Source organism: Ptychodera flava, chromosome 21 (genome assembly GCF_041260155.1).
Source record: "Ptychodera flava strain L36383 chromosome 21, AS_Pfla_20210202, whole genome shotgun sequence".
Classification (NCBI taxonomy): Eukaryota; Metazoa; Hemichordata; class Enteropneusta; family Ptychoderidae; genus Ptychodera; species Ptychodera flava.
In genome coordinates this window covers 21,576,185-21,640,689 of record NC_091948.1, presented here as the reverse complement: position 1 = coordinate 21,640,689, position 64,505 = coordinate 21,576,185, and the positions used below count along the sequence as shown (strand labels likewise).

Below are 64,505 nucleotides of genomic sequence, written 5' to 3'. Positions count from 1 at the left end.
TTCAGAATACATACCGAGAGCAGGTGACAATATGCCCGACGCCAGGAGGGCAAATTGTCTCCTGCTGCGAGGGCACATAAACCCATGTATTCAGGCAATAATATTTTTATTACATGCCTCTTCACAGTTAATGCAATATAACATTTAATTACATGCAGGGCATTTGCAAACAATTTTCCCATTATCGGCCTGCACCAAACAGATTTTAACAATAGCAGTGAGCGCATGGATATTTCACATCTAGCGTTCAGCGCCTGCTTTGAAGTCGAAAACATCGAAGGGCTTCACTGGACAGGGTAACCATGGGAACCGGTCAGTACATCGTTCACCGGCCCGCTAACTTCCCGGATGTTCCTATTCAAATCAATGCACTGATTTGCACTCACATCGAGGCACGTAATAAAAAATGTCGAAGAATATATCATGTCCTAAAAGTGGTTCGCGGTGTGGTTTGCCATCCACTTCTCTTAAGAGTCAAACTTCGATGGTGTCGATCGATATTTCTATGAGATGCAAAATTCAGAAAACTATCGACAAAAGTTGGCGACTTTGACTCAATTCACACAGTGCTATGTGTTACTAAGATGCATTTGAGTCTTGACGATCATTCACTTGTCAATAGTATCAGAAAAAATGTCATTTTCGCTTGCCAAGGTCTCTTGCCCTGACAGCTATATGCTCCCCGAAATCAGAAAACAGGTAGTTAGTGGGAGATTGTGGTCGAAGTAACGGACCCGTGCGAGCGGAAGATGGAAAATGTATGCATCATATTACATGTACCAATGTTTGTACATGTACGCGCTAACTTATGGTAGAATACGCCTCAGGGACAGATATTCGGACTTTCGAACTACACTGCAGTTCCTTTTTGGTCTAACCCTTGTTGGGTTAATTTTGAAGCCGATGAAGTAACTCAAGTATGGAATGCCTACAGCTTATTTGTGGCATATTTTCAAAAGAAAAATTTTTCCTCATAGAGTAAGGCAGAGATGTCGGCCATTTTGGATATAAAGCGTCGGTAAGTATTGCGTAATTTGCTTCTCCGGTACCAAATTTTTCGTACTATCCCTTCATTTTTTTTTAATTCTTTACATCGAAAGGGAATGGTTTTAAGTATCCTTGAGGAAAGTTTGAGCAAAGGTTTGTTTTAATTTCGCGGCGCATACTGCCTTACTGTAATCGTAAATTGGAACACGAGACTTTCTGACTCGGGGATGATGTAGGTACACCCACACGGAGACAATACACAAATTATCGTCCAGATTCATCATTAAAGCGCGTTGTGGGTAGAGAAACCGTGAGTTTAATATAGTAAGTGTGTAAACCCAAACGACCATAAAAATATACAGCCACTCTCTCGCTGGTTCGTGTCACGACGAATACGCACAAATCGACCTCAGATTTCAACAAGAATGCATCCGCATTACGTGAAGTGACAGACAAAGCCGTGAAAGACACTGAACACAGCTGTGTCAAGTGTCCAGACAAATCAAACTATTCGCTGGCTGTTTTTCCTTGAAAATCGAAGAACAAAAGTGTCACTCTTTAATATTGGCCATCAGTATTTTCAAGTACCCTACGTCTCATTGCAAGTTGTTTGTCGGTATGGAGAATCGAGCGCAAGACACTTGAAAAACATGTGAAATCGAGTTCAACAGAAAACGTTATCTTGCATAGCTGACAAATCCGTAGGTTTGGTATAATACGCTAAACGTAGTCGAGGTCCTAAACAGTAGGAAAAAAAGATGATGCATGGATGCGGAAAAAGAGGAGAGGCTAAACATGCTTTAGAAGATGATACGCTTCGTTGTATATCGGACAATAAAACGTGGCGAATTACCAACATGAAAACGCCAAAGATGCGATGACCTGCGGTATACTTGGTACATGTGTAGTTGGTACATAAATGGACCAAGGACACGACAAATGAAACAGAAGTCACATAAAAGGTAGTCTAGAAACTCTTGGTAGTTTTGTAAGTTTTTTTACGGGGGGGTTACTGTCCCAGCGGAGGGGGGGGGAGGTACCGTCCCAACTAGAAAACTATGGAGAAGTACCAGACAATGTTAGGGTACGCGAGGGAACCAAGACTCGGAAAGGTGTTTTAGGTCACGTTCCGAACAACATAGCTTACTCAATTCTCCAAGCATTGATGAAAGACTACCGAAAATAAATCTTTAATTTTCAAAATCGCAGCTCCCACTGCACTGAAAGAGTGATTATTGTAAAACAGAGCCAAATGTTCACGGGTTTTACCCACGAATCGAAGCCAACATTAATAATAATAATAATAACAAGGCAGTATTGCTGAAGGCAATGAGTACTTGGGCCGAGATAGAGTAATTTTGAGGACAATATATACTACTATTCAAATATGGTCTTGAATTTCCTCCTGTCAATTAGGCATTTGATTAACTGGTTATTAAACGAAGCAATGGCATGACTACAGCAAAATATGTCTAGCAACTTTTGTGGAGTTTGAGGCAGGGGTTCTTTATTTATAGTGAAATTGCTTAAACTCCTTAAATATTCAAATTACAGCAAATTTCTTTGTTCTCGATGGTAGATGTCTAATATTTAGATGGGCATATTTAGATTTCTACCTATAGTTATCCCTATATACCAAAAATCGGACATCCAGCTCTATTGGCTTGCTCAGAATTAGATATGTGCATAATTAATGAGGTACAATATGTGGTGTCATAAGGTGTCCCATCATACCAAATATGAAGGGTGTAGCACTTGTGGTTACTGAGTTGTGGACAAATATATATATTTGAGGTCAAAGGTCATTGAGGTCACGTGACATTTTGTCAAAATAATTGTATTGCTAAGTTATTCCTATATACCAAAAATCAGACCTCTAGCTCTATTGGCTCGCTCAAAATTAGATATGCGCATAATTAATGAGGTACAATATGTGGTGTCATAAGGTGTCTTATCATACCAAATATGAAGGATGTAGCACTTGTAGTTACTGAGTTGTGGACAAATATATATATTTGAGGTCAAAGATCATTGAGGTCACGTCACATTTTGTCATAATAATTGTATTGCTAAGTTATTCCTAAAATCAGACCTCTAGCTCTATCGGCTCGCTCAAAATAAGATATGCGCATAATTAATGAGGTACAATATATGGTGTCAGAAGGTGTCCTATCATACCAAATATGAAGGGTTTGCACTTGTGGTTACTGAGTTGTGGACAAATATGTATATTTGAGGTCAAAGGTCATTGAGGTCACGTGACGTTTTGTCAAAACAAATTATATTGCTAATTATCCCTATATACCAAAAATCAGACCTCTAGCTCTATTGGCTCGCTCAACATAAGATATGCGCATAATTAATGGCGTACAATATGTGGCGTCATAAGGTGTCCCATCATACCAAATATGAAAGGTTTAGCACTTGTGGTTACTGAGTTATGGACAATAATGTATATTTGAGGTCAAAGGTCACCAAGGTCACATGATATTTTGTCAAAATTGCTGAGATATCTGCGTGAACCGATGGACTCACTAATGGACTCACGGACGGATATGACCCAATCTATAAGCCCCTGGACTTTATCCGTGGGGACAAAAAACTGTGTCACTGCATCCTTTAGGCAATATGAATACGATGAGAAACTAAATTTTTATTTTTCTTGGCCTTATACATGGGAGTCTATGGAGGTATAAACTAAAATTGTGAAACAAATCGATGTGCATCTGTATGGGGTTGGGTACTATTCTTGTGCAAAGTTTGAAAGACATTGACCAGGGCATGTCTGAGATATCTGCGTGAACGGACGGACGGACGGCCGACGGACTGACATGACCAAACCTATAACTCCCCCAGGACTTTGTCCGTGGGCACTAAAAACAACGCAACAGTTATTACAGCTACACTGGCGGTAGGTTCATATCCAGAGCCCCGTACGGTCTACCGCCGTCGCTTGAAAACAATCTCATAAACCTGGCCATATGGGCAACTGTGTATGTGCAGCTAGCTGGATGCTTGACTTCCCGGAGAAGGCGAGCTGTCACGTTCAAGCTCAGGATTATTTGTCGATCAAATTTCAGTAAATTTACCTTACCTAGACGAAATTTTGTCTATAGGCTGAAATTTCGCCGAAGTTTGACAAAATTGCATCGATTTTTCAGGTTCATATCCGACAATTTTGAGTTTTGAGTGCAGACAGAAATAAGTTTTGAGGCAACATGGCTGCGACCCCATGTTAACCCTAGCCCTGCGTACGATGCTATGTGCTACAGCACAGAGTATCATAGACAGAGTGGCAACACCTATTGTTTAAGGCGTGAAGCGGTTACGTAAGCAATCCACGTTTGCCTCGCCTCACGAAGCTCTTGGCTCTCTTTTCCGAAGAGTGCCGACCATGCAACCTTCGGTAATTTTCGGATTTTCACAAATTGTTAAGCGAAAGTATGTTCGACAAAGTTTGTGTTGTTGTTGTCGTGTGGTGCTGATCGGAATTGATGTGCTGGCGAAAACGGGAGTGTTTTGAGCTTCAGGAAAGTGGGTTTTACCGTTTTAAAAATTCCTCTCATATTTTTATGAATATATAATGAGTGTGTTTGAACCAATTTGCAAGTATTTATCGATACTGTCTGGTTTTACTCAATGGTTTACGGTCAGTCATACCGTCTTTTACACGTGCGTCAAGAAAGGACATGTTTATGAAACTGCTGGCGTGTTATGTTTTGATTGGCGTGAAGCAGTGTTTCGGCCTGAGAGCTCACAAAGTAACTATGGTTGCTACGCGACTGGCAGTACGATGCCATCTCGTCGTATTTTTTGCATAATCTCGTGTAATTATCAACCACAAACAAAGCCTCCAAAAAGTTTAACACCTTTGAAGCTCATTTTAATATGAAAAGCCAATAGTCTACCGAGACGACCATGGAACAAAAGGCATGCAAGTGTTGCCACTCTGTGTATGTTACTCTGTGGCTACAGCTAACACACAGCATCGCGATACGCAGGGCTAGCGAGAGAGTTGCCGACATCGACGGTTATTTACGAGAAGTGAATAAAAGACTGTCATTTTTGGAAGCGATCGAGTAGCTGAGGTAGGGTGGGATACGACTTGGGCCAATAACGCTGAATTTCGGCAGTAATTTGGCTTTTTACGTCAAGTCCCAAAATGGATTTGAAGTCACCGACCCTATACGTACGGGTCTTTGCAGGGCTGTGGTGAGCGGGGCGATTAGCTGTAGCGGAACACACAGCATCGTATGCAGGGCTAGTTGACCCCAAGTGAAAATGTGTTCGCGATCAATTTTCATATATTTTTTTCAGAATTTTCGACAAAATCATTGCTTCTTAAATCTTTTGTAAAATATAAAATACTAAAATAAAAATGCGATGTGCCATGTCTCCAGATTTCTAAAATATCGTTCGTTGACCGTTCGACAGAATACTCATTTCGCAAACTTGTGACGCAGTTGAAATTCAATACTGACCGCCAAATAATCTTAATGAGACGAGATCATTCTAGACATCCTCCAAATTATCCAACCATTCGCGTTAGAGTTCAGCTCGCTTAGAGTATCATAACATTCTTCGGCCTTCGTTTAGATCGACCCTAATCTCTCCCATTTAGGAAATAAATACACAAGCCACCTTGACAAAACTTCGTGCACCATCCAGGACCAAACGCACTGCAAATCTGTCTTGACGTCATCATCTCCTTACATGGTAATCGGCATACCGTATTTTTTAGCAAAGGAGACACAGAATACGTCGGAGTATTCAGTTTCAAAACGTATTACATTGTGTGATGTTGTCAAAAAAGGTAATGTTACTGCAGTGGTATAAATTACAAAACACAAAAGTTCAAATCAGTTTATTTTGGACTGGCTTTACCAACTTTCATATTGTTTCTTATGCCAGATTTGACCACGTGCTTACTGGCGACCCCTTTACATGCAAATTTTGTGTCAAATGGTGTGTTCTCCTGGAAAAACAAACGTACGATTTCTATATGAAGGAGGCGAAATTTGCCCTCAAAACTCGAAACCACCCCTTTATGGGGTGTACCAAGCTATTTTCAACGAGCTTCTCGAATCTGCAGCTCTATTTCGAAATGATGGTCTGGTTTTCTCAGCTCAAGGATAAGTGTTCTCCATCGCTGTGGGCATTACTATTCTCAACTGGGGGTACAGTTTCCAGTCGTAATGTTTTTCATTGTGTCCGGGATATAAAACCTTTCCTTTTCACAATTTCACTTCGATTAACACTAGTCCACATCTTGTCAGCGATTAAACATGTTTCAAGTTTAAATGTTAAATTCTGGTCTCGAGCCCTCCTGTTCAACCAAACTGAAATTACCCCTCCCACTTTGGCTCGTCCAGTGGGTGTAGCAAGGGTCGTGCCATCGCCTAGGAAACGGAGGGTGCATTAATTGTTGCATTTCGATGCACATTTTGATTATATTCAGAAGATTTTGTGGCAAAAACTCAGATAGAGAAGCATTAATATTCACATCTCACTTATTCAAGACTGGCTGAGAGCAGCACTTCCATTCAGTTAACATCATTACGCCATTTATTATGCCAAGAAAGATGAAGCCAAGACATTTTGCCCTCCCTGGTCTCAGCCAGGAATGGTTATACCTTACAGAGTTTTTTCCCACGGAATGAAAACAAATGTACTTGGGCTGAGGCCCAAGTACAATAATGTTTTATTGCTTGCTTGTAAATATAGGATTTACATCACATTTGTGGCAATAAAAGTGTGATACAAAAATAAGTCCAAACTTTTCTCCAATAAAGATAAAGTAATATAGTATAATAAAAGTAGCTAATAATAAATATAACTAGGTATTTCTTTGTTTATATAAAGTAATAATATAATCTGCAAGTTGTTCATTGAAAGATAATTCTTGTTTTGTTAGTAGAAAAATAAGCTGGTTTTCAGTTGTATCATTTTGGAAATTGATTTTGATAAAAAAGTCCTTCCTTTGGACTTTATATTTCTAACAGACTAATAAAAAGTGTGTTTCATCTTCAATTCTGTTGGTGTTACACTGATTGCAGTATCTTTGCAGTAATTGGGGTTTTCGGAACAGTGTGTCTCCCTTTTTCAATTGGTAGATCATGATTGCTTATGCGAAGCTTGGTGAGTAATTTTCTTTTCTCACCTTGTCACTGTGTTAAGTATGGTTCTAATCTACAATGATGTTTTATTTTGGCGTGCATTCTAGAGGGCGGGACTATTAGGTCTCGGTTGGGTGGCAATGGAGGCTGTCAAAATGTCAAGGTGCATTTTTTAGTCCAAATTTTGACATTTTTTCAGATTTTGGATGGCTTGTCTCTTTCCAAATTTTATCGCTCCAAGTTCATGTGAATATTCAAAAACAACGGCGGCATGGCATGCGAACGTTTGCAACAATTCTAGCTCTGAGATTTGTTTTTCAAATTTCGAACACCTCCCCAGGACCTCAACGTCAACCACTGTTTACCAAGACTACAAGCATAGATTGATAGTACAGCGCTCTTCAACCCTCCTTGCTGTCAATGAGAAAATGCCATACCCGGTAATTGCCTGTCATCCCACGATAGATAGCTTCAGTAAAGTAGTCTTGCGGCTCTGACCTAGTAAGATAAGTTGCAAAGAAAACGGGCGGTTTTTGCGATCACGCAAAACAAATGCCTACGACTAAGGTTTCGTCGACTGCTATCCACCAACCGCGAAAATGCGTGGTCTTGAGGGAGTAAGAAACAGCGTGAAAATGATACCGCTGATAGGGGATAGATTACGACGAAGTATAACACATATACTTGAGGAGTGATTTTGAAATCCCCGCCCCTCACACAACATTTCTTGCAATATAAGATAACTCAAGTAAGGGCAGCACCATTTGATTTCTAGGGGAGGGACTGGACGATTTTTGGAGAAAAAAATTGTCAACAGGTGCAGAAGAAGAAAAAATTGATCCAGTAATGTCTTAGTGTCCAGTGATGACAGAAAATAGAAAAAAAATTTGCTGCCACAGTGGCGAAAAAAATTGCTGCCATACCCATTTCCTCCAGCCCCCTCCCCAAAATAAAATGGTTCTCTCCTGAAATTGCCCAGACAAAGGGAGCGAGAAAGGGAGACGGGAAGTATGAAGAAAGAACACATTCTTGAGGTGTAAAGGACTCTCTGTTCGGAGACTTGTGCCTCTCTACGGAAATCTGTTCAGAGTTGTTTATATACCGGGGCGTATCCTTCTTACTGATAGTTTACCGCGTCAAGTTAATGTTTTAAAGGAAGATACTTGTCAAACAACTTTCCTAATTTGGTCTGTTAACGGTTTGTTGTGTTTACGTTGAAATAAACCATACAGTAACTAGATTTCATTGGAGCCCCCAAGATCGAAAGACTGTTGACACTGGTATTAAAATATCTCTTGCGCAAGCCCTGCTGGTCCTTGGCCCAGTTATTATTGAGTTACAGACCAGGACGGCGATTGGAAGCGGATCTTGGAGGCATTTTACGAGCTTACTGCGGTCCAGACTTCAGAAGCTGCAGGAGACTCTGCAAGATGTTTCGAGACCAAAGTGCACTCCTTGGAGATCGCCTGGAGTATGGTCCCACGGAATTTCCATGAGGTAAGGATGAATTCTTCTGTTCTGACCTTCTGGCAAATGCACCAAATATTGAAAAAGCACCAGATATATCGGTGAAGCGATGTGTTAGGGTATTTTCGTTCCATTTGAAAAGTTCTCTAAGTGGTATGACGAAGTCTCTTGCAGGACACTTGATCACGCGTGAATGAAAAATCAGTAGATTAAAGCAACTTTGAAACACAAGTTTAACCAGTCGACATTTCGCGTAGCAAAACTGTAGCTGTTACCCATATTTTATTGGCGAAACATTCAATTGAAGGTTGAAGGCCGATTAATTAGTCAAGCAATGAGAGAATTGTCACGCTGAGTAAGGGACCGTTCAGTTTTTACGGCCGGGGGGCCGGCAAAATCTTGTAGCCGGTGTTCAAAAAATGATGACCCCCCCTGCATTTTTCGCGAAAAAATGATGACCCCCCCCTTTGTCAGACGAAAAAATTTGATGACCCCCCCCCTGAAAAATAACCAAAACCCATATGTCAAATTCGTGTAGCAGAGATGCCAGTGTTCAAACTTCTCAGCCACATCCATGCAAACGTCTGTTAATTAGGACGACTGTAAGGCAATTTTTAACTTCATTTCCATAGACAACTTATGTCCATGGACATTGTATAAAGTAAACTTTATTGGAGTGGTTCGCCAAAGGCAGCCCTCCGGTTAAGAGGGTCATGGGCCATTACGTAAAGTTAACTTTATTCTAGTGGGCAACCAAAGGTGGCCCACTGGTAAAAAGAGGGTCGATCATGGCCATTGCATGAAGTAAACTTTACTGAACAGGGCCGCTGAGGCGTTCGAGTCCGTTAAGATGGTCATGGGGTATTACAATTAAGTCAATTTATTGTAGTGGGCCGCCGCAGGCGGCTCGCCGGTAAAGAGGGTCGATCATGGCCATTGCATGAAGTAAACCTAATTGGAGTGAGCCGCCAAAGGCGTCTGCCCGCTAAGAGGGTCATGGGTAATACATAAAGTATATTTATTGTATTGGGCCGCCGAAGGCGGCCCGCCGGTAAAGAGGGTCAATCATGGCCATGGCATAAAGTGGACTTTATTGTAGGTATTATGTTTTTGAAAATGTGGTGACCCCCCCCTTTCCTACCAGTGAAAAAGTGATGACCCCCCTTCTTGGATTCCAAAATGATGATGACCCCCCCTGGATTTCGCCGCCCCCCCCCGGCCGTAAAAACTGAACGGTCCCTAAAGTCGTCTCTTAGCAAAGCTTTGGAAAAAGAGACACTGGCAATGTTTGATTCTTCCCGAAGCAAAAGGCCGACAATAGTGACGCAGCAGAGAGTTTTGTCACTATTGTGGTTACGTGATTTTTCATAATCCTTCAATGGGAGTGGACGTTTTGCGGGAAATATCAGCGCTAGCGAATTCAAGACTCCACAAGTTCGCGTGCGGATGCACAGGTGCTCCTTAGCTGGGTAGTCTGCTAAGGTTGCAGTGGTGGGCATATCGACCACGGAATCGATAGATCGAGCCGAAAATCGATCTATATAGCAGACTACCCAGCTAAGGAGCGCCTGTGTGCGGATGGCCTCCGTCAAGTAAGATTACGATGTTATAGGTTCTGTGCGCCCAGTATGAACACCAATCTTTCGTGTGGTGGCGTCTTCTTTCCTGAATTATCTGTGGCATTTTCATTAAGGTAGTATGCACCTCGAAAGTGAAAGACTTAAACTTTTGCTCTAACTTTCCTCAAGGGATCTTTCAATCATTCTCTTTCAAAATCAAGAATAAAAATAGGGGGTCACCGTGCAAATTTTTGTACTAGAGAAACAAATTGCCCAAGATTTACGGATATTAGAAATTCAAAATGGCCGCCTTCCCTGTGTTAACTCTATGGAGGAAAATAAAAATTTTCGAATTTCGAAAAACTAAGCCGGTAAAAAGTTTTCTTTCACCAAGAGTTTTAACATGAACCCCCACATGTGGTATATCAGAAGAGAATTGTAAAAGTTTGAGAGTCCGAATGTCTGTCCCCGAGGTGCGTTCTACCTTAAGGATGAGTAAAACGGATCAGCCCTTTTACCTTTTTTAATGTAGGATGTGCCTCGGGAACAGATATTCGGACGCTTAAATTTTTCCGATACTTTTCTGGTCTACCCCTTGTTAGGGCTTATTTTAGAGCTTTGTGACTGAGAAACATTTTCACCATCATTGCTTTTTAAAATCGAAAATTTAACTTTTCCCCATAGACTTAGAGGAACTGGGCATTGTGAACATAGAGGTGTTGCCAACACCTGTCAGGCGTAATTAATCGTCTTGGCGATAAACAAAGAAATCAACTCCGTGAAAGTTGAAATGAAGTCTGGAAGCAGGTCACGCGTAATCATGACAACAACGCATATCCATAACGCTAACTGTCCAGAACGCATCATTTGCAAATGTTGTTTGTGCAGATCTGGAGGGTTGTTTGGCTATGTCTTACCTCCTTCCAGACAATGTTTCAACCTTCCCAGAGTTGATTTCTTCGTGATCAACTAATATTACCTCTAGGCGATAGTTAATACACCTGACGGTGTTGGCAACTCGTCAATTTAGACGGTGCGTGTCCTCCCCTATTGTCAACGGTTCAACGCAAACCACTCCAATATACCAACAGTTACCGCAGTGCAAAAGTTGATGCCCGAATTTCTAAACTCGTAAAATGTCAGCACATAGTATTCCGTTCACAGAGGTGAAAGTGGCAATGCCTATGCGTGTTTCCACAGCTGCATGGCAAATATGGACCTCCCTCCTTTTCATTGGGGCCAATGATCATAGGATAGGTTTAGTCGAAGCATTTTAAAGTTTTCAAAAATCCGAGAAAACATTTCATAAGAAGCAACGTCAAAAGCGCAAACTGCTACAAATATTTCACGTTTTCAAAAACAAAGAAATCATTTTTTAAAGAATGATGTAACATATGATCGAGGCAATACTGATCATATGGTCCTTTTAGTTTATTACGATATCTCCCAGTGACCAATAAAAGAAGTCGCCATTATTTAATGAAGCATTATTCCGCAGAACAAGTCGAGAAACTTCGCTGTGAGTGGCAACAGGATAGAATTCGCAGAATTGGTCTGGACTAGATATCGTAGTTTCCATGGCATAAATATTTACCAAATTGAGTTACGTATCCTTTCCGATGGTGTACGAAGTAAACTCCTTGTGGTGTATACACAGACCATCGCCATCCACTGCCGTGTTTCAGTCGATGTGGGGAAATGAAATTCCGGAGAACATGAAAACTGCAGAGGAGGGGTGTGAGTAGGCCCTAAATCAACAGCAGTGGGGTACGAGATGCATAAATGTCAAGGCAGTTAATCACAGACCGGGCCGTGATGTCATCAGTCTTTGTATCTGTGACTGAACTCTGCCAAAACAGTGCGACATATGGTTCAAGCGTGTTTATAACAACTGCGCGAAGCTGCTGAGACCCTTGACATTTTCCGATAGTATTTCGCGGTATAAAAAGTGACATTGTCGTCATGTCGATTGGCTGTGTATATCATCCGGACCCCTCAAGGAATCCTGGAATCAAATTTGGTTTGCATTGTCGTTTCTGAGTTGTGAATGCCATGCAACAAAGAAATCGCTTGCATTTTTTGTCGTCAGGTCCTCGTATCTTTTCTTTGTTGTTGCCAGTGTTGTGTACAGGAAGCGACCATGGTAAAATATATTGACAAAGCGACAACGAAACTACACTATGGTATACCCTGAATCTCTCTCTCTCTCTCTCTCTCTCTCTCTCTCTCTCTCTCTCTCTCTCTCCTAAATATTGTAGAAAATTTTGGACTACCCGTAGGGTTTCTTTGCGATACCGTTGAAGCCGTAAGATCTCTTTTCATGCTAGGACTAGGGAAAGCGATGATTCACAGTCACGAATGACTATTAGGCAGTTTCAAGTTTGCAAGTCTCCGTAGATATCTTGAAAAGACCTGCGCAGTAATGTTGCGTAATCATTCATCAAATACTTATCGCCAATCGGATCCATCAGATATATTTCGCTTTAAACGCATTTTTGGAGATTTGAGAGCAGAAGCTGTGTGTATTCCTCTATGGTCAATATTCATTCAGCGATTAGAAAGGCAGGCCCCTGACATAGATTTTATCGTTTAGTGCAAGCTGTTCCCAAATATTAAGTTTCGGACTTAATACGATACAGATAGAAGTATTGGCTTCGACGTGCCGATCGTGTTGCAAGCGCAGAAACACAGAAACACGTGTGGCGAGCTACCACGTAAACAAACACTTGATGTGTTGTGGGACAGAAGAACGAGAGGTCTTAGGTTAGAGTTTTCTGTCATCACCCCTTGTGCTCTCCATGAGACTTTCACTGATGTTGCAACTTCGGTCTTTCGTAAATAGTGGTGAGATACTTGGGTTTTTCGTAAGTATACGGTGAGGTACGTTGGCCTTTCGTAAGTATACGGTGAGGTACTTTGATCTTTCGTAAGTATAGTGAGGTACGGATTTCCGAATAGTGGTGAGATCTAAGAGTAATTAAATACCAAACTAGCTCTGATTTTCAATATTCCTTGGGTTTAGCAACGCGCTGTATATATATATATATATATATATATATATATATATATATATATATATATATATATATATATATATATATATATATAACATTTCTCCTTTTATTTATTTATCTGTAGGTGCATAAATATGTCGTCAAACGCTGGTGCCTATCCTAAATAAGCACACCTTGAAGATACGAACAATCAAAAATAGGCTGAAACTATATTTTTTAAAACAAAATCGGTTCAGATTACGCCTGTGATATGGACATCCGGGTCGTCGCGCTCTGCACGGCAGCGGTGCTCCTGCTGCGTCTCAGTTCGGCTTGGGATATGCACTACACTTACTTCAAATGCGAACACGATTGCAGTTGCTACGACGAGTACTACGTCTATGGCTACCTCAACTACTACTTCGACCACCATGATCGCTCGAACTTGAGTGACAGTGAACCTGGCGACAACGACACAACGTACAGCTACTACTCAGCGTTTTCTATGGGTGCAACGGAAAACAACTCCACCTGGGATGGGATGACGTTGGAGGGAACCTATGTTGACTGCCGTAGCCGTAACCTCCGCACCGTGCGAGCTAACTGGGCCGCCAACGTTACTGTCTTGAAACTCTCCCACAACCGTCTCACGCACCTGCCAGGGGGAGGTTTTTCTAACTATCAACAGCTCCACCAGCTTCACCTGGACTTCAACACCATATCGCGCGTTCATGTGAACGCTTTTGCCAATCTAAACAAGCTCTACTATATATCGATGTCGTACAATAATTTGACTGTGATTCCCGTATACACCTTTTCCAAGCTGACCTCCCTAGGATACGTCAGGCTCGACCATAACAACCTGAAACGCATTCCCCTCGTACGGACACTGTCCAATCTAGTCTGTTTGACAGTATCAAGCAACCAGCTTGACGACCTAGACGGAGCGGATTTCTCCGACCAGGCCAACTTGCACACTTTGGATATTCGGAGGAATAAATTCGAGAGACTGTCCACGTCCCTGGCCACGTTTCTCAACAAAAATACGATGGAACCCTACGGCTATGTCTATATCGGTGAGAATCCTTACATTTGTGACTGCGGTATTTCTGTTTTGAAAACGGTCTGGCCGAAGCATCCCATGTACCTTCAAGATTCCGTCTACTGCGCGTATCCGGAACACCTGAGGGACGAGAATATCTGGCATATTCCGGACTCTTTCTTCGTCTGTGACAACACGACGCGTCCGGGTCACGCCCACATTGGCGGGGAAATCCCTGAGGAGCGAGCAGCAGTAGTTTTCAGCGGAGTCGAACTCGCTGGGGCAAGCGTTGGATTTCTCGTTCTGGGAATTGTGCTCTCCGGCACGGCGTATCTTGGGTTCATTTTCTGGAAAAGGCTAATGCTTAAAAAAGACAGTGATTCACGCGCTTTCGTCAAAATGGAAGAAACCGGACAGTAAAGGTAGTGCCAAAATTCAGACTAGAACTATGGCATCTCGCTAGCCGCACGCACGATGTTGAACTTTCGATCAGTCAGTTATGACGAGGTCTCCTTTGACTGACAAATCATATTGAGCAATTTGAGTATATATTAGCATAACAGAACAGAAAGTCCTACACGTTTTCATAAGCTTCCCTCAATCAAGAAAATGTTTACCCATTCTCTATCATGGGTCACCATCCAAAAATTGGAGTTCGAGATATTTGAAATCAAAATGGGCACTGAACCCTGCAATAACTCCAGGGGGAATTATATTTTCGATGACCACAAAAAAAAACAAGTACAAATGTAACTCCATATACTCCACAGGCTTAAAATGAGTCTACAGGAGCAGCAGACGACAAAAATGTTGTAAAAATTTAAATGCCCAAAAACTATGCTGAGGGCGCACTTCACCTCAGCTCAAAGACCTGTTATTTTTTCTTCTCAAATTTAAGAAATATCCGATTTTGGACAGACTTAATTCAAAATTTGCATGTGCAAATTGCTACAACATAAACGCTCCCGTTAACAAAATCTCTACCCTCGTCGTCGTCGTCAGGACATTAAAGCAAAGTACATTCAAGAGCTGTAAATTTGCTTGGAGTCAATAGATAACGGTTTTAGGCAGACGTTTTACTCAGCCGCCGCAACGTGCCTACTGAGTGAATACTGCGTTTGACACTGACCAGAAAAACATTAATAAGGATGAAGATTTGACAGCTCAGTTGGTCAGTGTTTATGAAACACTTTTGGATGTTCTGAAACAAGTAGGCCAGTTCTCGTGTTGTGTAAACAGGCGCATATACAAACCAGTGTTGAGTCGTAAATACGGTGCTGTTGGTCGCTTTGCACACGTGTGGGTTGTGTACCATTGCTGAACTTGGAAACTAGAGACATCGTAAGAGTTTTCAATGTTCGCTACTTGCAAGGTGTCTAAACTCCGGGTTTAAAATATACAGATTGGTTCTTACTAAAATTCGTTTTGGATTTGCTTCGTTGAAAGTCAATGATTGTGTTGTGGGGACTGCAGTGACATCGCCCTCACGTTGAAGCACAGCACCAGCGAGTGACCATCCGGCTCAACTCGTCTCCAAAAGTAAACGGCGTAAAATAAAGTGGACAGCATACATCGTCGTCGACCACAGGCCTGTTTGAGCCGACTGTTGAGGGGAGAGGGCTGATTTGAAGAGGGCGCACAGTGGGGCGGAATAGAGCTCTGTCCCGGGAGAATTTTTAACTGCACTCCTTAGGGTGCAACATCAGATATACTTGCAAAATATTCTGTTACTCTGTAAGTTGTTCAGCAGAAAGGAAACAAAACCAAAAATGGGAACCAGGTTCACAATCAGGTGAGACGGGGGTATCCTGTCGAAAGCTTTCTTTCATTCCTTACTCGTAAAGCGATGTAGCTCAGGTTATTTCACTGAATGACCATGCTTTAAGCCGTTATAATTCATACATTAAAATGTTTCTGGTTATGTGAGTTATTAAATAACAAAAAAAATAGTTTTTGTACTTGAATTGAATCAAATGCCACCACAAGTGTGTGGCGGACTTGACACTTTAATTTCAAGAGACGAATGGCGGTCAGTGAAAGTATTGACTGATGGGCGTAACACAAATGTTTTCCGTACCATCTGAAAAGACAAAGTCTTATATAACTATAAAAGGGTCTTTACGTTGCAAGTCAATCTAAAACCGCTGAGACAAAATTTTTCATTTCCTCGAAGTATTTTCATTTTATGTTGATAATTAACAATATTTATCTGCATTTACGTTATAACGCGGTAAGGACATTCCAATATTAGCATGAGGGGCTTACGTGTTGGAAATTGAAAATAAGTTTTTTTCAGTTCCAGATAGGTTCTCACATATTCTATCGAGTTATTTCGTAAATAAAGACAAATTACAAAAATGGAAGATGCAAATGGATTCATCAAGGTGTTTCTGAAAGACAGTTTATTGTATTTTAAATACGAAGGAAGATACAATAGTCTTCCATGATAAGTATGTTTTTCCTGAAAGCTTTGCTTGATGTATAGTTCAACTGAGGTGACGACTTGATGTGTTAGTATGTCGTGTGAGGGCGCAGTCGTGTGAAACTTAGCTAGAACCACAGTCTATGCTGTAACGGACATTGCTTTATTGTACTGTCTAACCATGTACCGCTGTTTCATGAGGTAACGCATTTTCCTCTTTCTGAACCAACCCCGAAATAAACTAGCTCTGTAAGAAAATACTGGGTCGCCAAGTTTGTCATCACGAAGGGAGCACAAAAGTTTGTTACGGTTTACATGAATTGTAAGTTGTAGAAAGAAAGTTTAGCCCTTTATTTAGTTTTGGCTCGTGATAGTTTACGACTGAAGAACACCATTTTGTAACAATCGTTGAACACTCAATAAACAGAACCATGATTGATGTCTGCATAATCGGTCGTTTCTCGAACGCATTGCCTTCGATCGCACCATCTGGCCGTAGACTGGTTTCTGTATGGCCAACCTGAACGAACTGTTAGAGAATCCCTGGTACAAATGAAAAGCAGTAAATATAGTCTAGTATCTGATTTTCTATGTATGTATGTATGTATGTATGTATGTATGTATGTATGTATGTATGTATGTATGTATGTATGTATGTATGTATGTATGTATGTATGTATGTATGTATGTATGTATGTATGTATGTATGTATGTATGTATGTATGTATGTATGTATGTATGTATGTATGTATGTATGTATGTATGTATGTATGTATGTATGTTTGTATGTATGTTTGTATGTATGTATGTATGTATGTATGTATGTATGTATGTATGTATGTATGTATGTATGTATGTATGTATGTATGTATGTTTGTATGTATGTTTGTATGTATGTAAGTATGTATGTATGTATGTGACATTAATCACACATACTTAATCTTTTCAAATAGTGTACCTGTTACACCCGTGGCCACTTTAGTGTTGATCAAGCCTGTCTGGTGCAAGCAGAAATTCTGTCTGCAGAAGGGTGATAAAACGGTTACTTTACCCTGTATCAGTGGTGATAATGATCCTACTATCGGTACCCCATGGACACGCCGATTAGCCTGAAATTACGGAGTGATTATAAAATACACTGTATACAAATGATGTTGACCACAGCATTTGCCCTATCAGTATTTAGTTTCAGGTAAAACTCATGTGTTTCAAATGCAGTCAGTGTTACAGAACATCACACATTTTGTGCTGATTTCAATATTGCAGTGAATGAATACCAACGATACTATAGCATGTATCGTAAGTGTCATGTTCAGACTCTGTTCAGACGCGGGAATTGAGAAAATGCCACTTTGAAAATGTTAGCAATTAAATTACAGACATATCGCCTGTCTTGACTGCAAAACTTTCGAAATAAACATTCACTTGCACTAAGCCATCTTTCTTTCCTACAAACCGTGAATAAACTTACTCCATCTTCACTTGGTACGGAAAGGTAAGAGTAAAGTACAGTCTAGGTAGCATTTTACATGTACATGTATTCACATGTGTGTAACCATGAATGACACTTTTCTCATCCCGGTTGAAGGGAACCTGTCCTGATACATGTATATCTCTTCCAAACTTTTCTGGCTCCCTCCACGCTTATCTTAAAACGGTCGCTTGCTTGTTTTTTTTATAGCTCCTCGTGGTACCTCGCTAGATGCCAAATTGCCACCACAATGTCTTATATTTTGAACAATCAAGCTGCCCTCGTCCTTACTGAAGGATTTTTCCGTATGATATTCGCGACCGTTGTTATTGATGTTCACTGTCGGAGTGCAGACTTACAGCGTGTCTACAGTGCAGTGTTGTGATCGATTTAAATTGGGCAGGCGAGACATTTTAGTAGAACGTTATCTCAATCCTAACAGTGGGGTGCCGATAGTGAACCTTACATTTATTACACCGACCACCACTTTGTTTCGTTTATACAAACAGAATTTCTGCTTGCACCAGACAGGCTTAATCAACACTAAAGTGGCCACGGGTGTATCTCTCTATGTTAAACACATGTCGGTTGGAATTGCCCACGGGCAATTTATATCACTTCTAAGCCCTCGTTTCAGTAAATACTGTCCACTCTTTATTTTATGTTTTCGTCAATTTGGGTGTCCTATCTATTCTCTCTCCCTCAAGCTCTATGGAGTAGCTAATAATATTTCTCAAAAGTCGTTCATCCAACTGTGAAACGAACAAATACATTTCATTTATCTCATCTATTTCTTTAAATTAACGCATCCATCATAAATGGACTTTCATGCATTGAATAAGTAGAATAGAGCACAGTCAAAATCAAAACATTAAACTAGTACTGAAATAATCAAACATCGGACTGAAAATAAAATACATGTAAAAATGACAAATGAAGCACTTAAAAATAGCATCGTAAAAAGAACGGTAAAAGCACTTAAAAGTTAATGAGCCAGATAAAACTATATAAGTAAGTCATGAAAATGTAGATTAGCTGTTCAATGCATTAGCAAGAACGTTTACGGATGTACGATATCTAAACGAACTCTGGTGAGCTTTAGGAATATGGTACTTACTTCGAGTGTTGTAGTAGTCAACTGATGAATTTTTGGACAACGAGGTTTTGTAAGTATGGTGGCACTTTGTTCCGAATTCGCTTTTTGACAAGAGTTTAAAAAGTAGTGGTCGCATCTTTCCTGAATGCTTGGCCAGTTAAATGAACGTCTTGCCCGAGACACATGATTAGCTTTCTTTAGTCCGCAATGAATACGTAGAGCAAAGATGATGATACCTCGTAAACTACTTGTCAAAGTGATATTGCAGTTTGAGAAAAATGCATCGCAATAATCTAATAAGGCAAAAACTGTAACTTTGGTCCTAGTTTAATGTTTTAATTTTAACTGTGCTGTATACTACTCATTCAATGCATGAAAGTCCATACGTTTGCGAAAATGCAATGGATATATATATATATATATATATATATATATATATATATATATATATATATATATATATATATATATATATATATATATATATATATATATGGAAACTCTTGATGCGGGTATGCTAAGCGGTTGTTTGTCCCATTTAAGCTCGGGGTCAAGGCTTAAACCAAGGGTAGCGGAGGTAGCTGAATTTATAATAATATCGTGAATAGCGAGGGAATGGATGTAGCTAGGTAGTTTTTGAACAGATTGTTTGAGATGCTTGAGCGAGTGAGAATGAAATTCAAAGTGACTACCATCGCTGTGTTAACTCTATGGAGAGAGATAAAATGATCGATTTTCGAAAAAAATTAGGATGGTGAAAGTATTTATTGCTCAAAGAGCTTTAAACTGAGCACCAACTTGAACAAGTGGTAGATCAGAAGAGAATTGTAAAAGTTTGGAAGTCCGAATATCTGTCCCCGAGGCGCATTCTACAATGCTCGAACTCGAAAAATGTCTATCATGTGTAAAAACCAATATACAAGTGCTTACATGCTTTCGATGCTAAGCTCATTACTTAAACATTGAAAGAGAAAGACAATATTGATTGATAGAGACCAGCGATTGTGTATACTTTGTGAAACAAAAGTGGTAGAAGATGACTATCATTTACTATTATGTGATCTCTCTTTGAACATTTGAGTAGAAAATACATCCAGAAATATTATGATGATCAGATATCCTGAAATACGCTAATTAAAGTACTTTCTCATTAAGGTGTGGTATTGGTACAAGGCTAGGCGTGTATACGTTTGGTGCATTGAAAGTACGTAAGGATGTAAATGAGATATTTTATGCATGTAAGCATATTTACGTATTGTCAATTGTAAGAGTGTGTGGTCTTATCATCAAAAGTAAGAGCCTGGAAAAATTTACTGGGAGGCTCTGGTGCAATGGGGGTAGGTCACCGTCTTCCATGCAACAGTTTTTTTTGGGGGGGTGCATTTCATTCCATGCATGAATAAAGAGGATTTTGTGCAAGGATATGGTAAAGAGTGACTAATTGATATTTTAAAACACTTCGCTGTAATGTGAGTGCGCAAAAGCAAGGACCAAATGCACACAAGAATGTACAGACAGGTACATGTACTGTAATTTTGACGGTCCTTTTACTGGTAAATACATCATTAGTATAACAGTTCAAAGCACAAACAACGTTTCTGTGACTTTTTAAAGTATGAATGAGACATCAAAACAGTTTTGATAAAAATCATTTCAAACGGAAATATAATAGTAAAAAAACATCTTTTGAAATTAAAATGCCATATGCAAAACAGTGAATAGGACATGTGTTAGTTTAAAGGGCAGAACGCCAAAGTTCCAGTGATGCTTTTATGTTATTATGAACAAGATGCTCTTTCTGTACCCTATATAATCTTGCAATGCATATACAAGTTGGATTTTCCACATCGAGATGAAGTATATAGTCAACAAAATTATAGTTGATATTCAAACTGCTGATGTAAATTACTTGGTCTACAATATGCTGACTGACTGTAAAAAATTGTACAAAGAATGTATAAAAGTGCTAAATGTCATTTCTATTAAGGATGTAGATAGATTACCAGGCTTCCTTTAGAGCTGTTCGTGGTTGCAGGATTGTAACTAAACCAAGCTACACTCCAACAACTTTCGGACACTGCCTCTAGAAATTCAGACAGATTTAAGTTCAATGTTTGCTTGGCCGTTGTTGCAGCTTGTGGTCTGAGCTGTTTGCTAGAGCTCATCGTAACCATGGTAGTCTTTTTAAGCTGTATTTTCGTAGTTCTTGCACGTTTTTTTATCCAAAATAGTAACCTAAATTTTCTGTCGAGTGTCGTTTTTTCCCCATCAATGAGAGAAACCCAAGCCGTATGCAAATTATTTGGCATCGGAGAGATCACTTGCTTTTGATCAAGAAGAATAGAAGGGGCGGCTTTTTATCAAACAATGACGGGGAGGGTCAGTATTTTTCATGCATTCTGATCGGATGCACGTAAATCAGCACGAAAGTTCACCTTCATCATATGTGAGCCAGGAGTACTCTATTTATGATGACTTGATGTGACGATGTCCTCTTGCCAAAAACCGACTCTTCATCAGCCTGTTTAAGCTAACGAAACAGCACCGCGTCGCCACTTTGAGTTTATTATGAACGAGGTTTTCCTGTCAAAAAAAAAACTGTAAGTCCATGCGAACCTGAAAGACGGACATTTTATTAGAAAGGACAAATTCATTATGTAAATGATAGGGCGGCGGGGGACTTTTCTTGTGGGGAGTCGGGGAGATCGGCACTGGGGAGTTTTGGTTCAAGTGTGTAGAGGGGAGAGGAAATATTTATGGCAAGGGAAGCTTTTTAAAATCGTGGTGGGAGGGCAGTTGCGAAGAGCTTCTACTTTCCGAGGTAAAATATCTTTATGTCTAAAATTCTCTATAAGGTTATTTTTCACTATTTCGCTATTTATACATAAACACCGAAACGCTTTTGTTGAACTGTCCTTGTGTGGGCTGGTTGATTATCTCTGACTGTATGTGATGACAATATCAACATTCAAAACAGCCTTCCTGATGTATTGTTGTCATCGTCTTACATATTTTGAATTATTGTGCTATTTCCATTGTAGTATTATGTGCTGTCTGCGTTCATGCACGAACAGATGATGGCGAGCAGGAATTCTATTGACGTGGTACGCACCTCCAACTTGTAAGACTTTTGCCCAAAATTTTCCCAGAGAAAACTTTACTGATAACTGGTATATTCGTGACGGATAATACAATAAGTTCGACATTAAGTTGATAGGCATGTCAATGAACCCTTTAATCAGGACATCTTTCATAGGATTTATCGGGTTGGTCGTCTGGATTTGCAGTTACATAAGCAACATACACCAACTATCTGGATAGACATTTATGATCCATCGTGTTTCCTTAGCGACAATGATCACACATTAAAATGCTAAAGCCTATATGCAGATCTGCCTTGGTGTTGCTAATGATAACGGGTCTCTTATATGAAGGCGGATGCTTTCGACTTGTTTGTTCAGTAAATCATTAACAGCGTATTTTTTGCCGTTGGAAAGGCACATTTCAGCAAGTGAAGACAGCCGATTGATCTTCTGCCGTATCTTCCCAACTCCAGGCAAGTACATCCCGAACTTTACAGCATTTTAAAATCAAGCCAGGGAAAGCTTTCGTACCTTTGGTTTCTCTCATGTGTCGCTAACTGCCGATTTCCTTTCGTTGCCGGTGGGCTATTTGCCGTTCAGTGAGTGTTAGTACGTTATTGTCAGAGACACTTTTTAATAGAGCGATTTTGAAGCTCGCAAGAAACATCTTAAAACAATCCTATATCAATATTCTGTGCATAGGGTGTCATTTTCGATCAAGGAAAGTTAAATATGTTGACTGGCAGCTTAAGGGAGCGAGCAGAATTAACTGCAGGGTGAGGTCTGGGGACCGGAATTTCTTTTGCCCCCCACCCCCAACAGCAGCAAAATTTTAGGTCTCCTATTACTTGCAAATAATTTCGAGTCCCTCTCGCCCCAGCTATGCCTTACAACATGAATTATTTTCTAATCTGAACGCTCGGCTTTCAACGTGATTTCGTTAAAATACAAATCAAAGCTAAAAGACAGTACACAGGTCTAGAATTTCCACAACAAACCTATGTACTGTTGTTGATGATCTTGTGGCCGTTCTGAGATGACTGAGCACCGTGACATTGTGACCACTCTCCTATTTAAAACTTTTAAGAAGACAATCCGAGAAATGTTTGATGGACGGTGATGATGCCTCTGTGTAATTTGCTTCCATCGAAAATAATTTGCATGGAGGCTCCTTCTTCGTTATGAAAAATGAAAAAGTTTTCACAGTCCCGCTTCACCCCAGAAGCCCCTCTCCCTCGCCTCAGCAGACAACGTTTTTCCTCGATCGGTCAGACTTATACGTTACATAACTTTTTGAAAGCGCTTGCTAACCTACCCCGCATTTATTATATCGCTAACACCATAGCCTTAGATATCTGTAGGACCGTAGAAACAGACTGCCGACTTTTTGAATTTACCACTCAATCAAGTTCAGCGGGGGTGCGGGGGGGGGGGGGTTGTTCTCAGTCTCCAATATTTTCATGTTGTTTGTTTGTTTGTTTGTTTGTTTGTTTGTATACATAGGTGGAGAAAATAAAATATGCCTAAAACATGTCGATATAAGCTTGTATGCCTATTTTAAAAATATGTCGATATTTGTTATAAATAAAGCAATAATAAATAAAAATTTAAATTTAAAATGCAAGCTAGGACAGTACGCACTTTCTGCCAGAATTATCACTCTGCCCGGACAAAATACACTCGAGAAAATTAAACCAGAATGTATTCGGCCAGGCAGAGTGTTATTTCAGGCAGAATGTGCGTTCTGCTCTGGTTTTCATTTTACATTCTATTTTTTATTTATTGCTTATTGCAAACGAACACACATCGTTGTGTTTCAGCCGTATTTAAATTTACTATAGACTGGGAACCCAACCCCCGGGGTTCATCGTTTACACCGGTTATATGAAAATAGCGCAGTTTGTGACGGTAGGTGAAACTCAGCTGTAGGGAACCAAAAACCCAACCCTCACATTTTACCAACGATGACGAGTGATAATTCATATAATCACACGTGATATAAATACACGGTACTGGTTCGTTTCTGTCATGGGGGCTCCTCACCGTCGGCAGTGTTGTTATTTTTTTTTGTCTTCAATACAGGGAGTTGCTCGAGAAGCCAATCACAGTCAGAGCCATGTGCAGTCTGACAGAGTGAGGAACCGCGCCGCTGTCAAATCCACTATTCCGCCCAATACACAGAGCACAGTGTCAGCCGGCCCACACGCTTGAACAAGATGAAGGTTGACGGTTTGGCGACCTTGCATACGACGATTCAGCCAGAGAATTGTAGCAATGGGCAAGCTGTAGGTGAATCGCCGGCCATCCTTTTCACCGACGAGCAACTCCGAGATGGCTGGATTGTCGTTCCCTTCCTGGTCCTGCTCTACACGCTGTACGGTTTGGCCGTCGCCTGCGACAGATATTTCGTCGCTTCGATGGAACGTATATGCGAAAGTAAGTGCAAAAAAACCCCACTACCCATGTGGATCTAAGGGATACATGTTTTAGAGAACCAGTTGATGCTATATGCAAAGTAAAGTTATCCGGACTGGCGCAAATTTTTAGTCCAATTTTCTTAAAGGCAACCAAACCTTTAACGCATAAGCATTCTCCATTTGCAAACATACGAGCACCTTGAAAAACTGTGTCCGCAAACACGAATTGGTAAACATGTTGTGCACTGATAGACAAGATGACATCATGGTTTATTCTAAAAGGACGGTTACTGAAATAGACGTTCAGTGATCTGCCATCTTCATATTTGATCCACCATTTGTACATCTATTATTTGAAATCTGTTTGCTCGTGTCCATATTTAATGTTAGCGATATGCAAGATCAGACATGTGCGTTCTTATGGCGAGTTATTTCAGCGTCAGCGATTAACTATGTATCCGTTGCGATGGGACGGTACGTGCGAACATACCATTTAAACTATTTTACGCCTGTTCACAAACACCAGTTTGTTTGCGTCGTTTAGTTTACAAACACAACGGCAGATGATATTTATTGGCTGAAGTGAGTTATGCAGTGCTCCATAATGTAAATTTAATACCTCGGCGCATGTGACGTTCCGTGTATACCCTTTTCACGTTATCGAGGGGCGAGTGTGGAGTGTATTTTGACAACGCTGTAAAATGGAGCACCGATATCGTATGTTGCAGTGTTAAGTTATGGCATTGTTCGCCCTGTATGCAGTGCCTGACCCTACAAAGTCGCTTGTACCGTACGTGCATGATAAATGTTGTTAAAGTTACACACAGCATATCCTGCTGATTTTGTCTTATATGCCAGAGAGTGGCACGCCTATCCTATTAAATCGGCGCACGTGATTTCCATCACGCGATGGGCCAACATCCGTGGGAGGGACGAGGGAACGACTGCACCACTGAGAAGATGAACTGAAAACCAGAACAAACGAAAAAAAAATCAAAAGATATACCCTATCCGCGACAGAATGTACATCTGTATGCGCGATTTTTTTAATTCAATCGGCCACAAATGCAGTAAGAAATCAAAAAGTTTCTGTTTATGACCAATCGATTGCCACGCAAACAAACACAGAAAATAACGCTGACAATTATTAACACGGTTTCCGTCGTTACCCGAGATGAACTTTTCCAGGTGGCGCGAATTGTACCATTATTCTCGTAGCCTTATCTGTCATCTGTTAACACTTCACGTTATACCTTTCTGTTTGCCAATTCATTCACTTCCCTACCTCACTGACAAAGCTTTGTCCTGAATAACACGTCATTTTGAGTAACATCTGCGACAGACTAAGCCCATGTGGTATATGATTTAAAATCAGAGGTACACGACCGACGTGCAACTATTACGGCGCTCGATACAACAAACAGGGAAACCCAAAAAATCATGAACACTCGAACGGCAGTGTTTTCCGCCATGGAAAGACAAATTTTAAACCATTAATATTTCATATTTTTTGCAATGTAGAACTGTTGACATATTAGTTTACAAACATAATATTATTTCAATATTATTCCAATATTGGAAAATTTTGTCATCTTCCAAAACTGACTTACATTGTAAACCTAGATAGATTACAGATAAATGCGACAAAATCTAGTTGATTCAATGGAAAGTGGGTTACCACATTCTCTGATAGAAAGTCATTAAAAACTTGACAGCTGTTTATAGCGAAGTCAGTATTTTTTCTCTCTCGAAAGTTCATTTATTTTTAGAAAACCCATGGTCTATGACACTCTTCAAACTTTGATTTTATTTTGATAATACAGAAACACTTGCATGTACAAACGCTGACACCACATACTCGTAATTGAATCGACCCTGAGCTAAATGAGATTTGTCCGGAAATGAAAGTTCAGAAGTGAGTGAGCTAATGTGGCAATGTATATGAAATACAATTCCGTATGTAATAGCATTTGAAAGGCAATGACATATAGTATTACATCTTATAAGTCAGGGACAAATATCATTTATTTTACGATAGATAGATAGATAGATGGATAGATAGATAGATAGATAGATACATACATACATAGATACATAGATACATAGATACATAGATACATACATACATACATACATACATACATACATACATACATACATACATACATACATACATACATACATACATACATACATACATACATACATACATACATACATACATACATCCGTCTATCAATCCATCCATCTGTCTGTCTATCATGATTTGATTTCCAAACTGCTGTTATGTCATGTTGTCATACTCACATTTGTGCATGCATTCAAAGATACAACTGCCGGTATACAGCCTTGTATAAAACGCCTACTCAATGAAATACAACCCTTTTCAGAATTAGAGCGCGAAGCCACTGCAGTGAACTGCAATAAAACTGCTTACACTAATTAGTTTCAGCTGTAGCCGTGGCCACTTTGGTGTTGAACAAGGCTACTTGGTAAAGATCAAAAAGTCTGCTTGTACAAAGGCAAAACTAGCTCTGTCTGAGGCTGAGTTGTAAATGAGAGTCTACGATTGGCACCCTGTGTTCAAGATTAAGATACAATGTAACATTACCATGCACTGGTCCATGTAAAAATCTTTTTTATTTCAACTTCCCCAGACAAACTGTCTGCATGGGACATACAATGTTGTCGACTTTGCCAGCTGGCTACAGCTGAAACTAATTAGTGTGAGCAGTTTTATTGCAGTTCACTGCAGTGGCTTCGCGCTCTAATTCTGAAAAGGGTAGTAATAGCAGAGTCACGTGATTAACTCTCCCATTTGTCTTCACTGACAAAAACTGAGATAAAAACTGTAAGTGTTCGCCGATACAGTTATATAAGAAACACACTATAGTTACGGAAGTTAGAATTTGCAGTTATCTGACGTTTTCATTGAACCCCTAGGCGAGACATGCCAACATTGATAAGCCATGATGAGATTGAATTACATCTTTAGAAAATACCACATAAAATCATATGTTAACACAACCATTGTGTTTCAATAAGGGATGGGTGTAACTTCATGGCAAGGTACTAAAATAACCTTTGCCCCACAAGGCAAAGACAAACAAATCGCTACCATCACATTTTAGATCTGTTTAATATTTAAGTACACTGCGCCGTGATGCAGTGTTTATGTTTGACATGCACGATATGCTAAATTATCCTATAACACGCGTTTGACATGCATAAAAGTAAGCTGGTCCTGAAAATTTGGAGGTGACAGATATGTAACCGACACGGAATCAAATTAAGGAGACTCACTTTATCATAAGTAAAATTTGCTGTTGTCAATTCGCCGGAGAAACAGAATTCCAGACAAACAGACGGACGGACGAACAAAAAAGGCACCGATAAGCATACCGTATGCCGGCAAATCATTACCAGATCTAAATTATCAAATCACAAAATTACATATAAATACGATGGGTGTTGCTGTAGATTAACAATTACTGATAAAGACAGAATGAAAAGTGTAAATTGCTTCCTTAATTAGATTCATTAGCCTCGTGGCTCTATATTTCATTATTTACATATGTATCTGTAAAGTACAAACGTGCATTGTGCATTATTCTTTAAAAAATCTTTCGCCCGCATTTATTTTTTGTCGTGCGTATGTGTAAGTGTATATTTGTAAGAGTTGATAAACATTCGATGTGTTGTTGAAGTATTTATTTATTTAGTTATTGGGCAAAGTTGAAACAAGCTATATATGATTCAGTATAATAAAGTAATATTTACTTTACCTTTGGCATTTTATAGTGTGAGTGAAAGCTCAGCACAATAGTTTATAAACGCTTGTCATAAATTGTCTGATGGTATAGACACACACCACACATATAATATATATATATATATATATATATATATATATATATATATATATATATATATATATATATATATATATATATATATATATATATATATATATATATATATGCACACACATACTGGCCTGTCGAAAAATAGTAGCACCTTAAACTTCTTACGTTTATTCACTCATTTTCAGAAGAGGACGGAATTGCATGCCAAAGTTTGTGAATTGAAGGCGCCGTTAACATTCAAAATGTAGGTGTGTCAACGTTCAATCATGCAAATGTTCAAACGTTCAATCCTGAAACACAGATTTACACAAATTGAACTGCGAACCATTAAAGGGCCAGCAGCAGTAAGCGGTTTTGCTATACTTTTGCTCTGTGTGTCAATTGCAAGTTCTTGTTCTACACCCAGAAAGCATGGCGAAACGCCACTGTTAATTTTGTCAAGACATCGTGTACACGTGTAACTTGGAATGTAATTGTTTACATTTGAATTCTGGTCCGGACAATAGCAATGCAGTATACAAATACAGGCTGAGTTGACAAGTTTAATAATTGTATTACAACATACTTTGGGAAGTAGAACAAGAAACTGTTGTTGACACTTAAAAATAGCGAAAAAAAACTCATTAAAAGTTACAGCTACTGGCTTTTTAACATGATAAATAAAAATGAACGCAGTATCTGAATCCAAATAGAACCGATTGTCACAGCCAAATCAAAGAATAAACCGTATCGATGATTTATCCGTTTAATAAACAGCGCCCATTGTACGATCTCTTGACTTTAATTGTCAACATTGACAATTGTGTATGCAAATTTACTCTGACGTATTTTGAGGGTTACTTTGCCATTCAATCTGCTATGAGATGTATGTATGTATGTATGTATGTATGTATGTATGTATGTATGTATGTATGTATGTATGTATGTATGTATGTATGTATGTATGTATGTATGTATCTATCTATCTATCTATCTATCTATCTATCTATCTATCTATCTATCTGTGTTGTATAAAACCGAAATGTCTTGAGCGAGGAAAAACTAATATGGATGCGTCGTGTAAAGGTCTACTGTTTCTGTTTGATAATGCTTGATGTGTTGAAAAATCAAATAGTCAAAGATAAAATGGACTTTTGAAACATTTTGTGTCGTTTGGCACTTCGGATGATAAAGCTTGTTTTATGTAGTAACTTAAAATCACCCTCGACTCTAAAAATACCCATCTTGTGTAAAATTAATGTATACAAGTGCTCACACGTTTTTGATGCTAAACTCGCTATTTAAAACATTGAAAGTGGTAGGCGATATAGAATTGACAGAGACCAGCGATTGTGTACTCATTTAAAAGTAAATGAGTTTGTAGATGAATATACATTTTCTATTTGTGTGCTCTTTGATTGGCTATTTGAGTACCAACAAGAAATATTATAAAGGTCACTCGTCCCTAGATACGTTTATCGTTGCAAGGCTCAGCTTAAACCGCTTGGACATTTCACGCATTGAAAATACATAACGATGTGGACGAGATACGAGTGTTTATGATTGTGTCGCCATACTATTCATGCTGTTGAGACAAGGTTTTCTCACCTTACGAGTCACTGTTTGTCAAAGCTCAATGCGTGAGACACACATAACATGGCGGAAGTTTTGCATATTGGTTCTAAACTGTGTTCCATATCGGTTCTAGGGTGTGCATGCCATGTACCGCGCCGCTCTCACACGAGTTTTGTGACAGCGTGGCAAATTTCAGGGTGCTGTAATTCTACCCACCTTCTGGTTTGCATCGACATAAATGGTCTGCACCGTACGCCTGCAGTTTCTGTTTACACACATCATGTACACCGCCTCATTCCCTGCAACAGATGTTCTGTACCGTCGTATATTTAGTGCTGGTACAGTTCATTCCGACTGCACTCCGGATAATTTTCTCTGAACATCTGTCAGCCATTTAGATGATCTTTAAAAATCCCTTCCCAAAATACTTTTTAGTCGATTGTTTAAATTTGCTGGTTTAGAGTTGATTTGTTGAAATAGCTTTACACAATTGTTACGATGATAATTATAATATTGTTGTTGTTGTTGTTGTTGAATTATTATTATTATTATTATCATCATCATCATTGTTATCATCGTCATCGTCATCATAAAAGTGATGCTATCGCAAAATTCGTGCCTACTTTTTCATATTCACACCAATAATTGTTCATATTACAAGCTCAGCCTCGTACGCGTCTTGCGTCGGTATGACATCGTGGTTCTTTGAAAAAAACTTGTACCATCATATTTGAAAGGTGTATCAGATATTTTACCGAACAGCTGGAATAAATGTTGCTCAAAATTAAAATTAAGACACTGTCATTCTGTAACAAATCAAGCTTTGTCGACGAATTTTTCTTTTCATCGTTCATCATTTTCTAATTCATGTATAAAACCTTAATAACTGAAAAATCAGGTTATACATGTACTTACCTCTCTCATACCAAGCGTTTCTGATCAAGAAGAGAACTATAACATCCTGTATCCATCGTTCTATCAATCGAGCTATCCATCCATCCGTCTGTCTATCTATCTATCTATCTATCTATCTATCTATCTATCTATCTATCTATCTATCTATCTATCTATCTATCTATCTATCTATCCATCCATCCATCCATCAATCCATCCATCCATCCATCCATCCAACCATCCACAATCCATACATCCATTCAGCTTGGCTGCTGCTGAACCTGGATGATGTTCAGGAATAGATGAATAACTGTTCTTTTGCCTTCAGTAATGAGTGAATACCTGATCATGACAGGCACTTTTGTCGTAAATTGTTTCCAAGTGTAACGGTGAAAGCGGTCACAGTATGAGAGACGGAAGTAAAAGAAATGTTTAAATAATAAATAATTCTGTCAATTAGGGGTATTGTCATTCATTATGATAGTATTTGAAATGCTGGTACTACGCTTTCTCACGAAATTCTGACAAGTTCTATCACGAGTTACAACGTATTACTGTCGGTGTGCATTGTGATGTGAGAGTCCTTAACAAAGTAGCATTTTTATACATGGGCATGTCTATGTGTTTTGAAATTATATTGGTAATTTTGTTTCACATTCGAGGTTTATTTTGTCATTTACTGACTTTAATATCAACAGTTAGTTGCAAAATATCTTGAGTAGAAAATCTAAATTCCTGTGACTGAGTATTCCCATGATTTTCCTGGAGGAAATAAACTTCCTACGTTTTTTAATGGCTAGGTACTGACCGCTCTTTGAATTCTCCAAAGTTCTTTACAAGCCAGACATTTTTCCACAAACTGCAATCATTTTTTTCACAGGTACGGTTGTTATTCGAAGCTTTTTTAAAATCAATCTTACATACTATTTGGTGGTAGTACATGGTAGGGAAAGGCTTATGCCAAGTTATACCTTTTATGGGCCATTTTAAACCATAAAATATATGTTTAACAGTAGTTCATGCATTAAGTGGCCAAAAACATATAAATGAACGATGTTGTTGGCGATAGATGCGATATGCTTTCGACGGGTGAAATTCAGTTTTCTTTACTGTAAAAAACGTTTATTCATTTCATAACAGAATCCCATGAATATTTGATTAACCAATGCAATGATTTGTATTTTTTATAATGTGCATAAAATAAACAACCCTTCCACCACATTATTCAACGAAAGATAAACAGACCTCGTGTGTATATATAGCCAAGTCAGTGAATAAACTCACCATATGCTTACTAAATGCTATAAATTTTCATAAGCGTTGCGTTTGGGCTTGCAAATCTGACGGAAAATGGCGCAAGGATATAAAAAAAAATTATCATTAGCCAAATCAGGCGTTGCATCACCCAAATTAAGTCCACTGATAGGCTGTCACTAGAATATCGCATAATATGCATAAATTTTCAGATGTGATTGCGTTTGTTTTAAGTAGGGTATTTTACGCTGACTATTGGTTAGATGAAAGTACATATAAATCATACACAGGAGATGCTTTTACATTGTTTACAATGCTAAGAGACCTTTAATAAACAGTTTTAGCGTCATAATTGTGTCACTGAACATAGGTGTGTTGTTGAATTAAAATGAATAACAGTTGCATGGCCTGTATAATCAAATCGCACAATAAGCGGGTAATCACCAGAAATCAGCCTAAAGATCGACCAGCTGTTTGTAATTACCGGGATAAGTCGGTATGCCGTCAGAAGGTGACTGTCAAGCCAGAAGTCATTTACAAGGCCAAAATCTCAACGCCAATAAGGTGAAGGTTCACATCGGCCTCACTGATGACACCTTCAGGACACGCTTCGCAAATCACATGCAATCGTTCCGAAACAAAAAAGTATGAGAGCACGCAGTCACGGTAGTGAACCATCAAAGTTATGAGTTGGTTTCTTAAGAACAAGGACCAGGTCTTTGATGCGTCAATGTCAATTACTGACAGAGCATCGAGTTACTCTAACATGTGTATTAAAAAATTAAGTTTTGTTACAAATAGGGTTGATTGTTACAAATAGGGGTAAACATGTCACCCCTATTTGTAACAATCAACCCAATTTGTAAAAAAAAGCAGTTTCAGAAAAAATGAGTTTCGACAAGGAAAAAAAAGAAAATTGCCCCGAAACATACAAATATGCATATTTCATTAAGATTTCAACAAATGCGGCAAAGTTTTTCTGAAAATTAGGTTTTGTAACAAATAGGGTTGATTGTTACAAATAGGGGTAATACAACATGACCAGGCGATGTATTTTCTGAATCTCCGTATATTAGAAAAAATGAGTTGCATATAATCAATGCTGATAAAGCTGCCCTGTTAAACAAGCAATGTTGGTTGGTTTCAAAACGACGCCATAAAACAAATATTTATCAAATTTCAATACCACCCGGAACACAATATAACGGTACGTCCAAATGAGAGTGGACAGCCAAGGATAATTGAGTTCTGTTTATCTGTCTGAATATCGTAGGATGAATGGAACTTAAATTAACTTAAATTTATTACCTTGTACTCGAAATAATTTGTGTTATTATTTATAACGCTCTGCTTTTAACATGCATATATATATATATATATATATATATATATATATATATATATATATATAAGTATACAGATATCCTCATGGGAAATTACATATTCATATTCGCATATGAACTAAGAATCCCTATCACTTCTAAGTCTTCTTCTGTCTGATGATTGAAGGATGCATGAAACTTAAGTAACAGATATCATTACTTTGTACTTGAAGTAATTTTGTGTTATTATATATATATATATATATATATATATATATATATATATATATATATATATATATATATATATATATATATATATATATATATGTTTCTATGTAAAGGTGAACATTGGGAATGGCAACCATTTTAATTTTAAATAATCGGTGACATTTGTAATTTGTGTCTTTAATCCCAAATTTTCTGTATGTGAACCTTTTCTTTTATTCATGATTAGGGAAGAGAATGGTTCCTCAAAGTGCGAGGGAAAGTTTTTAAATGATTCATTTACAGAGGGTAGTGTCATCTTAATTAAACTTCAAAATTACTTTCCACATTGTAAATATATGGTTCATTTCCCTTCAAAGTTCCTACCACCAAGATAGTTGAACAATAGGTTAAACCCGGAATTCAAATAGACCACGGTACAAAGAAACCCACCTGCACAAATGCGCAAAAGAGATATGTGTATATCCATACATACAGCTGTACACGTTGGTCTGTTTGTACCGCCATCACATGATATCTTGGGCGTAGATCGCGTCGCGCCCTTTTCATTCAGGAGTAGAACCAGCAAAAGCTCTCACTTGACTGGTACACATATCTTGGCATAGGTATCTTGTTTTCTACAAGATATGCGTGTCTCCATTTTGAAATAGAAAAGACTCTAGTGGTTTTAAGGGTAGAGTAGGTTGGTAACTTGATCACCGGAAATGAAAATTTTGTTCTATCTGTTCGCGTAACGGCTACTAAACGATTCGCTATGATTTCCAATGTTAATGTTCTACAATCACAGACAAAATAAACGTATCACTACCGCCTTCGTTTATTCTCCGCCCTGTTTGCACACCATTCAAATAAAGCATTTGATTTACCAACGATCACGAGGTATGTATACTGACGTGTAATAAAAAACAAACATATGGCGGAAAGGCATTTTACCCTCAGACATCCTTCAACTTTCAACATGCTAAATAGGTCGGGAGGAATGAGTTCGGAAAAACACAGAGACGTAACACTCCATCATATGTGCATACCCCACTGCGGAGTTGTTAAAGAAAAGCTACTAAAATTATTTTAAAGTTATGTTAAGTCTAATATTTCCAACTTTTGCGAAACAGTTACGCCATTCTGAGGAAAAAGACGTCGAAAGGTGGCAGTGAAACCAAACCATACATGCTGGTACAATACTTCCGAATCGAAAACAGTTACCGCTCAAAATATACACTTATCCAATATGTTTGTCCCGAGTCTTCCTGGTACCAGCCATAGTTTTGGAGAGCCTGAGCGAGGCAGCATTCAGCCCTCTTGTCGATCCGAATCAAGCCTACTTGCCTATTCACTTATTTGTTCTTCAAATTCATAAAACATACGCCCATGAGGTGATGACTGTGCGTAAAAGCACGCCATTTAGACATCACGTCACTTTTTCACATCATAAATCTCTCTCTCTCTCTCTCTCTCTCTCTCTCTCTCTCTCTCTCTCTCTCTCTCTCTCTCTCTCTGTTTATATTCATTGTTTCACATTAACTAGATGCTATATGAAATTATAATACATGTAATATATAGTTGGAACTTAGTAAACAATAGATACAAAATGAACAATAAAATCATATGAAGATAACTTTAGCTGATGTAGATTTACTGAGGAGGACATGCGGAGGCAAGAAACTGAAGCAGGTTGATTTCTTTGGCTGTACCTCGCACCAACCAGAACAGTGAACATCGCAAAATCCAATCCAGGTTTACGGTAAGGGCCTTGCAGGGCAACAAGCAAAAATATAGTTCTGCATTTTAATTAATAGGCTGCGCCTTAATATTATGAATATATATCGATTATGACCGACTTCTTTTGTAGCTCGATCAACCATGGTAACCAATACATATGGTAGCATCTTTTATCATTTTTTTGATATTTTTGCAGGGTTCAACTTACAAGAAGACGTGGCCGGGGCGACGTTTATGGCGTTTGGAAGCTCGGCACCGGAGTTCCTCACAGCTCTAATCAGTAAGTTACAGAAGATAACTGATGGCATGCTGTTTCAATCAACTTAAATTGTCATGATCACATTAGTAGGGTCAAATTTCTCGATGTTACATCGAAGAGTTGATAATTGAACCTACAGTGACAACATAAACTTTAGGATGAAAGTTTCTTATAGAATTTTAATAGGAGTGTTCACATTACAAAGTTTCGAATTACTACAATGCGGCTGTTGGATTACATGGCATGTTCTCGGCATTGAGTTCATACTGACGTCTATCGATGATTGCTAGGGGATCACTGTACTACATTATACGGGTGTCTAACTATAGCACACTGGTCGTTTATGTGAGGCTAGATCTTGGTCGGTTGTTGATGGGAATGTCTTCATCGAGAAATACGTCGGTGGTGCAAGAAGATGTGTTACTTTCCTTTAGATGTCCAAAAAACGAATGGCGGCCAAAGTTGAATGTTAAAAGCAACTTTTTATTACGAGAGCGTAAAACTACCAACAGAAATGCGACGGCTGTTTGTTAGACTGGGTTAAAGAGCGTTCATGGTATCTGATTGCCGATGACTCCCGAACCAGTAACGTTTATTGCGTGCCTATGCCCTGTGTTGACTCAGCGGTTAAAAGTCCGATCATAGAGTGTAACCAAATAAAAAGAAAAAGTAGTTCAGAAGTTGAATCAACAGTGATATTAATAGAATGCTCATTCAGTCCAGCGCTTGTTAACTGATCTGTTCTCACGTTGGTATTACGATATAAATGACTCAAATGTGTTATTTGGTTACTGGGTTATGGGTGCGTTTATAGAAAGTGCAGGGTGGTGTAGGCCTATAAGCTACGGACAGCTTGCCTGGATCCAAGTAGGGTAGAGTAATCGTGCTGGAACATGTAGTTTGGACTCAATGTGTCACGATTCATAAACGAGAAGAGTCAGTTTCTGTCAAACCTTGCACGAGTGCAACGTACTCTGCAGTAGACAAAGAATATGATTTTTTTTTTGCAATTTTAGGACCCAATATGTTCACAAGGCGGTCATTTTGTTAAAAAAATTTCCACATCCGGAGCCATTACTCGGATGTTCATAGATCGGGTTGTTCACGGTGCACGGAGAGTGAACTTTGACCGGGGTATTCACTGCTTTGCCATGAGATCCACTGTGTTCATCATCATTATTGCTTTCGAATTTAATGCTAGGAAAATACACGGTAACCTTCAGTATATTCGATGACACTTTGTTTCGACATAGTCGCTATTCAGCCATTTTTTGGCTATTTCCGATGTCTCTTAGCATTGTGTAGAGACATACATGAGTCGGTTTGAAGACGATGCATTGTGGTGACATGGTAATATATTCCCAGGCACGCAGGTCTACACATTTGATAATTACGATTCAATAATGTCTTGGGGGAAGCGGTTACGTTAGGGCTCTGATATTTACCGATGAATTCCCTGCAGAATTGGTATGAAGACAATCTATGTCCAGTGCACGGCATTTTCGTCTGTAAAAAAAGAAGTATTTTTGCAAACTTGTGTGGACTTATTTCTTGGCCAGTTAAAAAACTCCCACAGAACTGTCAATAGTACACGAAGATTTTGTGCACTATGATATGCAATATCAGTTTTGCATCAGTTTATTTCAAAGCTGATGCAGTAGTATGAGAAATCATTAAGATGCCTGTATGGTGGACGTTGGTGATCTGATTACACGTGCTTTACACAGTGATCTTCCTTTAAATACTTCTAATTACAAAGTGTCGTCTGCGTTGATTGTTTCTGTCAAGAAGCTCATCAAGCTTCAAAGGGCGTCGACTGGAAACGATGTGACAAAATTGATATTAAATGATTGAAGATAATACGGCTTCCTTGCAATATGACTATTTTTGGATTTCCCTCCGAACAGGCACGTTGATAGAGAGCGGGGATATCGGATATGGTACCGTCATAGGCTCGGCGGCTTTCAATGTACTGCTGATTCCAGGAGTGTGCGGTATGATTGCGGTAAGTTGAAAGGTAAAAGATTGACTGATTCGATTGTGAATACCCCCTCCCTTCCCAACACGCACACTTTCCTAGAAGTTTACAATGCTTCTAGTTCGACCTCAACAGATAACAAACTAAATTTCTGCTCTTTGATTTTACAGTTCGGACCATTAAGCTGGTGGCCGATTGTGAGAGACACAACTTATTACGCTTTAGGTGTCCTGGTATTGATAATAATGTCTCTCGATCTTGTTATTCAGTGGTACGTACAAGCTCTACTCTGTAAGATATTTAATAAAAACGACTTGCGTTAGTGTATTTTGACACGTAGACGCTGAATTTTGATATTTTCAAGTGACCTTCCTGTCTACGCATGCTCGCATCTTGTGTATGTGTGCGCATGCCTGTGGGTCTGTGGCAGACGACATCGTGAAATGATGTCTTATGGCAGTACGCGCCTAGAAATTTAAAGTTTTAAACTTTTGATCATACTTAGCTGGAGAAACTTTGTACTATTTTACTTGATCACCAGAAATGAAAATCAGGGACCACCGTGAAAAGTTTGGGAATAGAGAACAAATACCAAAAATGAAGGGATATGTCAGAAATTCAAAATTTACTGTCAAAAGATTGCGTAGCTTTCGTGTACATTTTGTGACATGAATAGATATTAGACCCTGCATTTATGATCGCATCATAAAATTGAATGAACAGAGGAAGAAAAGTTAGAATTTAAGGTGAAAGACAGAAACTTTTGCTCACACTTTCCTCGATGAAACTCTCAACCATTCTCTTACCAAATCAAAAATAAAAATGAGAGGTCAAATGTTGGTACTAGAGAAACAAATTACCCAAGATTTACTGATATTTGAAATTCAAAATGGCCGCCATCCCTGTGTTAACTCTGTGGAAAAAATAAAATAATAGCTTTTTGAAAAACTAAGACGGTACAAGTATTTGTTACTCTAGGAGCTTTAAAATGAGCCCCACAAGTGGTAAATTAGAAGAGAATTGTAAAAGTTTGGGAGTCCGAATATCTGTCCCTGAGGCACATTTACGTAAACTTTTGCTCAAACTTTCCTCAAGGAATTTTTCAACCATTCTCTTTCAAAATCAAGAATAACCATCGGGGGTCACTATGCAAATTTTGGAAGTAAAGCAACAGATAACCCGAGATTTACCGATATTTGAAATTCAAAATGGCCGCCATCATGTGTTAACTTTAAAGGGTCAAAGTCGGCCATTTTTCATTAATTTTGTTTGATGCAAGATGCTACTTCTATTGTTTGACATGTTGAAAGACACTGAACAAATGGGTGACCATGCATATATTCGACCCCGGTTTTAGATAAATTAAATGAAACCATCGCCAAAATGAATTAATGGTCATGACCATTAATTCATTTTTGCGATGTATCGTGTCTAAAACCGGGGTCGAATATATGCATGGTCAGTAAAGTTTACGGCCGTGTCCCGTTAAATGGACAGTACTATAGGCTGTGACTTTTGATGATTTTTTCACCATTTTCGTTCTTAACGTCCACTACGGTTTCCTGCTCGACTTCCCAAAGCATGTTGAGATATACAGTACTCAGCTTGTCAACTCATTCTGTGTAGACTGTATTGTTATCGGTGACAAGTGAATCGTCGTCGGGACAAGAATTCAATTGTAATTGCATTGTACATGTGTAGACATTGTACAGACAAGCCAACTAGGGGGTGTTTCAACATGCTTTGGGGAGTTAAACAAGAAAGTGTAGTTGATGTTAAAAATAAAACAGCGAAAATAATGAGCTGAAGTTGCAATATCTTGTGGAGTTCCCAGGACAAAGGCCATTATAAGGATCAGATAAATGACTCCACTACAATATCAAAACTCCCTAGAAGACAATTGTGGTTTGGAATCAATGATCTAGACATCTCTTTTCTATAAAATACGAACATTTTAATGAAAAAAACTGACAAAAATATGATAGAATATTAATGGAAAAGTGCATAAAATAGCTTGTTTGATTTTTATATTGCTAAATTTCATAGGTACGAAGCCCTAATACTGGTATGTATGTATTCAGGCTACATTTTTATGATGTACTATAATCGCGAAATTGGAGCCAGAGTGATTCCTGTCGTGGAAAAGTACATGTGTACGAGCGACGAAGAGAAACAGGCATCTCTTCTCACCGAGAACGGCAGCACCTATGACGCTGTCGTCGATGGAAAGGTCGAGATGTCGAAAGCCGGTACTGACGGAGACTTGGGATCCATCGAAAAGGGAAACGAAGTACAGAAGGACGAGGAAAAAGGTTGGATGGCCGTAGCGGGCCTACGTGAATTTGAGGTTTTGTTTAATAGCCGGATTATGTGCATTTGGTAGCACCACGACTTTGTATTGAGTCGACCAACTGAACAAATACCGACATTCAGCACCACCACTCCCCCAACACACACACACACACACACACACACACACACACACACACACACACACACACACACACACACACACACACACACACACACACACACACACACACACACACACACACACACACACACACATACACTTGTAAGTACCAACGTAGCCCGCTTAAAGAGGCCGCCTTACGATTTCCTCAGCGCTCGGTGATCAGAGTTCAGCCTCACGTCACTCCGACACTCCGCTATGTACATTTATTGGCAAAAGGAACGAGTTGACCTATAGTTCACTTCTGGCATTTTTCTTGTTTTTACTTTTATTCCAGACGCACCTGGTCAGTATCTCAATAATGTTTATCCTCAGAAGAAAAGACTATAACTGTCTCCCTGTCTTTTTACCTCTTCAATTTTTCAGAGAAGACGGAAGAAGAAAATTATTCCCCTTTTAAAAGGAGTGACAACATGTGTGACAATTGTCTATGTGTATTTGGCTTTCCTATTCACCTTGCGATGTACATTACGACCCCAGACTGCAAAAGACAGTCCTGGGCTTCCTGGTATCCTCTGACATTCTTGATGTCAACCGTATGGATGGGTATTTTCTGTTACGTTGCAGTTAAGATGGTGGATGTAATAGGTACGTTTGTAAACCAATAGAGTAGACAAATGAACTCTGAAGTTTGTCTCGCGGCGCGGGGCGACGAAGCTTCAAATTCGAAAATTGCAGTAAAAGTAATGACTATTTCGCAATAATCGTAGGGGTTGAAAGAGCGTATCGCCGGCTTATGAGTTTTGCTCGACAGACAAATACCCATAGACGATATAGCATAGCAACACATACAGTGTTTGTCAGTAAAGTACCAATTCGCATGTGTTGAGAACTAGCCAATCGGAATTAAGCGCCTGCACCTAGTACCTGAAAGACTTTAGTCCGTGATTGTCCTAGGCAATTATATGAAACTGCATGATAAGTTTTCTTCTGTTTTTGACAGTCGAGTTGATACAATGGAATTCACAATTGCCGTACAATATGCAACACCTCATTTACCAACTTGGATGACGTCAGGTGTATAGTACCTATTACTTCTTTACTTATTTGATTGTTTGTTGTTTCTTTATTTTTTATTCTCAAGGTTACATAGCAGGTATACCAGATGTTGTAATGGGACTAACATTTCTGGCCATAGGTAGCAGCCTACCCGATCTGATTTTGAGCATTATAGTAGCCAGACAAGGTGAGTTTTCGTTATCCACGTATACACATACCAACATTCGTTCGCTTGCTGAATGGCCTGGTAACAATACCCTGTGCACCGACGTAACAATGTCTTTGGTCCAAACCATGGCAAATATGATGACTACCGCCAACAATTTAAAGGGACAAAGTCGGCCATTTTTCATGATTTTGTTTGACACGAGATTTTACTTATATTATTTGACATGTTGAAAGATACTGAATGAAAGGGTGACGTTGCATATATTCGACCCCGGTTTTAGACACGATACATGAAACCATCGCAAAAATAAGTTAATGGCCATGACCATTAATTCATTTTTGCGATGGTTTCATTTAATTTGTCTAAAACCGGGGTCGAATACATGCATGGTCACCCATTTATTCAGTATCTTTCAACATGTCAATATAATTAGTATCTCGTGTCAAACAAAATTCACGAAAAATGGCCGACTTTGTCCCTTTAACTTCGAGATTAAACACACATTTGCCAAGAGAACCTTAACTGTATTATTTCTACGTTACCACCACCAGACAATTGTTTTCATCCGAACCAAGATCGCACACACAGCAACATTCGATGGAAATATCACGTACCATCCTAGTTACCATGCCAATTGTTCAAGGTGACTTATTCTGTTTCTAATATCAGGGTTGCTGGACATGGCACTGGCGAACGCAATCGGAAGCAACGTATTTGACATTTTGATCTGCCTGGGCGTGCCCGCCCTGACATACGGTATAATCAGTTTAATCAAAGAAGGAAACCCCTTCACCATCGACAACGTCGCCCTCGTTTACATCACCGTCATGCTGCTGGCGTCTATCCTCCTAAACGCCATTATCATCGCCTTCAACGGTTGGAAACTGAACAAGGTGTATGGTGGATTACAGTTGGCGATGTATTTTATCTACCTAGGACTTTCTATTGCACTAGCTTACATTTATATACTGCAACCAGCGTGTTGAGGCGTCAAGGCTGAGCGACAAACGAGACTATAGACTGTAAAGTTATAGCAAAACAAGAAATATACCATGTGGCTTTCTGTATGTTTTCACGAATTTTTACTTCTGTTCTCAAATTCCAATATACTCTGCGCTGGCTAAACAGTCCAGTTGATCACCACGGCAACGTTTTTGTGTACATTATTTACTGTGTATGTTAGAGCATTCGTAAGAGGAAAGAAGCAAGATGGTGTATCTAATCGGATGATGGCAAAGTTTCCAAGATTTGACAGTACCTATGTAAGGCCGTTACAGTAGCACAGTAGTTAGCGATAGTTTAGTAAAACGATACATGTTGGTGAATTAATAGCAAGAGGTCAGGGGTGAATAGGCCAGAGAACACACATTTGAGGCACAGGAGAAGTGTTTCCAAGACCTCGGGGTTTTTTCCAAGTTCCACTCCAGGCAAATCAAACACACTTATCATGCAGCTGGGGAAAACAGAACTGTTACAAATTGTGACTCAGGTTGTCGTTTTAGATATCGTCTCCTTGCGTGTACAGAGTGGACATGGTGTTAACGGTCCATGTGACTTTGTAATATTTTTTCAAGAATCTTTGTTCTGTCCAGATATAATCGTGTTTCCAACTTGTCAACATAGCCTTTCTTATTGTTGACAAGTGAATTTTTGATTTGGATTCACTTTCCGGCGATACGACAACTTATAATGTGCCAACATAAATCAGTCGATACAGGCAGAGTCCCATGCAGTCGACCCTATATATTCGCTTGGTACAGCTTTTGTTCAACTGATGCATGTTGGCAATGATAAGGGAATAACGGAAATCAGTCGGACAGGCAGAGCAATGTGCAACCCCCCTGTACCACACCCAGCTATCGAGAAAAAAAGACAAACATGTGATCAACAAGTGTCACACTTTCATGTTTCGGCTTGCTTGACATCATCTATACAGTACTTTGGAGTAAGCTCATTTTGATTAGCCAGCATACTAGTAGTTAGTGTTATTTTTAGTCTGACCTTTGTACAAATTTAGGTGCATTTGGGAAAGGCTTCACCATATTTCGAGTGGTAGGTCTAATTGATATTTGAACTTTATATATATATAGCTATTGTTCTGTTGCATCGAGTTCACAATGGAATGAAAGATGTCAATTGCATATTGATCTGCCTATCACACTGATTCATAACATGTTACACGTCGTGCTGTGATGATAGGGGCTCATACTTGTATTTTAGCACACTTTAGGTAGAATAGGAAAATATATGTTTTGTACTGAAAAAAGGATAATTAAAATTATTATCAAATATTACTGCTTTGGTTCTTGTACGTTCAGTGGTGTACGACATAAAGTCAGTATCAACTGATGTAAGCACAGCCAATCAAGTCTTTTGTTACTCAGCAGAGATGAATTTGCAAATGAATGCACATTTCATTGTTTAAATGTGGTCGTCTATGTGTTCTATTTGGATTTCTATGATACAGCACGTCTTCTCTTGAAAGGCAAAGTACAAAAACTTACTATTTTCCATTTCATTTGCTATATGTACATATTACTTCGGTTTACCTAGTTTTGACATTTGTTGCAGTTTATTCCCGTTAACAATCATACGGTCAATACTGTTGAAAACAAAGGCAAAACAGATGATACTTTACGATTATTGCCTCAATCGTAATAAAAAACACGTGACCTGCCCATTCTGAGCACTGACTGACGACACAACACACTTATCTTCATATGATGCAGCATCATGAAATTGAAATGTTACTAGACCAGTATTGATCGCGAAAATACGACATCTGATTGGGTGAGTCTTGAAAGTAGCAATACTATGTGCACAATATAGCACTCATGCACCTCATGCGAGCTTTCAGTTAGAGAAAAATCCCCTTTTTAACGTTCCACACTAGAACGTAAATATACTGTTATAATGAATTGCAGCAGATCACCGTACAGAACAGGGTATAACACTCGATTTTTTACCAGTTCACACCATACATTAACTTGTTATCTCATTATGAAAAAAGCAGTGTAACAGAACTGATAGTGCTTTTCATAAAGTGACCGTTGAAACAGTAGAACTGATGGCAAGTGAAATATAGGACAAGTCGAATGTTAACGGACCTGCTAGTGGATGTCGTAGTTTTTATTGTTTGTGATAATGATGCTAATGTGGATCATGATAACAGAAATGCTAATTATGATTGTGATGATGATGATGATGATGATGATGATGATGATGATGACGATGGTAGTGATGGTGGTGATTGTAGTGATGATGATGATGATGATGATGATGATGATGATGATGATGATGATGATGATGATGATGATGATGATGATGATGATGATGATGATGATGATGATGATGATAACGACGACGATGCGTTTGATAAGGATGTGCATTGATAAATGTACCGTATTGGGCCTTTGTGATATTGACGGAAAGTGTCGAAGAAAGGCAAGTAAACGTCTGAAGTTGATCTGTGAACATTATGTACGTCAACATGTGTTTATATTTATATGAAACAAGAATCTTGTAAGGATGTTACTGGTCTCTGTGACGGAAAAGGGGATGACAAAAAGTGTCAAGGTTGCCAAATGACAAGGACATACCATGAACGCAATTATGTAAATCCATTTTTAGTCTGTGTGCTTCCATTGAAGAAATTAACAGCAGAGGTCGCTTTCCAAAGTTGACCAAAAATACAACCATGGATAAGGGCAAACCATGAGCAGTGTTACTATTGCATGGGTACACAGGACTGTTATTGACAAGGGTTACTTGTGGTCGTTCGTAACTGTTGACATCGACTGCCACAGCAGTGATTCTCTCAGAAAATTCATGAATAAGTTAACAGAAAGTGTTTGCATTAAAACGAAAGAAAATTCATGCATGCGTACTTTTCTCGCACTAATTTTCACTTTGTGCAAGTGTAGATACGTTCCAACACACGGTGGTGATCACAGTGTTGATGAATCAGTGTGTCTGCTTATCGTTGACAAATATTTCTCTGTCAAGCTCTCCTTTTTTTAAGCATTCATACTCCGACGCACTTGTCATGTCTACGTTTATTAACGTCGGCGTATGCCAAAGAACCATGAAGGGGAATAGAAAAGCTATCGTTTCAACAATATATCCACTTTTTAGAAGAAAACTTTTGAATCTTTATATGCATGTTTTACTTTGTCTCTGGCATGCAATTTAATATGGAAGTATTTATTGAGACTGAACAACCAGTATTCAATATAATCGAAGACTAAAAGCAAGCTACCCGCTTTTAAACACCATCCGGTGTGACAAAGGGACTAAGTGGGTGTCTTTTCTATTTTACAGCTCCCCGGCTGCCGGGTTATTATTAGAATTTACATTATTGCTCAATAATTTGAATTAGTTTGTAGTTGTTTTGTCCCTTTGCTTCTTTATCTGCGAATAGCAAAGTCAAGTATTTCTTGTCAAGATATGAGTTATCCAATCCGAACTTTTCGATCTTGATTTAATATGTGAGAGCGAACGCACACTATAAATTTATCCGAGTGTCAGAATAATGCGATATAAAGAATCGTCATAAGTTGTTGATGAATTCTTCATTTAGAAAAAAAAATAATGCCGTTGATGAATGATCGTAGTAACGTTCATTGTCATCAACTTATATAACGTTGCATACGGTGTTTTTATCAAATGAATTATCAACATCTTCGCAATCTCGATATTTTTTCAAGTGCTGGTAAAATTGGTTCAAGAGGTAAACTCCTACATCTATTATTATTATTGCCAGTATTAAATATTTCTTTAAATCGCACTATACATACGTCTCAGCCGCTGTACATGACTGAAGAATGAATAAAAAGAATACTTAGCTAAAATTAGAGAATAAGATATATATAAGATATCACGTGAAAATCACGTGAATGTAATCGATGATGTAAGCAAGTAGATTTACAAAGAAATTTGGAGAAGTGAAAACTGCACAATCTGATCGAAATGGCCAAAAAAATCACAGTTGATAAAACTCGGCATAAAGGTGAGGCTTCAAAACCTGTTTAAAACATTCAACATGTATAATTTGCAGAGCGAACCTCTGATTGTAAAGAAATCCAAATCAAAGGTACACAAACAGAAACGGGTTTTAGTGGTAATAAGACTTATTAAACTTCCCCCTCGGTGGGACTAAACGTAACATTTCGACAGACCGGAAGTTTCTTGTCAGAATGTACAAATGTCAACTCAATTAAATCGCTTTCACTCAAGTACATGAGTTCAATACCATAAATAACTTTGAAAGTGATCAATATGGATCAGCATAACCTTGAATCGAATTCGAGCTTCGATTGGAAGCCGATGCAAACTTAAAATCGACAAACGCGGCTATGATATGGTCGACATTTTGTGTGATTGGGTACCTATAGACGGGCAGCTGCATTTGGAACTAAATGCGACCGAGAAAGCTGTTGTTTTGATACTCCGTGCAAGAGACTGTAACATACGTTTTAATGTTTCCAATGACTTACAGAGTGTTTAAGAAAGACACGGTGTATTAAAGAACAGGGAATTCTGACTCCTTGTGTGTTTGTTTGTGCGTTTGTTTATACGTGTTTGTTTCTTTGTTACGTATGATTATTTCCATATACAATAAAGAACCAATAAAGAGTTGTATTTATGTTCATGTTTGTTAATAACGAGTCTTGTTTATTTATTTATTTATTTTTGTTTACTTTTTGAAAAGTATAGTCAATAAATGGCACTTTAAAAAGTTTCTAATACAACCCCGCATATAAAATAAAGCATAGCTCGCCTTTGCCATGAGGAGTAAGCACTCATGTGTGTCCACCATTCTCTCTGAATATTCACCCTTTCCGGGGTGAGCTTAGGACAACTTTCAACTTGAAAAAGCGGTCACGCGTAAAAAATGACTAAAAGGAAGATGACAGGAAATACGATGTGAAACCATGGATTAGCTCTTCGCAGCATCCGAGTCTGTTCGCTTTTCAAAAATCGAATTGACGGAAAGTTGAATTTTTTGATATTATTAAGACCACTAGCTTCCTTGGCTGTGTAGTATCATGGAGGTTTAGAATCTAAACGTAAATTTTACCGAAAATTAATCTATTTTAGCTTAAGCTGCAGAAAGTGAATCGCGGCCCATGAAATATGGCACTTTAACACGCTCCACGTTGCTCTTGAATTAGGCTCACTGTCATAGTTGATGGTATGTGTATAATGGATGGGGTCTGTTGATTTAACCACGGTGGAGTGACCTTGATTTATTGCACCGTCTTCGGTGACCCCTCTGTGCGGCAGATATCTATATTGTTAGGTTATGTATTCGTCTTCTTCGCCATGAACCCAAGGTCGGACGGTCAGTGAGCGTGCGGAAAGTGTGGAAAAGAGAAATATCATGGCACGGGGGTTTGGTGAGAGGGCAAAACTGGGTCGGCGAGGAGCAACACAATTGCAAAAAGGTGCGACATGTGCATAAAGGCGGGAAAATTCAGGGAAGAGCGGACCACCAGGCAAGGTGCAGAATGTCGGCTGTAGGTTGGAGAGAAAAAAAAAAGAACGGGAAAATTGAAAGGCGAGAAAAGGAGAGGGAGGCGGACATGCCATAGTCTGTGGGGGAGGGGGGGGAAACTAATGGGCAAATAAAATGATATGGGATAGAAATCGATTTCATAAATGTCTGACGACCAGGGTCATGTTTATGTTCAGGAAGTTACGTCATAAAATTTGATATGCGTAAAATAGACGATATTTTCAATGTGAGGGTATGTATCTGTTTAGATCGGATCCATCTTATAGTGGTCTTTTGATTTGGAGACATGTAATAAAATCGTTGTTTTATTCACAGATATCATCACAGTATTATAATCTTAACTGTAGCTTTGAAAATGGCTGTTGGAATATGAAAATGAATGTTGAAAACCTGATGACAACAGTACATCACTGCGAGGAATGGCGATATTTTATCATTGCTACAACATTACGCTCGGAATTCAGGCCTACCCTCACTACTCATAATACACGCCCGTACATTTTCACTTGCTCATCACATCTTCTATTATTATCGGGGGTTGGAACAAATCCATTACAGTGTACAAGCTCGAACTTTGCTTTACTAGTAGCCGTCACCTGGAGTGCACGTGGCGCGCGGCCTGGCGCGGCATTACAAGCACTTTTCATCATCAGGTCAAAGAGGGTTAAAATACACGGATAGAAGAACGTGAGGTCACATGTAAACGAGTCAAACAAAATATAGTGCGATAAACGAGAATGCTTTTTTTTATTTCTTAAAATCATCAATCGTCATATTTGGTTTAAGCGGGTTTCGTTTTGCCAGTCCATTCTCGTAACTTAATATCGATTTTAATTTTATGATAATTTTCTCATTATCTCATGTATCGGCCACAATTTTTTTATGGGAAATACATCCTCAAGTGGCTTCAGAAAAAAGTTCCGCGATCAGCTTTACAGATAGTCATACACTAGTCGGGTTAAGGTCAAGCTCAATGGAGCGACCTGGGTTCCTTATCAATCGCAGATTATGGTTCAGTGGCCCAGGCGCAGGGGCACATCACCGCGCAGACATACATACAATCTGGAACATTTATAGAAGTTGACAAGTAATATAAGATACATTTATGCGTCTAGACATGCCACGTGTAGTGTCTGTTTATCCTCTGCCATTTCAAAGACATTGAACAGAGTTTCGACTTGCACATCATTAGCAGAATCACATATGAGCTATCGTCTCCAGTTTGTGAATTACACTGGTTGAACATTGAGGGCGCTCGCCGAGAAAATCGTGCGCAAGCAAACGCTGTGAAGAGAAAAAGATTTAAAAATTTTTAGAGGTACCTTGGTATTTCATCGGAAAATTGATAATAAAGTGAAAATTGACAACAGTAAACTCTCCACTATCTTAATAATTTAACAAGCAACAACCAGATCTCAATTTGTGAGAGCATATGTTGAATTAGCCCAGCGTTCTGTGCCAGTGCTGTGTGTTCCCGACGTTATACGCCCCCCCCCCCCCCACCGTAGGAGGCCATGTAACGCCGGGAGCACACATCAAGGTACGCAGGGCTAATGTAATTGCAAGTCACAGGAACACGCAAGAGTGAATGTTCAAAACAGAATCTTCTTAAAGAAGTTCTTTGGTACAAAATTTAATGTAACATGCAGAATGAAGAAAATATCCTCTTTTACGAAGAGTGATTGTGAAGTAAGACAATAAAGCCGAAATATTTCTTGGATGATATCAGAAGTGACAATACTTAAATAATGTGTACAACAGAACTAAATTCTATCCCGACTGACGACTCATTGAAAACCCACCAAACTGGAGAAGTTACGATTTACAGAACTATTGTGTGACGAATCATTGTACTGGAAATTGGTTGACAAGAAATGGCATGAAGTAAAATTTAAGGTGTAAGGTCAAACAAATGACTGAAGACCTAACCCTTGCCGCCAACAAAAAACCTCTTTATTCAGTCCAACAAGAACTGTTATAAAGATGGATGCTTTAAATTGGAAGATATTCCTTCAAGGCCTAATTACACAAAGCATGGCCAAACTTGCACTTTAGCTTTTGCAAAGTGTCATATTTCAGACCAAGAAGGAACCGTTGAACACAATTTATTTGTGCTTTGCCAGAAAACAAATATCGAACAAAAACACCGACATAAAAGACACAAAAATATAAAAATGATAGCAGGAGTTGAAAATGACAACAATGCAAGTTCTAGTATGATGTACTGTACCACTTGAGACGTTGATTGATATATATGTACATGTATATATATATGTATATATATATATATATATATATATATATATATATATATATATATATATATATATATATATATATATATATATATATATATATATATATATATATATACACACATACATACATGCAACTTAACTGTAGGTAGTGAACCTACACTGCTACCTAACAAGCCAATCACAGCCAATCATTTCGTTAGCATTTGCGCCACCAACGGCTGATTCAGGACGATCAGCTGGTAGTACATTTAGTATTTAGTTCGTTACCCCGCAGGTTAAGTTCCCCCGATCGAAATCATGGGTACATGAGTCAGGACAGCAGATTAAAGACGAAGCAAAGGTCAGTGAGTGCCATGCTTTGATAGTTTGCCTTCGAGTAAGGTGTCAGTCGTTGGCACAGAAATTTGGCTACTGTCACTACAATCAATCAACATGATTTTGTCTGGCGTGAAAGTCGTCGAGTTCGCAGGGCTTGCACCAGGCCCCTTTGCAGGAGTGATATTGGCCGATTACGGGGCTGACGTCGTTAAAATCGAGAGAGCCAACAGGCCATCAAATTTGGACCGGGGAAAGAGATCGATTGCCTTGAATCTGAAAAAGAAGGGAGGCGTGGAGATTGCGAGGAAGCTCTGCCAACGTGCCGATGTGATAATCGAACCCTTCAGACCAGGTAAGTCTTGGATTTGGAGCCTAGCCGGGGGCCGGAGGCGGATAGAGTGCTAGCACACGGACTCGGGGAACGTGACCTGCAGCCTGCAGGTTGTTTTGCAAATTATTTGGTAATATTGAATAAGTATTTCACGGTCTTCTTCGCCAAAAGTAAAATTGCTTCAAGTAAAAGTTTATGATGTTTGTAAGGGACCGTTCAGTTTTCGTGGAGGAGGGGCAAATTCTTGCCATTGGTTTTATGAAAACGATGCATCCCCTTCAGACGTGTTCAGATTTTTCCGTTTTATTTTGACATTGTATCTGAAATCATCCATTCTATTTTTACGTTTAGACAAAATCATATTTAAAGTACCTTCAAACTGGCAAACTGTTTTCATGATTATACTATATGTTAGAATTGCAAAAGTATAGTGTTTATAATATATCAAGTCAACATTCTTTACTGCAAAGTTCACACTTTATAGATCAACACTTTTTTAAAGTATAAAATCTATATTCAGGGTCAGCCAGCAAAGTTGTTTGTGCAAAATGTTATTCATAAAGTGACGTCTTGGTAGGCAAGAAAACTTTCTGCTGTATCGACAGGTGGGAAAGCAATTTTTTCCTGGATTAGCGAGAAGAGAACTGAGGAGGGCAGGTAGTTCTTCCTCATGTATAGTGGGAAGGGAAATTTCATATCCGCTGCTCAGTTGACAACCCAGAGTATGATTCGGTTGTTTTCTTAGGTTTACCACTTGGCAGGGAAAAAGGATGCGGCCCAGACACAGTTATGGGAAGTATACTATGCTAGGTCTCAGTGTGGCATGGCTACGGTATTTGTTCTCTTCAAAGACGGTCCCTCTATCACCTGGGACCATGGTTCAAAGAAACAGTGGATGAAATACTCTTGATGGCCTATCAGTAAGGTAACCTGGTATTACAGAATTATTGGTGCTACCTCATACAGATTGTAACCAAGTGTAACATTTTACTCATACAGGTGTGATGGAGAAACTTGGACTTGGCCCGGATGAACTCCTGAAGCTGAATCCAAGGCTGATCTATGCACGGCTGACAGGCTTTGGACAAAGTGGCGAATATTCTCAAATGGCTGGACATGATATAAACTACCTTGCAATGTCAGGTTTGCAAATAACACTTACTGTATAATCCTGTGTCAGGCCAAAACATGAATATTTAAATTTGTTTCTGGTCATTGTGACCTTATCTGTTTTCCCTTAGTTATTGTGTTAGTCAAAATCATCCCCACTGTGTTCTTTTACAAACAGCTATCACTTGACATCAACAAGAAATGATTTTTGAAATTGTATCGTATCATAGAACGTAGTACCTTCTCCCCACACTCACAAAATCCTACAAAGAGAGAGATTTAGTATTTTGGCGTCGGTTATATCAGTGGGTATAATGGTTTCAAAACACAAGTCTTATTTGCATGCAACAATAGTGCAGCCCAGAAATTTCTGCAATTCGAAAGCATACATTATCCAGTATGAAATTCATTTCGACTTCATTGATGCCAACTTGAATTGTATGTTAATCCACCGGACTTGGGAATTTTGACCTTTGTGTTAAGCCAGTCAAACTGTAAATTCAGAATTTTTGAATTATTAATCTGCTATTCATTCAAACAGAGCAACTTCAGTGAAGGTTGATCATTATTACAAATACTAAACATATATACAGACTTAAGTACATCATGATTGAGCTTAAAAATCTTCTATTTGAACTCAAAAAGTTAGTGTGCTTGAACCTTTTAGAACTGAATGTCCTTGCTGAGTTCAGGGTGGCATTTGAATTTCAGTAAAGTGTCTCTTAAAGAGGATTGTTATAGATACATCTAGGTAACTGTGCATTCAAAAATTGAACTCAACTTGTGAAAGATTGCATTGAATGCAGTTTTCATGAATATAACCTCCTTTGGGAGAGTACATCTTCATGTTTTAAGCATTTTACGGTGGCCAGGTCTTCTGTCAAAACTCGGTCGGCACGGAGAGAAACCTACAGCACCATTGAACCTGATAGCAGACTTTGCGGGAGGTGGACTGATGTGTGCCATGGGAGTGCTGCTTGCATTGTTAGAGAGACACAAAAGTGGTCGTGGCCAAGTCATCGATGCCAGTATGGTAAGTTAATTGTCTTGGAAGTGAGAGCAATGTTGTACCTTTTTTCCAGGTTTTATTGGTTTTCCTGTTGTCTGATATAAAAACGGTGAAAGCAGATAGTTTCTCAGCTGTCTATGATACAATACAAAGTGATCCCATTGACAACCTGATGAAAACAGTTAAAAAAGTATTTATGATGCTGAAATCATGTACCTGAATTGTATCTTTTGATAACATGAAAATTTTATGCAAGTTTGAAGGCTGTTCAGGGGTTTCGTTAAAAGCCGGCCACACCAGCCATATGTCCGGCTGTAAGGCGATTACGGCCGCCTGTTATTACCTAAAAATCATGTAATTTTTGTGCCGCTTACAGGAATAAATAGCTGGTAACAAACAGCATATCGGCAAAAGTTTACAATGATCTGTATCCTTAATGCTGAATTACTGGTTTTCAACACTTTTGCGAGGTTCAAGTTTTTAGTGAAAATTTTGTGTTCGTTCGCTCGCATTTGTCGATCGCGCGATGCCTCGCTAAGCTTACAGATGTAGCACAGTCACCTGTGATCGGTCTATTCCACTTGGCGTCTATGCCCCCATAGACGTGTGTATATATGCCTGAGAAAAACCAAGTCAGGAAACCAAACGGCTATTTCCTATTGGGATTATGCCACCATGTCATCTTCAACATTCGATTTTACTGTGAAAGGTAGCAAGTTCGTCTATCATGTAACCGTCGATCGTTCCCTATCATTCTCAAAATTCATACCTGGTACTTAATTTGCTTCAAAAACACTCGTTTCGTGTGATTTTCGGCCGAATTCGATGGACACATTGCCAAAACATAAGCGTGAACGACATTCCGACGTTTGGCGGTAGGCTGTAGCACAGTCGTCATACACGGCAATGCAGGAAGTTGGGATGGGAAATGGAACAACCAGCCATGGCCGCTATAGGCCTGCACGTATCGCTAAAGTTCGAAGACGGCTTTCCTGCACCAAAAGCCACAATAATTCATTCAATAAACCAGCATCGATGGCTTCTAATACATCTCTGAATTCAATTCTTCTATGCTTTTTGTGTTGAAGACGATGCATTTTTGAGTATGGTTTCCAAAAAACGAACACTTTCATAAAACGAACACTTTTTTACAACAGGTGCCGTTGATGATTTCAAAGTAGATCCAGGCTATCTAAATGTTGGTCCCTGATCGTTTGAAACATGTAAATAAAGTAGAATGTGTCATATAACCAAACATCCACATGCTCGGCGGTTGGTATGGCTTGGCCCCCTGTAATTTTCATATGGCCCCCTGTATCAAAATTTAATGAAACCCCTGCTGTTGATGAACTTTATACAATTTCAGAAACTTATCATTTTCATTGAATTATTTTTATTTATTTATTTATTTCGAGAGCCAGCTCATACACCAAAAAATGTACAGGAAAAAAAAGGGGGGACACAACTATAAAAAAAACTAATACATAATGGAAATGTAAAATATCAGACAGAGAAAACTTTAAAAGCAATTAGAAAACAGTATTTTCCAGAACAGGCTACCACACATAATAAATGTATTGATACCAGCACCAATAAGAAAATTTTCACTGTTCATCAACCTCATATAAAATTTGGACTTTAAAGTGTGCTGTTTACTATCGAAAATGTGCATTTTAGCCTAATTTTACACCTTCAACATGTAAATTGAACAGTTTTATTGTCATAGAGAGCTTCTTCATATCCTGAGCTTTGGGAATAATAATTGGTTGTTAGGATTTCTTATCACAGAAAATTAACTGCAAGAGTCTGAAACAAGCGTAATATGTTGAGAAGTTGGGTTCAAAAAGTCCTTGGCCTTGGAGTTGCATTGCATAGAAAGTATGGCATTTTAAGGGTTAACATGCGCTAAATCATCTTCATCAAAATTGAATTTTGAGAGCTTTTTTTACAATATCCATCACTGATTGGTAGTCCTTGATATGGTAGTGTAACATTGTATCTGTGCAACGTCTTCTGAACAAGTCATTTTGATATCAATAGTCACTATTTGAGCTCACAATCGTGTACGGAGTTGGTGAAACAGATAAAAAAGCAGTAGGGCTGTTTGCAGATGACATTTTTCTCTGCAAAAATAAATATTTGTCAGCATTTTTAGATTACATTTTGGGAAATTGCTCATTCAAGAAGGACAAAAATACAACTTAGTAGATGACTGCTAATGATGTACATAAACACTAAGAGGCATATTAACAGCTCAGACTACATGTTGCAACAACAGCCACACATGCAACACTGATAAAATGTTTCTCCATTTCAAACAGCGGTATCAGATGATGCCCATGTGCGGCTGTATTTAGTGACACACCTGTAATCGCCATTATGTTTTTGGAGATGTTTGAATTCATTTGATGGTCCAGTTAGTTCTAAATTTTGAAAAAACTTAAAATCACAAACTAAGCTGGGAGCTGGAACATTAGTAAGTAAGTGACATTACGGTGTTGAGGCAGACATGTTTCTTGCTAGACTATTATCAATCATAACAATTGTAACCTCGGAAAGCTTCTGCTTGTATCAGGAAACGAGTTGTGAGAAATTGAATTCCTTGGATAGTGCCTAACATCCATTCTTTGCAACTTTCATGCATTAAAGCCCCACTAGCTGTAACTTTTAGTATTATTTTTATAATTTTACTTTCAAACTAAATTTAGTTTGTGAGAATGTACCTATTTAGGTGTGTGATACACTTATTATTGACTACCTGCCAGGGACTGTATATGCAATTTTGAACAAGATAAAGATTACACTCCGACATTAAATTGCAGCCCCATGTGGAAAAGCAAAAAACGTGGATACTGTGCATATGTGCACTGAAATCTTCACATAAACTGCACAGAGTAGTCCAATGTAATGCATAGGGGTGAATGTTTTCAACTGTGACATTGTATGTTCTGTTTCCTTTGTAATATTACCAACTTTTGAAAATGGCGGGAAATCAAAATGACTGTTAAACTTTGAATTCACTCGTCAAATGTTTCACAAAGGAATGGTTTCCTAATGCAGTAAAAGCCCACATCCCTTCAGAGGGTAGAATTCAGATAAAACCAGGAGAGAATAGGAAGATATGTTGAGGTCAACAATTTGCAAGAGTTACAGCTAGTGGATCAGATATTGACAATATTCATAGAAACAAGATGTTTATGAAATGGTGAAAAAATGATGATGCTGTGCGAATTTGTTTATCATTTTTAAATGTCTTCTTGATGTGAAGTCAATTCCTAAATGTCACCTAACGACGGTGAAGCCACTATGTTGTGTCAAAAATTCAAGCAAGCAAGAAAAATTATGTGACTGATCTTTGAAAATACTGGGATAAATCGCAAGAAGTAATTGAAATTGTTTAAAGTAAACTGTTGTCCAGGTCACTGCACTGGCAATATCCCATGATTCATTTTGATTTGTAACATTGAAGATTCCTAAGGGAAGTCTGCTGTGTCTCCCATGTACAGACAACTTAACAGACTAGTTTTAAAAATTTTGAAAACGTACTCTTAAGCACACAATTCTTTGAATGATTTGGAAAGTTATGCTTGATTGAGAGAGGAGATAGCATTTTTGTAAAAATTTCCACTGATTGTGTCCTCAGCTATACAGAGTAATGTGTTGGAAAGTAGGGAGACTAGTTGCACCTGTTTTATGAAACAAAAAGGTATTGATTTTTTCTTATGGAAATGACGAATGAAATTTATAAGCTAACTTTTCTCAGAGAATGACCCCTCCGGTGTGTCCATAACTTTTCCAAAAGTATTGCATTTGTAGTACCTGCAGAATGTGACCTTTATGATTATTAGTCCCTGCGGACGAAGTCCGGCGGGGACTTATAGATTGGGTCCCGTCCATCCGTCCGTCCGTCTGTCCGTCCTCAGCTGTTTCTCAGACACAGCAATTTTGTTCAAACTTGGCACAAAGGCATAGCACTATGACCTACGGATGCACATCGATTTATTTTGCGATACGATTCAATATGGCCGCAAGGTGGCCATATTTTTGCGATTTTTCATGTCTTTGAACCATAACTCAAACATCCTTGAACCGATTCTGCTCAAACTTGGCACAAAGGCATAACATTATGGCCTACATATGCATATTGAATTATATTGTGATACAATCCAATATGGGCGTGAGGCGGCCATTTTGTTGGAATTTGCATGTCTTTGAAGCTTAATTCAAAGGTCATTACACTGATTTTGTCCAAACTTGGCACAAAGGCATGACACTATGGCATACATATGCATGTCGAATTATATTGCAATACAATCCAATATGGGCGTGAGGCGGCCATTTTTTTGCAATTTTTCATGTCTTTGAACCATAACTCAGACATCCTTGAACAGATTCTGTTCAAACTTGGCACAAAGGCATAACACTATGGCCTACATATGCATGTCACATTATATTGCGATACGATCCAATATGGGCGTGAGGCGGCCATTTTGTTGCGATTTTTTCATGTCTTTGAACCATAACTCAAACATCCTTGAACCGATTTTGTTCAAACATGGCAAAAAGGCAAAGTACTATGGCATACATATGCATGTATCAATTAACCTTGCGATAGGAGCCAATATGGCTGCAGAACTGCCATTTTGTTGGAATTTTGCATGTCTTTGAAGCTTAATTCAAAGGTCATTACACCGATTTTGTCCAAACTTGGCACAAAGATCATGCACTATGGCATACATATACATGTCAATGTACTTCGTGACATGTTCCAATATATTGCCAGATTGTCATTTTTACCCAATATCGCTGCCAGATGGTCATTTTTGGATTTCTTCATGTCTTTGAGGCTTAATCATATGCAAATATTCCTTATCCAATGTTGTTAAAGGCGGAGCCTCCCTTTAAAAGGACGTGAAGCTATGGCGGCGTTCATTGTGTAAATGGACACCAAACAGGCAACATGCGGGCACACGCTCCAGAAAATGCCACTTTTTTGTTTTCCCCGGCTGCAAAAACACAGACAGACTGCCAAGCGGTCAGCGCGAAGATGCTGCCGATCGAACTCTGTGGTTATATTCAAAGTCTAACGCGACTGGAAGACAATTTTTTAGGAAATTCGAGCATTTGTGGTGGGGAATCAATGACCGTTGGCAATTTGAACCGACCGTCAATCAAAAGCTTGCATAAACTCTGTTTGCAGGATTAGCAAAATGTGACAAAAGGTTGAGATCAGTTTGTGTAATTAATGTAATAGAAATCAAACATTGTACTGGCCAAGTGTTTGACTGGGAGGAGAACTCCACTAATGCGAGAACCTGGGATTGAAAAGTGCGGCTTTAAGACTTGGTACAAAGATAAAGTACTATGGCATACATATGCATGTCTACTAATTTTGTGCTATGATCCATATGGTCAATAGACAGCCATTTGATTTCAATTTTGGTGTGATTTTTTTATGTCTTTGAAATAGATCACTGTCCTTCGATGGACTGATTTTGTTTAAACGTGATATGGCTGCATTCTTGTGCACATTAATTTGTTTCATTATGTTATCCGAAATGGCTGATTACAACAACATACCCGATCCCATACCATTTCTAAAATTCCACCAAACCATGTGTATAGTATGTGCCATCATGACACTAGAGGCAGTGAGGGCATCGTTATGTGTGATGTAATCAAAAGTTCCTTCAATGGTCATTACCGGCAGAGATGGGTCAATTTTATTGAACGTTCCTCAGATTACTTTATTATGCAAGTCACAGGCCTGATGCACCCGTTGCATCAATGTCATTCCACAGCTACCTAGACCATAGCTACCTAGACACCAAAGATTATTACAAAATGGACAAGCGGGGACTGTGTCATCAACGATGACTTGTTTCATGATTATTTGGAAATTTTTCACCAAAATATCAAATGTACTTTTATTAGATATTATTAAACAATTATTTGGAAGCGTCACATTATTGATTATATGCAGAGCAGAAGAAGTTATAAGAAAAGTAACCTTCATTGGTAAAAAATCCAACAGAATTTTTGGGTAATATATTGAGCTGTGCAATACTTAAATTCCCACTTCTCCTTCACTTTCAATAATGGAAAGTTGCCTCTCATCTCTTACCAGGTTGACGGATGTTCCTACATCGGGACATGGATCTACACGACTAAAGATGCCCCTTATATTTGGCCGTCGGAAGAAAGAGGGAAAAACCTACTGGACACGGGTTCACCGTTTTACGACACTTATAAGACAAAAGACGGAAGGTACATGGCTGTCGGAGCTCTTGAACCGCAATTTTTTCAACAACTTGTCAAAGGTAATTATTGTCTGCTTAAAATGTTTGTTTCTTTGAGTTGGGAACTCTGTCAGGTTTTCTCCGGTGTTCATTTAGCTTTTCATCGGCAATTTGAATGTCTAAAAATTTGCATTAACCTCTGCCTGGCCATTTTCATCATCATTTATTCATTTTTTTCATGAATATTCATAACTGTGCTTTACTACTTTCATCTTTCTGGAAGACTTCATGGACGATTGTCAGTAGTAACTCTCAGAATGGTGCTCTTTTGAAAAATTGTGTTGAGAATTTAAATTTTGTTGATCTCTTTAAGATGGTTTGTGAAATATATCAACAGTGTGGTGTTATGTCATTCAGATCTGTTGGACGTCATTCAAAGCAAAATGTTGATGCTTCACTGCCCGCACATCAACAGCTGCAAACAAACTTACCTTTCTGCACAGTCCCAGGTGATATGAATGAATGCCCATGTGTATGGCAAATTAAAAACTGAAATTGAACCGGTGTCACCTGAGGGTGTTTGTGCAAAGAAAAGACAGCATTTGATTTGTGCCGCATCTATGATTTTTTTCAATGAGCAAGTTGAAAGCACACATGTGTATCATAGTCTCAAGGCAAGGCTAGCTTGTCCGTCCTGCAGTCTTGCTTTGAAGACGTTTCCAAGGTCCACAAGCCAATCTGTTTTTGTTTGGCTGATTCTGTTGAATTGCTGAATGAAATATGATTTGCCCATTATTAACGAAACATCTTGCCCATGGCATCCATTGTCAGCACGCAGTGCAAAGCAGATCCTGTTTTTGTCCCTTGCTGTCTGGCCTTGATGACATTAAGCAGAATTGATATAATGAGCTATGTGCATGTGTTTGCCAAACACAAGTAAAGATTTGTAAGTTAACAGAGCTAGTTCTCCCCCCCCCCCCCCCCCCCACTCCTTTCAGGTTGTAGCAGTCCTTAAGCCATACCTAATGCTGACATAGACATCTTGCTTTGCAATATTTAATTACTCCTCTAATTATTGCACACGGCACTTAACGTCACCAAGCCTGTGTTTCAGGCTCCTTGTCCAGTTTCATTCACTGTGAACCACGCTAAGTACCGTAGTTGACAACTTATGAAAAAAAAATGAGTTATTAAAGGACTGGAGTTAAACTAGGATGTCATTTCTTTAAAAATGATAGGAATAATAAATTATTCATGATCCCATGAAGTGATTGAAACACTGTTTTGCAATCTGAAACACTTTTTTGGAGTCAACTATTATTAAAAACCTGTTTCCTGCCAGACAGTATCACTTCCCCATCTACCAAGTCAGTAAAAAGCGGTATTGAGCCAAAACTATATGTATTTTCATCCATTAGGCTTGGTCTGTTATAGCAGCTTAGTCCACGAAAACCGATCAATAGTACAGTATGTGTTTTCAGGGGCCTTCAAGTGTTCAATTTTATGTTAAAATGTACCATACAGGATCTGTAGTTTTAACCAACTTGACCTGAATGTGAAGTATGAACTTGGCAGGATAAGGCTTTGAAAGGGCCAGTAGCTGTATCTTTTTGCGGTTTTTTCACTACTTTGTCTTGTACATCAACTACAGTTTCTTGTTCTACTCTCCGAAGCGTGTCAAGATACACAGTATTCAGCTTGCAAACTCAGCCCCCACATGTGTATTCTGTATTGTAATAATTGATAGGTGAATTTTAGTCCAGATTAGAATTCAAATGTAAACAATAACAATGCATTTTGAATGTATAGACGCTACGTTTGTAAGCTAAATAGTTGGTGTTTCAACATGCGTGTGGATAACAACAAGAACATGAAAAACAGAAAAGTAAAATAGTGGGGGGAAAAAATCAAAAGTTACAGCTATTGGCCTTTTAAAGTTATTTATACTGGTAGAATCTATTTTGTTCAGCATAAAAATGGCAGTACAGTTGTTAGCAGCTTTATCTGTCTTCCCAGTGCAAGCTCTTTGTGGAAAACATTAAAACTCTACACTATGGCTCAGCCACAAAATCTTGATCGTTTGAACTTTGAACCTTGACCTGTAAACTCAAGTGCATGTGCCAGTATGGCCCATACTGGCACATGCACTTGAGTTTACAGGTATGGGAATACTCAAGATCATCTTTTTTTCTCATGTGAATAACTTCCTTTTCAAATTTCTTACAGGCCTTGGACTGTCAGATGATGCCGACATGCCAACACAAGTTGAATTGGATAGATGGCCGGAAATGAGGAAAAAGTTTACTGAAGTGTTTGCTTCAAAGACACAGAAGGAATGGTGCGATGTATTTGACGGAATCGATGCATGCGTCACGCCAATACCTACGCTGAATGAGGCAGTGGAACATTCACACAACAAGACTAGGAAATCATTCTTGACTGATGCAAATGGGCAGCAGGAGCCAAGCCCAGCGCCGCGGTTGCTACGGACACCAGGGGTGGACCATGTCAGGCCGAGTCCTCACTATGGTCAACATAACGAGGCGGTGTTGCTGGAGCTGGGGTACACAAAGGCGGATATTGAACAGTTTTCTAAAGATGACATAATCTTGAAGAATAAGGTGCAGTCTTTGCTGTAATCTGTTTGTATCAGAACATGACGTGCTTACTCCATCCCCAAGATACAAGTTACCCCAGTAACGTGCAATCATACAGTGGATATCACAAAACTTAGAATGGAAATTATTACAGGAAAAAAAAATCTCCTACATGCTACTACAATGATTCAAAGATGATTGTGAGACAGTGACCGCATGACAGAACTTGATATGCACAATCATTGCTGCTATCCCAAAATTTAGTATAATGAAATAAATAGAAATCTTCTTCAGAAAAGTGAAATCTGGTTTTCCACTTTTGAAGATTGCTCTACTACAGAGTAAATTGAAGAGTTGGACGGCCAAAATTCAATAAAGTTTATTGTGAACATTACATATTGCAATTGTAAAGCAACTTGCAAAAAAATAAATTAGATATTGATTATAGTTACTCTTACGCTTTGTATTCTTATGTGTCAGTGATTGCATCAGCCGATATCAGAGATTGTATTCAGTGATGATTTTATCTGCGTTTCTCACTGCTTGTTACAAATTTTGGTGGAAAATATCTAATGAGAATTGGTCTTGCACTGTGAATAAATCAAAAATCTGACTCATAGCAATGTGTCATTTATGGCGTTTATCCCAAAATATTTGTATTTTGACTTTTCACCACTGCGGTTTACAGGTGGACTGAAACTAGAATTAACTTGAAATTTGATAAATTATGTCGTCACATTTTCAAAAAATATTGAGATGCAACTTCACTAATGCTTGTCATCCTGGCTACAAAAAAGTTATCAACTGAAAATTTTGTCTGTCAAAATTTACATTCTTTTGAGATTTTTGTGCAAAAGTTGTGAAAATCAACTTAAAAATGACTCTATTGTACTGTTTTTATAAACTTTAGCTCCGTGTAACAGAAGTTGCTGTTGAATTCAAACTATTGCAATCCGCCCTTTGGTGTGTTTTGACCCAAGCAGCCCGTTGAAAATGATTGGACCTAGCAATCTTTACGGTGGGAGGTGCAGGCAAGCTAAAAACTTGCATCTAACAGCATTTTCGTCTTTGCCGTAGAACAATAGGAAAGCATTGAACTACTCTACTTTTCTTGACAGGTTTTTGCAAGCCTCAGTGCCCTAAAACTTCTGTTTTTAAAAGTTAAATTTATTCCAACATTAATAACATGGAGAGTCAAATATACAAAACGGTAAATGTGAAAAGTAAACAAATAAAGCACAAAAGATTGGCCTCAAAAAGTAACCACTTACCTTGGAAGATGAAAGAAAATATGTCTGTAAAATTATAATGTAATACAGGAATGCATTTATGGCACATTCTTTGCCTACAAGTTTAAGGGGTGACGTCAAAAGTTTGATGTCAGATAAAAAACTTAATCTTTTAGTGGGGGGGGGGGGGGGGGGGGGGGGGGGGGGGGTTGACCCAAAAAAGTTTCTATCCAACAAATCGATTTAAGGTAAAAATTGCCAGGGAATGAATATTTTGAAAAAAATACAGCAGAAATGCACACTTTTGTGTTGAAGCCAGTGGACAGAGTTTTTGTTTTATTAGCAATATAACATGTGGACTGCACTTGCATGTAACTTCACTTAATTTTAAGTTTGATGTTAATATTGTCCTATTTACATTGGATGATACACAAAATTGACTGACCCGTAGCTTCACCGTACAGAGAAAGAACCCGGCAATAGGTTCAATATAAGTCAATTAAGTTTCTAGGGGAAGGGGTTGAGGGAAACTTTGGGATTTACGTTTTTTATCCTACATTGAACTTTTTATGTCGCCCCGAACAAGGTTTGAAAATTTCGCCACAAAATCATTGACTTTATCGTCAGCCATGAAGATAGATAGCATTTTGGTTGCATATGGTAGGATTGAAAAGCAACTTAAATCCCATAAAAAAAAACTAAATTTCCTATATTTCAAATTGTGGTATTTCACATGGTATGTGTCATATTGACCTGGCACTAAAATCAATTTAAGTGGCGCCCTCTATAGTTTACTGTTGCTATGCTTTATTTGGCGTGTAATATTGAGGCACCACACCTGTAGAATATCGTATATATTTTAACTGCATCATGCATGTACAAATACTTCAAACTGCAAAATCCTTTGGTTTTTTACAGTTTAGTAGATGTTGTTGGATTTCGATTACACTCAAACTGTTGAAAATTAAATGACTTCCTAATGATGTAAAATCATTTATAAAGCTATATTGAAAAGGGCAAATGCTACAAAATGTCAGCCAGTGCATAGCCTGGAATATTAAATATTGTGTTTCAGTTACATTATGAACAGATCTAACCCAATTTCCTTGACACATCAGAAAATTTTTGATCTTTACATAGTGCAGAAACTCTACTGGTTTAGGGATGCGTTTGACAATATTCCCTAGAAAGTGGAGACAGAAATAATAGAGTATATTTTCCTTGCCCAATGCACCTTCAGTATTTTCAAGCGTACAAGATTTGTTGCTGTACTTCTAGTCTTGTGGATTCACAATTCAACGAGAGCAAGTTTTGGATTTTCCCTTTGGAGAATGAGAGTATCTGTGTTCATTAACATGAATACTAATAAAAAATATATTTTCAAGTATCATCTAGTTTTTCTATCGACAGAATGTGAAAGAGCACGATCAATAGCGAAAAAGGAAGCTGGCTGGAATTGTGAAAGAAAATGCCATCCTAATTTTTGTATTCTGTTTCTGTTGACATTATACTAATGTCCATGCTTCTCC

General features: G+C 38.7%; 2 protein-coding genes across 6 annotated transcripts; both read left to right on the top strand.

Annotated features, from left to right (window-relative positions):
- Positions 1-8,353: 8,353 nt before the first annotated feature.
- LOC139121720 (sodium/potassium/calcium exchanger 4-like) lies at positions 8,354-43,662 on the top strand. Of its 5 annotated transcripts, none has more exons than XM_070686839.1 (9): positions 8,434-8,600; positions 24,319-24,672; positions 35,687-35,770; positions 37,657-37,754; positions 37,898-37,998; positions 39,774-40,039; positions 40,567-40,788; positions 41,285-41,386; positions 42,038-43,662. In XM_070686839.1, the coding sequence occupies exons 2-9, from the start codon at positions 24,453-24,455 to the stop codon at positions 42,352-42,354; spliced, it is 1,410 nt and encodes a 469-aa protein (XP_070542940.1). In that variant the 5' UTR covers positions 8,434-8,600; positions 24,319-24,452; the 3' UTR covers positions 42,355-43,662. The 5 variants fall into 5 exon arrangements, with proteins under 5 accessions (XP_070542943.1, XP_070542940.1, XP_070542942.1 ...); XM_070686841.1 differs by lacking the exon at positions 8,434-8,600 and adding an exon at positions 24,057-24,144; XM_070686838.1 differs by lacking the exon at positions 8,434-8,600 and having other exon boundaries at positions 24,226-24,672.
- Positions 43,663-50,393: 6,731 nt separating this feature from the next.
- Positions 50,394-62,366, top strand: LOC139121719 (alpha-methylacyl-CoA racemase-like). The gene is made up of 5 exons (XM_070686837.1): positions 50,394-50,813; positions 51,792-51,935; positions 52,775-52,935; positions 59,039-59,231; positions 61,377-62,366. The coding sequence occupies exons 1-5, from the start codon at positions 50,576-50,578 to the stop codon at positions 61,787-61,789; spliced, it is 1,149 nt and encodes a 382-aa protein (XP_070542938.1). The 5' UTR covers positions 50,394-50,575; the 3' UTR covers positions 61,790-62,366.
- The last annotated feature ends 2,139 nt before the right edge of the window (positions 62,367-64,505 follow it).

What these genes read in the sequence shown, in the direction of transcription:
- LOC139121720 (XM_070686839.1), top strand. Translation starts at nt 24,453, where the DNA reads ATGAAGGTTGACGGTTTGGCGACCTTGCATACGACGATTCAGCCAGAG. An exon ending in CTCGATCTTGTTATTCAGTG is followed by an intron (nt 37,999 to 39,773) that starts GTACGTACAAGC and finishes TAAATTTCATAG; the next exon opens with GTACGAAGCCCTAATACTGG. An exon ending in TAAGATGGTGGATGTAATAG is followed by an intron (nt 40,789 to 41,284) that starts GTACGTTTGTAA and finishes TTTATTCTCAAG; the next exon opens with GTTACATAGCAGGTATACCA.
- LOC139121719 (XM_070686837.1), top strand. Translation starts at nt 50,576, where the DNA reads ATGATTTTGTCTGGCGTGAAAGTCGTCGAGTTCGCAGGGCTTGCACCA. An exon ending in AATCGAACCCTTCAGACCAG is followed by an intron (nt 50,814 to 51,791) that starts GTAAGTCTTGGA and finishes TTACTCATACAG; the next exon opens with GTGTGATGGAGAAACTTGGA. An exon ending in AAACTACCTTGCAATGTCAG is followed by an intron (nt 51,936 to 52,774) that starts GTTTGCAAATAA and finishes TACGGTGGCCAG; the next exon opens with GTCTTCTGTCAAAACTCGGT.